At 44.1% G+C, this 72,089-nt stretch overlaps 1 protein-coding gene across 1 annotated transcript; it reads left to right on the forward strand.

Moving 5' to 3' along the window:
* The first annotated feature begins 3,576 nt into the window (after nt 1–3,576).
* Nucleotides 3,577–58,543, forward strand: LOC309562516 (T-box transcription factor TBX1-like). The gene is made up of 8 exons (XM_082266756.1): nt 3,577–3,697; nt 19,369–19,576; nt 27,440–27,541; nt 28,882–29,053; nt 43,560–43,715; nt 48,383–48,450; nt 53,869–53,925; nt 58,275–58,543. Exons 1-8 carry the CDS (start codon nt 3,676–3,678, stop codon nt 58,342–58,344), a joined length of 855 nt encoding a protein of 284 aa, XP_082122882.1. The 5' UTR covers nt 3,577–3,675; the 3' UTR covers nt 58,345–58,543.
* The last annotated feature ends 13,546 nt before the right edge of the window (nt 58,544–72,089 follow it).

Genomic DNA, 72,089 nt, shown 5'->3' on the forward strand with positions numbered 1-72,089 from the left:
GCCCAGGAAAGGGCAGGCAGCATCTAGGTCTAAAATTCCTCAGTGGATCCGCCAGGTCATTATCAAGGCGTATGGTTTAAAGGGGAAGGTTCCACTTTTTCCGGTAAAGTCACACTCTACCAGAAGAGTAGGTGCTTCTTAGGCAGCTCGCCATCAAGCTTCTATGACTCAGATTTGCAGGGCTGCTACTTGGCCTTGTACTCCAAAAAAAATTTTTTTACAGGTAAGTTGAAGGAAAAATTGAATTATTTTTTAGTTTGTGATATTGGCGATATGGTCCTCCTATGATTCACTGATATCCTTTTTGTGGTGACCCTTTGGCTCTTTTGCAGTTGCACACTAACCTGGCGGCGGCTCTGGGGTAAAAGCAGTCTTTCAGATGATTCATTATATTTTTGATGTAAATGAATTTATGTAAGAATTGTGCCCAACAGGGTCTTATGGCCCCATTATACACTGTTCTTAGATGCATTTTTTTTGTCTACAGTGAACATCTTGTTCAGTTAAGTAGAAAAGTCTCCTGAAGAAGCCATTTCCTGGCAAAATATGTTGAGCAACTATCACTGTACAGTATACTTGAATCACATAAGGTTTCCACTCTGAAAAAAAAAACAGTTTTTAAGGCTGGAATGTCATTGTAATGTGTTTAACCACTTGCCGACCGCCGCAAGTCAGCCCCGTGCAGGCAAAGTGATGTACCGGTACGTCACTAGCCTGTGAGCCAATAGGGGGCAAACGCGCGCCGCCGGAGGCGCGCTCCCACCACCGCTTGTTCACGGACACCTCCGTGAGAGTGACCGGCGAATCCAATGTCCGCCGGTCACTCGCACTCGTCAGTTACAGAGGGAGAAAGACAGGCGGCTAATGTAAACACAGCCGCCTGTCATTCTCCCTTGTGTAACAGCAGAGATCAAACAGTCCTGCTATGTAGGACCGTAGATCTCTGCTGTTACATGAACAGCCACATCCCTGTACAGTTAGAAACACGCCCCTAGGGACACACTTAACCCCTCCTTGTCCAATAAAGTTAACCCCTTCCCTGCCAGTGTTATTTTTACAGTAACAGTGCATATGTATAGCACTGATTACTGTAGTAATGTCACTGGTAACCCCAAAAGTGTCAAAAATGTCAGTCAAGGGTCCGATCTGTCCACCGCAATGTCGCATTCCCGCAAAAAAATTGCAGATCGCCACCATTACACGTTAAAAAAAAACAACAAAAATGACAAAAATCTTTCCCTTAGTTAGTAAACGCAATAACTTTTGCGCAAACCAATCAAAATACGCTTATTGCGATTTTTTTTTACCAAACATATGTAGCAAAACAAATCGGCCAAAACTGTTAACCACTTAAGCCCCGGAGGATTTTCCTGCTAAACGACCAGGGGGTATTTTGCGATTCGGCACTGCGTGACTTTAACAGACAATTGCGCGGTCGTGCGACGCTGTATCTAAACGAATTTGGCGTCCTTTTTTTCCCACAAACAGAGCTTTCTTTTGGTGGTATTTGATCACCCGTGCGATTTTTACTTTTTGCGCTATAAACAAAAAAAGAGCGTAAATTTTGAAAAAATAACAATATTTTTCACATTTTTTTATATGAAATTCCCCCAAAAAAAAATGTAAAAATCAAAATTTTTTAAAATTTTCGGCCAATTTGTTTTCTGCTACCTATGTTTGGTAAAAAAAATTGCAAAAAGCGTATTTTGATTGGTTTGCGCAAAAGTTATCGCGTTTACTAACAAAGGGAAAGATTTCTGTCATTTTTGGTGTTTTTTTTTTTAACGTGTAATGGCGGCGATCTGCGATTTTTTTTGCGGTACTGCGACATTGGGGCGGACAGATCGGACCCTTGACTACCATTTTTGACACTTTTGGGGTTACCAGTGACATTTCTACAGTAATCAGTGCTATACATATGCACTGTTACTGTAAAAATACACTGGTAGTGAAGGGGTTAACTTTATTTGGGAGGGAGGGGCTGTGTGTGTCCCTAGGGGCGTGCTTTCTACTGTGATTGGCTGTGGCTTGAGCTGTAAGGACACTGATCAACGGATCTACAAAGTAGATCCATGTGATCAGTGTTTTTACAGCGAGGAGAATGACAGGTGGCTTGTTTACACAAGCTGCCTGACATTCTCCCTCTCCCCCGACGATCGCCGAGTGACCGGCGGACATCGGGTCCGCTGGTCACACGCGCGGGGGGGTCCGTGACCGCGCGGGAGCGCGCCTCCGCGGGCGTGCGCTCGCTCCCCAGAGCCTCACAGGCGAGCGACGTAGACCTACGTCACTCTGCCTGTGAGGGGCTGACTGCCGCAGTAAATATACTGTGAGCAGTCGGCAACCGGTTAAAAAATTTAGATTTTTACATTTTTTTGGGGGAATTTCCTATACAAAATGTGAAAAATATTGTTATTTTTTCAAAATTTACGCTCTTTTTTTGTTTATAGCGCATGATCAAAAAATCACACAGGTGATCAAATACCACCAAAAGAAAGCTCTGTTTGTGGGAAAAAAAGGACGCCAAATTCGTTTAGGTACAGCGTTGCAGGACCGCGCAATTGTCCGTTAAAATCACGCAGTGCCGAATCGTAAAATAGGGCCTGGTCAGGAAGGGGGTAAAATCTTCCGGGGCTTAAGTGATTAATAAAATCTGTTTTATTATCCCCATTTCCTATCCCTACATGCATTCCTTTTAAAATTAAACATTTTTTTATTTAAATGTGATCTGCCGTCCTTCTTTGACACCAGTAAAGTCCGCTAGGTTTTGATCTACTTCTTTGTCCATTCCCAGTATCTGGCCTGAAACAAGTATGTGTATTAGGAGAGTCCTGAATTCACTTTGCTTTACCATATCTATATGCTTATTCCAAGCCAGCATCTCTTTAAGCCATAAACAGGCAGCTAGAATTTTCAGAAAGAAGCCTGCAACTCCAGCACTTTGTCTAAGCAGAGGTCTCCCTTAATGCAAAATCTCATATCTTCATTTTCTGTTTAGATATGAAACCTTCGTTGTGAATACCATTACTGTCACCCTTGTTTAAAGTAACCTATATTTTAAACGGAAGGTCTCTAATTGCAGTTAGTTATGATCTTGTTGAAGAAAACAAAGTTATGATCAATGTTTCCGATGAGGCCAGCTTTGTCTCTTTGGCTGGAAGCTATTAATTAATCAGGCCTGTCAATGGAAGATTAATGGAACTTATTACAATGGGTGACTGCAAGTGGCAGCCCAAAGATAGATGAGACATCGCCAAGTGCAGGATAGTAAAGCACCTGCCCTGAGTGTACGTTCCATGCCGCTCCTGGGACTCCTGGGGACGGTCCCATCGGCAGTACCTCTATCTTCTACTCTCACATATGTGCAGGTGTTGAGTGTGGCTTTGTCACCAGGACAATAATCTCATTATGAGCTATTGATTGAGTCCGGGACATCTTCCTGCTGGACCTTTCTGGCATTCCTAAAAGGCCTGCTCAGCCCTTGTCATGTAGACATCAGTTGTCACAGCAGGGGAGCCCATGTAGTTAGAAAAAAAGGGGGGGGGGAGACTTAGTGCAATTTGGGAAGGGATAGTGAAGAGATCTGGATCAGAGAGACCATAAGGAACTGCAATAGAAAGAAGGTGAAGTCCAGGGCATTGGTGGCATACTTGAAGATACAGAGCAAGAGCAAGGATGCAACGGTCCCATTCAACGGGTAAGAACTAAATATTTTTTTTTTTTATGTTCAAAAAATCTATTATTCTTTAAAAACTTTTCAAAGATTCAAGAACACTAAGCTAACCATATCTTTATTTTACCTTAGAGTTTACATTTTACAGCATTGCAAACACCACAACGTTTCTATAATACTTTTTTTTACCTGTGTACCACTAATGTCCCACTAGAGCACTGCACAAAAAAAACACATTTTTTTGGTATTTTTGATTAGTATTATTTTTTGCATAATGGGCATTGGGAGGCATTATATGGCAAAATTAAAATAAATATATATAGTATTATTATATAGTATTATTAAAAAAAAAATATATATATATATATATATATATATATATATATAGTATTATTTTTTACATACTGGGCATTGGGAGGCATTATATGGCAAAATAAAAATAAATAAATATATATATATATATATATATATATATATATATATTTATTTTGCCATATAATGCCTCCCAATGCCCAGTATGTAAAAAATAATACTATATATATATATATATATTTTTTTTTTTTTTTTTTTCATACAATGTCTGCCAATGTTTTGTATACAGCTAATCAAAAATAAGTTGCTCTCTATGACCCTATTGGGACTTTAGTGGTACTAAATGAATTATGGGATGCATTACTAGAGGGATCACCAGCAGGAGGAAGGAGGTCCTGACTCCTTTTTTATAGCTCTTTAATTAGCTCTTATTTAGAATACTGTGTCCAGTTCTGGAGGTCTCTTTACCAAAAAGCTATTGATCAGGGAGAACGAGTCCAAAGATGGGCAACAAAAATGGTGAGGTTTGGGGGATAAAACATATTTGGAGAAACTTCAGGATAACATATTTGGATAAAGTCCCAAAAATAAATATAAAATAAAAAAAATTATATATATATATATATATATGTGTTTTTTTCATACAATATTTTGCAATGTTCTGTATACAGTTAACCAAAAATAAGTTGCTCTCTATGATCCTATCGGGACTTTAGTGGTACTAAATTAATTATGGGATGCATTACTAGAGGGATCACCAGCAGGAGGAAGGAGGTCCTGACTCCTTTTTTTATAGCTCTTTAATTAGATCTCATTTAGAATACTATGTCCAGTTCTGGAGGTCTCTTTACCAAAAAGATATTGATAAGAGAGAACGAGTCCAGAGATGGGCAACAAAAATGGTGAAAGGGTTGGGGGATAAAACATATTTGGAGAAAGTCCCAAAAAAAAAAATTATATATATATATATATATATATATATATATATATATATGTGTGTGTGTTTTTTTTTTCATACAATGTCTGCCAATGTTTTGTATACAGCTAATCAAAAATAAGTTGCTCTCTATGACCCAATTGGGACTTTAGTGGTACTAAATTAACTATGGGATGCATTACTAGAGGGATCACCAGCAGGAGGAAGGAGGTCCTGATTCCTTTTTATAGCTCTTTAATTAGATCTCATTTAGAATACTGTGTCCAGTTCTGGAGGCCTCTTTACCAAAAAGATATTGATAAGAGAGAACGAGTCCAGAGATGGGCAACAAAAATGGTGAAAGGTTTGGGGGATAAAATATATTTGGAGAAAGTCCCAAAAAAAAAATAAAATTATATATATATATACACATATATATATATGTATATATATATATATATATATGTTTTTTTTTTTCATACAATGTCTGCCAATGTTTTGTATACAGCTAATCAAAAATAAGTTGCTCTCTATGACCCTATTGGGACTTTAGTGGTACTGAATTATTATTTGGAGAAACTTCAGGAAAACATATTTGGAGATTGTCCTTAAAAAAAATAAAACTAAAAAAATTACCTTTTATAGCTCTTTTATTAGATCTCATTTAAAATACTGTGTCCAGTTCTGGAGGTCTGTTTAACAAAAAGATATTGATAAGAGAGAACGAGTTCAGAGATGGGCAACAAAAATGGTGAAAGCTTTGGGGGATAAAACATATTTGGAGAAAGTCCCTAAAAAAAAAAAAAAAAAAATACATATATGTTTCTTTTTCATACAATGTTTGCCAATGTTCTGCATACAGCTAATTAAAAATAAGTTGCTCTCTATGACCCTTTTGGGACTTTAGTGGCACTGAATTAATTATGGGATGCATAACTAGAGGGATCACCAGCAGGAGGAATGAGGTCCTGATTCCTTTTTATAGCTCTTTAATTAGATCTCATTTAGAATACTATGTCTAGTTCTTCTGGAGGTCTCTTTAACAAAAAGATATTGATAAGAGAGAACGAGTCCAGAGACGGGCAACAAAAATGGTGAAAGTTTTGGGGGATAAAACATATTTGGAGAAACTTCAGGAAAACATATTTGGAGAAACTTCAGGAAAACATATTTGGAGATTGTCCCCAAACAAAATAAAAATAAAAAAAATGATATATATATATGTGTGTGTTTTTTTCATACGTTTTTCAATGTTCTGTATACAGCTAACCAAAAATAAGTTGCTCTCTATGACCCTTTTGGGACTTTAGTGGTACTGAATTAATTATGGGATGCATAACTAGAGGGATCACCAGCAGGAGGAAGGAGGTCCTGATTCCTTTTTATAGCTCTTTAATTAGATCTCATTTGTGTCCAGTTCTGGAGGTCTGTTTAACATAAAGATATTGATTAAGAGAGAACGAGTCCAGAGACGGGCAACAAAAAAGGTGAAAGGTTTGGGGGATAAAACATATTTGGAGAAACTTCAGGAAAACATATCTGGAGAAACTTCAGGAACTTCATATGTATAGTTTGGGGGAAAGAAGAGAAAGGGGAGACACAATTGAACCCTTTAAATACATCATGATGGTGAATAAGGTTCAGGAGGGCAGCATTTTCAATATGTAGCCAAGTTAAAGAACACGGGGACATGACCTCAAAACAGCAGGAGGAAAGTTCAAAACTAATCTCGGAAATCATTATTTTACCAAAAAAGTCGTTGATGCTTGGAATAGACTTCCAGCAGAAGTAGTGAGTCAATCACCACTAAATGGATTTAAACATGCTTGGGACAAACATTGATCTATACTCAACAAAAAGGTAAAAAAAAAAAAAAATGTGGCATTGATATTGGATCACTCTTCTATGTTTCTCGATATATGTAATTAAAATGAATTTATTCTCTTATAAAGTAGTAGTTAAAAATATATAACTTTTTTTTTCTATTAAATATTAAAGACAGTAAATAGAATATATAAAACACATTATACATGCGGACTTCAGAAGATCCACCATAAGAAAGGAGCCAAAAAAGAGCAGCCTCTTACCAGATGAAAGTAATAAACCAGCCGTCCAAATAGTGAGCTTGTTGATATGGGTCACCAATTCCGGCAAAGGGGATACAGATTGTTTTTCTTGCCACCTAAACCTGCAAGACCCCCCACCCCCCAACAGACATATTGTAAAGGTTTCTGTTAATGCACCAGTATTCTGTTCTTTACAGTCTCATTTTATATAATATATTCAGCTTTTGCCATAGATATACAGGACAATACCCTGGGTATCTCTGCATTATTTGCAGATCAACAGTGTACTTCTTCAATAGAGTTAAAGGAAACTGAATATATTTCATAATAGTCTATAGACTGATAGCAGTATGGGGTTTATCAGAACAAAAGTATTTTAAAACTAGAGTAATATTTTTCAACAGGGAACTGACTATCCACTCGGAAATCGCATAGAGGCATTGTGATGCTTTTTTGTGTGTCTAATATGGCAGCACACGTAGGCTGGAATGTTTCGCACTTTCTGCAATGGTATGAGGACTTCATCCATACTAATGAATGCTTTTAGTATCTATGTCAAATAAATGTTGAGATAGCTTGTTTGTCATATTTGTAGTAACCCTTTAACGTAGGTAAAGCCAAAGTCTTTTTATCTAGTGTTGGATAGAGCGTTGAAGGGTTAGAACTCTGGTTTACGTTTTTACGGCTGTTTGTGTCCTTATTAGGGAGATCCATTCACTCTATTTGTCCTGATGACTGTTGTTAGTGGGACTAAAATGGAAAATAAATTCTTTTTAAAATTATCAAATGAACAGGAATAGAGGGGAAATCTCCCAATGTGGACACTTGTTCTGGTGAGAAATCTCCCACTGTAGGAACATTTGGTGTGAAATATCCCAATGTGGGCACTTGTTCCAGTGATTAATTTTCCACCGTGGGCACTTATGGTGGGAAATCTCCCATCCCAATGCAGGCACTTGTTCCAGTGAGAAATCTCCCACTGTGGGCACTTTTAGTGAGGAATCTCCCACTGTGGGCACTTGTTCAGATTGGATATCTCCCAATTTGGGCACTTGTTTTAGTGAGGAATCTCCCACTGTGGGCACATTTGGTGGGAAATATCCCAATGTGGACACTTGTTCTGGTGAGAAATCTCCCACTGTAGGCACATTTGGTGGGAAATATCCCAATGTGGGCACTTATTCCAGTGAGGGATCTCCCACTGTGGGCAATTATGTTCGTAAATCTCCCAATGTGGACACTTGTTCCAGTGATGAATTTTCCACTGTGGGCACTTATGGTGGGAAATCTACCATCCCAATGCGGGCACTTGTTCCAGTGAGAATCTCCCACTGTGGGCACTTTTAGTGAGGAATCTCCCACTGTGGGCACTTGTTCAGATGGGATATCTCCCAATTTGGGCACTTGTTTCAGTGAGGAATCTCCCACTGTGGGCCGTTTTGGTGGAAAATCTCCCAATGTGGACACTTGTTCCAGTTATGAATTTTCCACTGTCGGCACTTATGGTGGGAAATCTCCCATCCCAATGCGGGCACTTGTTCCAGTGAGAATCTCCCACTGTGGGCACTTTTAGTGAGGAATCTCCCACTATGGGCACTTGTTCAGATGGGATATCTCCCAATTTGGGCACTTGGTTCAGTGAGGAATCTCCCACTGTGTTCACTTTTGGTGGGAAATCTCCCAATGTGGGCACTTGTTCCAGTGAGGAATCTCCCACTGTGGGCAAATTTGTTGGTAAATCTCCCAATGTGGACACTTTGGGAGATTTACATGCTGCAGTCATGTTCCTGGTAAGAATCTTTGCAGCTAGCGATTCTCTACAATGTAAGAATAATCCTACCACATTTACCAGGCTCTCCTGTCCCATCAAGGAGCCCGGCAAGGATGCGACTGGTGGGCATTCACTTCCTTGGACAAAGTGATATGAACTAATGTTGTTCCCCCCCACTATGTGACATCAGAAACCAGAAGCGACAAGGATTTTGCCACATACCAGTTATGGTCTGATGTAAAGAAGCCGTTACCAGCTTGTGAAAACATCTGATCAAACCGATCTCAGAGGCCAGAGGAGAGATATGGGGTCTCATAGACCCAAAATCTTTCCATAAAGAGGACCTGTCATTGCCCATGCTATAACAAGGGATGTTGTTTATCGTGATAGCAGTAAAGTTGTTAAAAAATGTGAAGTTACAGTGTTAACATTTTTAAAAAATAAAATAAATTATAAAGTAAAAAAAAGATTAAAATGCCACCTTCACCCGTGCTCATGCGCAAAGGTGAACACACACATTGAAAGGAATGTCAACAATGGTCTGGAGCCCTGGACTGAAGCTAGTTAAAGTAGAAGTCGACCCTAAGACTAAAATTCCCACTAAAGGCATCCAGGTTCTAACACTAACCTAGCTAGCCCTGTAAAGAAGAAATCAGTATACTTACCTTTTTTGAAGCCAATCCGACCCGATCCCACGCTGAGCTGTCAGCCGCGGCTTCGCTGTGGAGGGGTGTGCAGAGGATACAGCCGACAACGGAAGCCCCATAGTAACTCTATGGGTGACTTCCCTTCCCTTTCATTTCACAACTGTTGTCAGCTGTGTCCTATGTTGAGCTTCTGCCGCTGGAGATCGGATCGGCTTCAGAAAAGGTAAGTATACTTATTTCTTCTTTACAGGGCTAGATAGGTTAGTGTTAGATCGTGGAGATCTATAAATGTAGGGATTTTAGTTTTAGGGTGGACTAAAGCCCTGTACACACGCAACGAATTTCCGCTGACCGGTCGTCCGTCTTTTGTCCAGAGTGGTGTCTGTTGGTTGGAATGTGCCTAGACTGCACACAAATTTTGTCGTCGGACAGAATTCTACTTCAGAAGTGATGTCATGTGTTGGATTGCTTTCTTTGTGTTCTTTCATCTCTGAGCATGCCCATTCTTGCTCATAAGATTTTTCCCTGTCGAAATCTGTACTGACTGCAGGAAAATCGGACATGTTTTGACGGTGGACAAAAATTTTATAGTCTCCACACCAGAATTTTGTCGGCCGAAAAGTCGGAGTCGGTTGTCGACAAGCCGAAAATCGTCAGATCGGTCGTCGGACGAAAATTCCCGGCCGAATTTCGACTCGTGTGTACGGGGCTTTAGACTTCAGGTTGTAGATGTCACCCGCTTGACGTAAATGTGTGCCAATTATGCATGTTTGACCCCTACCTTCATTCTTTTTTTTCTTATTCAATACTAAATCACATGATTCTTACTTTATCTTATTAAATATTTCAACAAATCCCTTTTATGATATCCTCTTTTTATAATCCTTTAAAAAAAAACAAAAAACATCTGCTTTCTAATTCAAAGGCTTGTTGAGTTGAACAGTTGCGCTTTGCTCACATACATTGACCTGTGGGGATCCCCGGTTTAATGACTTGGGGTGATGATGACTGTCCCAGTGCAAAAGACAATTCATTACAATTTACTTTTTAATTTGGTTTTCATCAGTACAGCATTTTCAATTTACATTTATACAGCATATGGAAATAATGATTTAACTACAGTAAAACCCTCACAATAAAAGACAGTCATAACAACCAACACTCAAACTAATAATAAAAAAAAAAAAAAAAAAAAAGATTTTATAATTTTTTTTTATCATATTACATATAAACTCTATACACCCAATGTGCCATACTCAACTAATGCCTTGTACACACGCAGCGATTATCGGCCGACCGATTGTCCGTCTTTTGTCCAGAGTGGTGTTGTGTTGGTTGGAATGTGCCTAGACTGCACACTAATTTTCTCGGCCAACAAAAATCTACTTCAGAAGTGATGTCATGTGATGGTTTACTTTCCGTGTGTTTTTTCTTCTCTGAGCATGCCCAGTCTTGCTCATCAGATTTTTGTCTGTCGAAATCTGTACTGACTGACGGAAAATCGGCCGTTGTGTTGACGGCCAACAAAAATTTTATAGCCTGCACACCAGATTTTTTTCGGCCGAAAAGTCGCAGTCGCTTGTCGAAAGCATCATACTAACAAGCCGAAAATCGGCCAATCGGACGTTTGGGGTCTTTTAGAACCCCAGATCCCTCCACAACAGTACCTGTCAAGTAAAAAAAAAAAAAAAATAATTTTTATTTTAAATGTACGAAAATATCAGCCCATATATACCGATACGTGATGACCAGAATACCAGTATTGGTATCGGCAATGAAGAAACGATATCAGTTGATCGCTAATATATATATATATATATATATATTTTTTAAGCAAAGATTCTGGAGAATAAAATGTCGTTGCAATATTTTTTTGCGCAATTTCAAACGCAATTTTTTTTAAGAAAATACATTTCACTGCATTTAAAAAAAAGCTAAACAGTAAAGTTAACCCAATTTTTTTTGTATATTGTGAAAGATGATGTCATGCCGAGTAAATAGATGCCTAACATGTTATGTTTAAAATTTAGCCACACTCGTGGAATGGCGTCAAACTACGGTACCTAAAAATCTCCATAGGCCATGATTTAAATTTTTTTAACGTTTACCAGTTTAGAGTTACAGAGGAGGTATTTTTCTAAAATTATTGCTCTTGCTCTGGCGAGTGTGGCGATATCTCACATTTGTGATTTGAACACCGTTTTCATGTGCGGGCACGACTTACGTATGCGTTTTCTTTCGTGCGCGAGCTCCCGGAGAGGGGGGGCGCTTTAAATGATTTTTTTTTCCTATTTATTTTATTTTATTTTTTTGTTTTAAGTTTTTAAAAAAAATAAAAAATCTGATCACTTCTGTTACTGTCACAAGCAATGTAAACATCCCTTGTGACAGTAATAGGCATTGACAGGTACTCTTTATGGAGGGATCGGGGGAAGGGGGGAATGTGACAGTAATAGGCAGTGACAGGTACTCTTTATGGAGGGATCGGGGGTCAAAAGACTCCAAACCCCTCCTCTGCGCTTTAAAGTATTCAAAATGCTTAAATCTGCATTTTTGAATACTGACATTTTTTTTAATCGGTGCCGTTGGCAGCCAAGTAACCCGGAAGTGACATTGTGATGTCGCTTCCAGGTTACTTGATCGGAGACCAGATTAAAACTGAATCCGGCTTTGTTCGGGACTCCAACCAGCCGGCGGATGTGCCGGCTGGTTGCCCGGGTCTCCCAGTGGCGGATGTGCCGGCTGGTTGCCCGGGTCTCCCAGTGGCGGATGTGCCGGCTGGTTGCCCGGGTCTCCCAGTGGCGGATGTGCCGGCTGGTTGCCCGGGTCTCCCAGTGGGACGGGAGAACTTGTAAGAGCCGCGGAAGGCGGTGGGAGGCGTCCCCTCCCGCTCGCTGTGATAACGACCGAGCGGCTGCTGAGCCCCATCGGCTGTTATCTGAAATATGACAACCGGCTCTAAAAAAAGAAACGGTACCGTGTTGATGCCTGCAGCTGCATCATCCCGGTACAACCACTGCTGCCAGCAGACGTACCATTTGCGGGAAGTAAAAGATACGATATTCCAGTCCAGAGTATAAAAAAAGTTTACAGATGATGGCCAGCAAAATATTGCTTCCCGAAGTAAATTTAATAAAAGAAAGTCGTTTTTAATGATTATGTATTTTATATTATTTTATTATTTATTTTTGTATAGAGGTACCAATTATGATGCTAGGACTAGGATGTAGGTGATAAAGTATTTTTGTACGTGATTTTCTGAGTGCATAGCCACAAAAAAATATATAATTGTTTTATTGAAGTGGATGGTGGGTTAGGTTCACACCGATACGGCCATGGGTTCGTGCCTGGAGTCCGGTGGGTCCCTGTTCACCGTTTCAGTTGCAAATTAGGTCCAAATTTTTGCCTGTATTCGCACCTGAAACAGAGCCAAAGATGCACAGGACCCTTTTCCAGTGTGCTCTGCAGCTGCCCCGGAGCTCTGTGAACCGACTCCATTGAGAGTCACACTCTCCTATCATGCGAATTGGATGAGGGGAAATCCTCATCCAATTTTCATTAGTGTGAACTAGGGATCGACCGATTATCGGCAATGCGGATATATCGAGGGCCAATATGCACTTTCCCTGATATATCGGAATCTGCCCTGGAGGTTACCGATATTGCCGATATTGTCATGACGTCATTGCGCATGTTGCGCCACGCACTTCCGCGCACTGAGACAGCTTCTGCCTTCTTAGGCCGCCTCCCTCAGCCTCGTCTGGAGTCGGGGAGTCTCGGGACAGTAAGTGTACAGTGCACACAGTGTGTTTAACACAGCAGCCACATACATACACCCACCCACAGCTGCCCAGTGCCAGCCAGCCACCCACACACCCACAGGCCTGTACCAGCCAGCCCCAGGCCCTGCCTGTACCAGCCAGCCACCCACCACACAGAGTGCCAGCCAGCCACCCACCACAGGGTGCCAGCCAGCCACCCATCACAGGGTGCCAGCCAGCCACCCACCAAAGGGTGCCAGCCAGCCACCCAGCCACCACAGGGTGCCATCCAGCCAGTCACCCACCATAGGGTTCCAGCCAGCCAGCCAACCACAGGGTGCCATCCAGCCAGCCACCCATCACAGGGTGCCAGCCAGCCACACATCACAAGGTGCCAGCCAGCCATCCACCCACCACAGGGTGCCAGCCAGCCACACACCAAAGGGTGCCAGCCAGCCATCCACCCACCACAAGGTGCCATCCAGCCAGCCAACCACCACAGGGTGCCAGCCAGCCACCCGCCCACCAAAGGGTTCAGTAACAGATTTGTGTTGATAATTGTGTTTATTTTGCAAAACTTTACATGTTCAAAATATCGGCCCATATCAGCCAATACCGATATGCAATGGCCAAAATATCGGTATCGGTATTGGCAACGAAAAACCGATATCGGTCAATCCCTAGTGTGAACTAGGGTTGTCAACTCATCCCTTTAAAACCGAACACATATTAATTATACAGTGTCTTTGGCTGATTTAGGTGGTAATTAAACTCAGAGCCTTATCTGCATTAAATTAGCCACAGAATCTTTGTAAATAATATACGTTCAGTTTTAAAGCGATGAGGTGGCAACCCTAGTGTGAAGCCAGCCATAGACTGGCAAGATGCTTTAATTGTGATATATCCCCAGTTTGACTCTTTTTAACAATTTAACAATTTTGATTTGCATCCATACACCAATAAATGGAAATTGGGTAGACCAGACTGCATGCAAATGGTCAGGCCACAGGTAGAGGGTGCTGTGGCAGTAGAGCCCGAAGTGGGATATAAATAGGGGGAGTGTATGATTTAGAGCAGTGTTTCTCAACCTATTTTTCAGTCAAGGCACCCTTTAAAAATTATGGACAATCTCGAGAAACCCTTTACAAATGATGGACAGTTTCGAGGCACCCCATTCTAAAATGTAAAAACTATTCTAATAGTTTTACATAATGAAGCAACATCCACAAGTCCAAGTAGGAAACCCAACGTTAGAGGTGATTTATTCTTCCAAAGCCAATACGCTTTTGCAAAATGGTACTGACTAGTATTCCTATGTTTCTCTATCACTCAGCTAATGTGAGCCCACAGCTAATGGAGAGAGGTAGGGGAGGGTAAAACAAGGATGCTATGCAGGCTGACTTGCCAGCAGAGGGTGCTGTGTTAATGATGTCATCATGCTTGTTCATAGGAAACTCTATAAATATGGGGAAGACACACAGCAAGCACTATTTTGCCATGTGGCACCTCTGTTGCACAAATTTTATTCCCTGACAAAGCTGGCAAAATGTGGTGTAGCTGCAGAGAAACTAGTCAGGTTCTTTTTGTCCAAGCTTAGCTGAACAAGCTGAATTCAGCAGCTGATTGACTACCATGTACAGCTGCACCAGATTTTGCACTCCTTCATTTTTAGTAAATCAACCCCTTAATGCCTAAATTTATTTTATTTGGAGACATATAACAGTGCTCACCTCCTTTATTCACTTCTGGACCGGTAGGATTTTCCCCCTTCCAGGCCATATTTTGCCAATTGGCACTGCGTTACATTAACGGACAATTGCGTGGTCGTGCGATGCTGTACCCAAATAAAATTGATGTCCTTTTTCACACAAACAGAGCTTTCTTTTGGGGGTATTTGATCACCTGTGCGATTTTTATGTTTTGCACTATAAACAAAAAGAACTGACAATTTTGAAAAAAAAAAAAAAAATCTATATTTTTTACTTTATGCTATAAAACCTATCCAATAAAAAAAAAAATATTTATCAATTTAGGCCAATATGTATTCTGCTACATGTTTTTGGTAAAAAAACAAAACAAAATCCCAATAAGCGTATATTGATTGGTTTGTGCAAAAGTTATAGCGTCTAAAAACTATGCAATATTTTTATGGAATTTTTATTTTTTTTTAAATTGTGTTTTACTAGTAATGGCGGCGATCAGCGATTTTTAGAAGGACTGTGGCATTGCGACACTATGTGACACTTTTTTGGGGACCAGTGACACCAATACAGTGATCAGTGCTAAAAAAAATGCACTGTCACTGTACTAATGGCACTGGCAGGGGGGGGGGGTCTATGGGAACCCTGCTCTAAAGGGGAATCTATGGGAACCCTGCTCTAAAGTGGGATCTATGGGGAACCCTGGCCTGGCCTACTCTAAAGGGAGATCCATGGGAACCCTGCTCTAAAGGGAGATCTATGGGAACCCTGCTCTAAAGGGGGATCTATGGGAACCCTGCTCTAAAGGGGGATCTATGGGAACCCTGCTCTAAAGGGAGATCTATGGGAACCCTGCTCTAAAGGGGGATCTATGGGAACCCTGCTCTAAAGGGAGATCTATGGGAACCCTGCTCTAAAGGGGGATCTATGGGAACCCTGCTCTAAAGGGGAATCTATGGGAACCCTGCTCTAAAGGGGAATCTATGGGAACCCTGCTCTAAAGGGGAATCTATGGGAACCCTGCTCTAAAGGGGAATCTATGGGAACCCTGCTCTAAAGGGGAATCTATGGGAACCCTGCTCTATAGGGGAATCTATGGGAACCCTGCTCTAAAGGGGAATCTATGGGAACCCTGCTCTAAAGGGGGATCTATGGGAACCCTGCTCTAAAGGGAGATCTATGGGAACCCTGCTCTAAAGGGGGATCTATGGGAACCCTGCTCTAAAGGGGAATCTATGGGAACCCTGCTCTAAAGGGGAATCTATGGGAACCCTGCTCTAAAGGGGAATCTATGGGAACCCTGCTCTAAAGGGGAATCTATGGGAACCCTGCTCTATAGGGGAATCTATGGGAACCCTGCTCTAAAGGGGAATCTATGGGAACCCTGCTCTAAAGGGGGATCTATGGGAACCCTGCTCTAAAGGGGAATCTATGGGAACCCTGCTCTAAAGGGGAATCTATGGGAACCCTGCTCTATAGGGGAATCTATGGGAACCCTGCTCTAAAGGGGAATCTATGGGAACCCTGCTCTAAAGGGGGATCTATGGGAACCCTGCTCTAAAGGGGAATCTATGGGAACCCTGCTCTAAAGGGGGATCTATGGGGACCCTGGTCTGCTCTAAGGGGATTTATAATAATACAAATTTATTAAATATATATAAATTTATTAATAATAAAAAATACATAATCATTAGGGGCCCCTTTCACACTTGTGCGACTTGTCCTGCGACTGCACAGCCACATGGTAAGTCGTACCCCATGATTTCCATTGAGTACCATTTATATCTGTGTGACTTCAAGTCTCAACAACTTCAAAGTAGTCCCTGCACTACTTTGGTCTGACTTTGATGCGTTTTGAGCTCCATAGACCTCAAGATTACACAGGCATTGCTTCAAGTCCAGTCAAAATCACAGAAAAATTGTGTAAAAATCGTGGCAAAAAAATTGCAGCAAAAATTGCGCAACTTTTAGGTTACACAAGTGTAAAAGGGGCCAAAAACTGTGGTACAGGTAGAAAAATTGGCAATTTTTAATGATGGGAAGACATAGCCATATTTTAACCAGTTCCGGACCACCCACCGCATATTTACTGCGGCAGGCTGGCCCTCCTGTGCGAAATGAAGTAGACCTACGTCGGTCGTGCGCTTGCAGCTAGGGGGTGAGCGCATGCCTCCCGTCCCCACTCGGCAGCGGGGACTCCACGCCCCCCCCACAGTTAGAACCACTCCCCTAGGCTCACATTTAACCCCTTGATCACCCACTGTGTTAACCCCTTCCCTGCCAGTGTCCTTATTTCAGTAACAGCGCATATTTTTAGCACCGATTACTGTATTAGTGTCACTGGTCCCCCCAAAAGTGTCAAAAATATCAGTTAGGGGTCCGATCTGTCCGCCGCAATGTCGCAGTCCCGCTAAAAATCGCAGATCGCCGCCATTACTCGTAAAAAAAAACCAATAAAAACGACATAAATCATTCCCGTAGTTAGTATACCAAAAATATGTAGCAGAAAACAAATTGGCCTAAAATGTTAAAAAAAATGTGATTTTTTAATTTTTTTTGAGAATGTTTTATAGCAGAAAGTGAAAAATATATCTTTTCTTTTAAAATCCCAAATGGAATCATAGTATTAGTAGCGCAGACAGCTCGCATATCATTCCACATATCATCATTTATATATTTTTTTGACAGACTTTCCTTTTAAGTAGCCGCGACAGGTCTTTAATAAGACTCATTTGATTGATTTTATTTGTGTGCAGGGGATATCATATTGCTGTTTGGTGATATTTATATATATTTTTTTATATCTTTTCTTTTCACAATTGTCGCTTTCTTTTTGTTTATAGCGCAAAAAATAAAAATCAGAACAGGTGATCAAATACCCCCAAAGAAAGCTCTATTTGTGGGAAGAAAAAAAAAGGATATCGATATCAATTTTATTTTGGGTAAATCGTCGCACGACCGCATAATTGTCCGTTAAAGTAACGCAGTGCCGAATCGCAAAATATAGCCTGGTCATTAACCACTTGCCGACCGCCGCAAGTACATTTACTGCGGCAGTCAGCCCCTCACAGGCAAAATGACGTATATATATACGTCACTAGCTTGTGAGGCTCTGGGGAGCGAGCGCCGCCGGAGGCGCGCTCCCGGACCCCCCCCCGCGCGCGTGTGACCGGCGGACCCGATGTCCGCCGGTCACTCAGCGATCGTCGGTGGAGAGGGAGAAAGGCAGGCGGCTAATGTAAACAAGCCGCCTGTCATTCTCCCCTGTGTAGAAACACTGATCATACGGTTCTACTATGTAGGACCGTTGATCACTGTTCCTACACCTCAAACCACAGCCAATCACAGTTAGAAGCACACCCCTAGGGACACACACCACCCCTCCCCCTCAGATAAAGTTAACCCCTTCACTGCCGGTGTAATTTTACAGTAACAGTGCATATGTATAGCACTGATTACTGTAGAAATGTCACTGGTAACCCCAAAAGTGTCAAAAATGTCAGTCAAGGGTCCGATCTGCCCGCTGCAATGTCGCAGTACTGCAAAAAAAATCGCAGATCGCCGCCATTACGCGTTAAAAAAAAAAACAACAAAAATGACAAAAATCTTTCCCTTTAGTAAAGTAAACGCGATAACTTTTGCGCAAACCAATCAAAATACGCTTTTTGCAATTTTTTTTTACCAAACATTTGTAGCATAAAACAAATTGGCCGAAAATGTTAAAAAATTTTGATTTTTACATTTTTTTGGGGGGGAATTTCATATAAAAAAATTTGAAAAATATTGTTATTTTTGCAAAATTGACGCTCTTTTTTTGTTTATAGCGCATGATCAGAAAAATCGCACAGGTGATCAAATACCACCAAAAGAAAGCTCTGTTTGTGGGAAAAAAAGGACGTCAAATTCGTTTAGGTACAGCATCGCACGACCGCGCAATTGTCCGTTAAAATCACGCAGTGCCGAATCGCAAAATAGGCCCTGGTCAGGAAGGGGGTAAAATCTTCCGGGGCTTAAGTGGTTAAGGGGAAAAATCTTCCGGTCCAGAAGTGGTTAATATAATTGTTTTCAAAAACCATGAAGTGTTGAATGTTTTTTTTTGGCTATAAACTCCCTTAGGGTCCTTTCACACGGGCGATTTGATCCGCCTGTCAGTTTTTCAGGCGGATCGGATCGAATGCTCCATGCATCCCTATGGGGCAGCAGATGTCAGCGGAGACATGTCCGCTGACACCCGCTGCTATCCGCTTCTGATCCTGTCCATGGAAACCCTATTTTCCATCCGTCTGGCGGATCGGATCGGATAAGAATGAAAACGGTCCGTTCTCATCCGATCTCCCCATAGAGGACAGCTGGGAATTTGACAGCTGTCATCCGCCTGCTCAGCGGGGATTGGTGGATCGATCCCCCGATGAGCAGAACGGACCTCGTCGGACAGCGCACCGTGTGAAAGGATCCTTAGTCTACCAAGGACTGGGGTTATTATTTCAGTGTTTTCTGCATTAAATACCTCTTTGTCTTTCAGACGCGCACAATGTCCATTCTGGGTGTTTTGTGTCCCCTGACGTCAGCTCCTGGAGCTCATCTCTCTCAGACGTCCCTCGGCCTCCACAAGACGATGTCTCATGTAAGAATGCCGCTCTGCGGAGTATTATGGTCAGCCTGGAGACCTCAGCGCTTTGGGAGACATTTAATAATCTCGGCACTGAAATGATTGTGACAAAAGCTGGGAGGTGAGAAGCTTTTGAAATCGCATGGACTGATATTTACAGCCACAAAAACTTTCATTGAAATATATTCTTCAATAGCCACAAAGAGTACAAATCCACTTTGTGTGCACCAAATACATTTGCAAACTCAGATAATATCTTTTTAAAAGAGCAGACCAGGCCCCACCCACTACAGACAGTCTGCATAAAGCTACAGGAGAGGGGGGCGGAGACAAGACCAGTCACTCTGCACAAGGAGAGAGAACAGCAGTGACCGGTCTTTATTACGAGGCCACATTTCACACTAAATTACTGCACAAATTACAAAGAACACATTTTACCGGGGGAGGGGGGCCTCTTATGGGCAAACACAAGGCCCGCGGGCCGAATGCGGGCCCTCCAGGCCATTTCATGTAACCCTTGCACTCAGGACTTTTTTTCAGCTGAAACGTGGTGGAAGCTCTCACAGATCCATGCCTGCCCTGCACTTATGACAGGTACAAGGAAGGTTCATATTGCAGGTGCAGTGTGGGAGGGAGCATCACATGGTAAGCTGCACTGTGATCCCCATTTGTGCCCGGCTGCAGAAATTCCAACCAATGATCTTCCTGCAAGTGAGAGAGAAGGGCGGAGGCGTCTACACTGCTAGGAGGTACTAGATGCGAGGTAACTTTTTTTTTGGGTTGGGGTGTGCATAGGTGGGAGATGGGGGAGAATGGTGCAGAGGTCAGAGGTGAGGAGGGGTGGAAGTGAGATGCGGACAGCCAAGAGAGCTGAACCCTGCTAACCCCTAAACCCTGCACTTTATATGTAAAGCACTCCTGAACCCTGCACTCTGTACACAGCACACCCCTGAACTCTGCACACTATACACAGCACACCCCTGAACCCTGCACTCTGTTGATAGTGTGCCCCTGAACACTGCAATCTGTACACAGCGCATTCCTGGACCCCACACTCTGTACACAGCTCACCCCTGAACCCTGCACTCTGTACACAGCGCACCCCTGAACCTTGCACTCTGTACATAGTGTGCCCCTGAACCCTGCGCTCTGAACCCTGCGCTCGGTGCACAGTGCACCCTGAACCCTGCACTCTGTACACAGCGCACCCCTGAACCCTGCATTTTGTACACAGAGCACCCCATGTGCCTTGCACTCTGTACACAGCGCGCCCCTGAACCCTGCACACTGTACACAGCACACCCCTGAACCCTGCACTCTGTACACAGCACACCCTTGAACCCTGCACTCTGTAGATAGTGCGCCCCTGAACACTGCAATCTGTGCACAGCGCATTCCTGGACCCTGCACTCTGTACACAGCGCACCCCTGAACCCTGCACTCTGTATATAGTGCACCACTGAACACTGCAATCTGTACACAGCGCATTCCTGGACCCTGCACTCTGTACACAGTGCATTTCTGGACCCTGCACTCTGTACACAGCGTATCCCGGAACCCTGCACTCTGTACACAGCGCGCCCCTGAACCCTGCACTCTGTACACAGCGCACCTCTAAACCCTGCACTCTGTATATAGGGCACCACTGAACTCTGCACATAAAGCACTGCTGCCATTTATTGCCCCTTTTAAGATCCTCCCCTTGAACCCTGCACTCTGTACACAGCGCACCCCTGAACCCTGCACTCTGTACAAAGCACGCTCTGAACACTGCACTCTGTACATAGCACATCCCTGGACCCTGCACTCTGTACATAGTGCACCCCATGAACCCTGCACTCTGTACACAGTACACCTCTGAACTCTGTGCTCTATACATAGCGCGCCCCTGAGCCCTGCGCTCTGTAAACAGCGCACCCCTGAACCCTGCACTCTGTATATAGGGCACCCCTGAACTCCATACATAATGCACTCCTGGCATTTATTGCCCTTTAAGATCCTCCCACTGTTAGTGCAATTTGGCCACATCCACAGCTTGATGCAGTTCAACTGGGGAGGGCGCGGTTAGGTTCCTGCACCTATTCTGTCAGACAAAAAGCCCTGGGTAAATTTATATAGTCTTACAGATACAACTGGCCCTTTGAGGGAAACCATAATGCTGATGCAGGCAACGATAAAATGGAGTTTGACACCCCTGCCTTAGGGGGTCCATGCGATCTGTCTTCAGAACATGGGATTTGACTAGTATCTCCACTCTGTGACACAATCTCCGACTGTCTCATTTGTTCTCTTATCCGGACCCAATCACTTAGACTGGATATGGGATAAAAACAGTGGTTGAAAATGGAGTACTGTTTACATTTGAAGACCTTTAATGCAAATACCAGCTTCCTAACTCGCACCTATTTTATTTTCCCCAGTTTAGGCATGTGTTTTCTGCCCACTTCAGGTCTTCAAATCTGGATGTGCGGGTTGGTGACCTGGAATCCCTGCTTAGAGATAAAGACCTATCTAAAGCCCTGTCTTTTGTTTATAAGAAATTGCTCATAGACACTACCAAGGTTTTGACCTTCTGTTATGCTGCATGGTTGCATGGTTGATGATAGATTAGGCAATAGCATGCAATGTCAAGCGGCAGCTGCCAAAGCCAGCAGATTATTAGCATGCATAAAGAAAGGGATGTATTCCAGAGATAAAACTATAATCCTTCCACTTTATAAAACTCTGGTCCAACCGCATCTGGAGTATTCTGTCCAGTTCTGGTCGCCAGTCCTCAGGAGGGATGTGTTAGAGCTGGAGAGAGTCCAGAGACGGGCAACTAAACTGATTAGGGGATTGGAGGACCTTAACTATGAAGAGCGGCTGCAATCGCTTGATTTATTCTCCCTGGAGAAGAGACGCCTGAGAGGGGACATGATAGCAATTTATAAATATCTCAATGGGGATCTCAGCTTAGAAAAAAAGCTGTTCAGTCAAAGGGATTGCACGAGGACTCGAGGGCATACAATGCGATTAGAGGAGAAGCGTTTTAACCTCAGGCAACGTGGGGGGGTTCTTTACTGTTAGAGCTACAAGATTGTGGAATTCTCTACCACAAGAGGTGGTTTCTGCGGGAAGTATGGTGGCTTTCAAAAGACTCTTAGACGTACATCTCAAGGATCAAAACATTCAGGGGTATGTGAGATGATTACGGCCATACACACCTACACAGGTTGAACTGGATGGACTATTGTCTTTATTCAACCTCACCTACTATGTAACTATGTAACTATGGTTGTCGAATTTCCCGTATCTTGATGATGAGGATTGGGAGTGCCACATTTACTAGATTGGTGTCAGCGTGTGATCACTTGATACAGTTCAAATTTCTCCATAGAATATACTACACTCCTGCTAAACTGGCAAGGATTTTCCTGCGCATTCTTCGAACTGTTGGAGGTGCGATGCTCCTGGGGCAGATTTTCTGCACATCTTCTGGTCTTGCCCATAAATGCGGCAGTTTTGGGTGGAGGTGATGGACTGTGTTAGGTCGGGTCACAACGATAACCTTAAGACTGTCTATAGCATTCTGGTAGACATGTTAGCACCCAAAAAGGTTATCCGTACTTTGCTTACCTTGTTCCTGTATTTTGCACATAAAAAGATTATCTGGTCATGGAAGAAAGCGATGGCCCTCACCATCATGTCCTGGAAGGCATTGATAAATAAGGCTTAGCCAATGTATGAAGCCTCATATCTTAATAGAAGGGTACCTGATAAGTTTAAAAAGGTATGGGTTGGTTGGATAGAGGATAGAGGGAGCTTTGGATTAATTGCTCCCTGGCTAAGGGTTCCTTTTGTGGCGAGATGCTGGGTATGTGTAAGCCTTGATGGGCACCTAAATCACTTTCTCTTGATCTTGCAGGGGGGATATGGTACTGTTTATTGTGAATTTTTACTATATGTACCCCTTTTTTTATGGGAAGATTGTCGCTTTCATTGGTCTGGAAGCTGCATTTACACTGGTGCTGTTGAATTGTAGCTCAGAATGTTGAACATTCAGAGCTACAATTCAGAGGGATCGCCAATCTCTTGGATCTCCCATATGACCAGAACAAGCAAATTCTGCAGGATGAGTGACTCTGATTCCAGCAGAGCTCCCAACTTGTTCTGGACCAGAGCCCCTTGATTATCTGCACCCAGAGGTGGAATTTGCAAAAGAAGCTACCATTGTGTAAACTCTGTTACATTCCTGTCTAGACGTGGCAGCAAATTATACAGTTTTTTAAAAGTCAGAACTGCAACAATGGAGCCTGTGAATGGTGTGTAGTGGTGGAGGTGGGGTGGGGAGAAAAGTGAGGGATCTGGTGGGGAGGTGATCTGCCATGCAGGTGTGGAACCTGCTGGAGAACTGATCTAAAATGGTGGTGAGTGATTTGCTGCTCATCTGTCAAAAAGGAGAGACCTACTGGGTAGGTAAATTCCCGAGAAGGTGAGGGGTCTGTTTGGTAGGTGACTTGTCATGGAACTAAGAGATCTGCTGGGGAGGTAATCTTTCTGGGAGATAAGGGATCTGCTTGGGACATGATGTGCCATAGAAATTAGGAATTTGCTGGAGAGGGGGGATCTATGATAGATCAGCAAGGGGAGATGATTGGCAGGGAAAGAGGGCTCTGATTAGCTGGAGAGACATGAAAGTGATAATCACAAACACAGTGCACTTTTTTCTGGCCGAATTACTCTGGATTATTTTAATAGTACTAATACTAGTATAGAGCTGGATAACTTGAGGACGCTTTCTTGCTGAAGGAAAAGGAAATGTCTCATGGAATCTCTATGTTGAATGGAATGTCCCATGGAATCTCTATGACTTCATTGAATGAAATTAATCAATTGAATGAAATGAATCATTGAATGAAATGTCCCATGGAATCTCTATGACTTCTCCCAGGGATCAAAAGCTATACACAGTCACTGACTCTCCAGCACAGGGGCATTACTCACACAGCCACAAGTTTATGGTCTCCTTCTTTCTGACATCCGCCAGGCTCTTCTCATGGCTGGAATACACAATAAGAAAATCGGCCGAAAATTTCCGTTCAGCGAGTGATCGGCCGATATTCTACTCGTTAATGCTCAGCCATCAATGAGCTATATCGATATTGAGAATGAAAAATACCGTTTGAAAAACACGAAAAATTCTGTCGTCTCGTTTGCGAAATAACGATATTCTATACGTTGGTGTTGAGGTCGTTCAGTTTAAATCTGTATAATATGTTAATGTTGGCAACGTTTTCGACCGACGAACACTGTTTCGATGGTCGGCGGGCAATGGTCGGGCGATATTCGGACCGTGTATGTTGGAAACGTTTTCGACCGAAAAATACTTTTTCAAAAGTCGGTGGTCGAATGATCGGGAGATATTCTAATCGTGTATTTACCCCATTAGTGAGGAAATTGCAGACTCACACCACCATAGGACTCTTTCCCACTAACTTCCTCCTGGCTCTCGCCAGTGAGCTTCTGCAGACCCAACTTGATTCCAGGATTTAAGCTTGCAAATAGCCCCCCAGCTAAGCCTAACTGGGACCTTGAGGTCTCCCAAAGGCTTCTTTAGCACTCCTGCCCCAGGGGCAGACCCCCTGTACAGGGGTCTCCTCCAGCAGTACACCTCTCTAGGGATTGGCTGAGTTCCATATATATGATGGCTGGGTGCTCTGTTGTTCCTCCCACTATAATTCTAGGATCCTCTAGGAAACAGTGGGAAATAATCAGAGTAGCAGCCCTAACCAATCAACCCCTGCTCCACTGATTACAGAGGAGCTAGCTAAAATTACCTAGCAGCCTTAACCACAATAGGAGGGTGCTACATTTCCTTGAATGCCTAAGCCACTAGAGCAGGGCCAGTGCTAGACTATTTTACGCCCCAGGCAAGACCAGCTACTTGCGCCCACCCAAAAAAAAAAGGAAAGGGGGTAAAACTCCTCTATGTCATACCCAGTGACCCTGATCTGATGGTTCCTCCATGTTATGCTTTCATACCCAGTGACCCCCCATATTCCTCCATGTCACACCTGGGGACCCTAATGTCCCTCCGTGTCACACCCAGGGACTTTGATGTTCTTCCATGCCACACCCTTGGACCCCAATATTCCTCCATGTCATGCTGTCATACCCACTGACCCTGATGTTCCTCCATGTCACACCCAGGGACCCCCGTGTTCCTCCATGTCATGCTGTCATACTCAGTGACCCCAATGTTCCTCTATGTCAGACCCTGATGTTTTTCCATGTCACAGTTGGGGACCCTGATGTTCCTCCATGTCACACCTGGGGACCCTGACGTTCCTCCGTGTCACACTTGGGGACCCCAATCCCCCATGGCACACTCAGGGACCCCAATTCCTCATGGCACACCTGGTGACCCCGAACTCCTGTTACACCCGGTGACCCCTATCCTCCATGTCACACCTGGTGACTCCGATTCCCTTTCATACCAGGGATGCTCCATGTAACACCCAGGGACCCCGATCCCCTGTTCTGGGGACAATAACTGGGCGGTATGAAGAGAGTGGCCCCCACTCTGCCCTCCCTCACTGTGATCCTGCTGATACCTTCTCCCAGGACGCTCCTCTCCTGGACTACAGTGCTCACCACAGCTCCAACCAACTCCTGGTGGAGGGAAAAGCAGCAGTCAGAGAGCTCCGCATGTCCTTCATCACCAACCTCCTCAGACTATTCCGGTGCCTCGTCGCTTCTGCCCCAGTAAAGGTTCCGCCCTCCAGTGGTGAGCTCCGGTTCAGGTTCAGCTCTCCTCCGCTCCCTGCTTAAAACCTACCCAGGGAAATGAATGGCTCCCAACAGCTCAGTGCAGAGAGTCACTTCCAGCCTGGGGTTAAGGCCGTTCAGCTCCAGCTGAAGAGGATCATCATTCAGGCAGCACTCTGGTGGGCTCCATTCCTGCCTCTTGGGGCCCCTCCAACAGTGGTGGAAAGCCAGGGCCTGATAGTTCCGCCACTGCCCAAGACACCTGGCATCTTTCTCTATCCCCTACCGCCACCTCTCCCCTCAGCTCACAATAATCATTCATGATGGAGAGAAAGTGCCGACTCCTGGCTGCGCCCCTAGGTGGCAATGCGCCCTAGGCGGCTGCCTAGTTTGCCTAGTGGAAGCACCGGCCCTGCACTAGAGGATTCAGCAATAACCTAGGGGTCAGAGGAATTAAATGCAATATGCAAATGGGAATCCCAAGACTTCTGGAAGTCTTGAATGCCAAATGCACCTACAGTCACTGCAGCACTGAAACCAAGGGTCTGTAGGAGAAACGGGCTGCTGGAGAAGCAAGTCTTATGCCTCGTTTCCACTGAGTAGTACGGTACGCTTCGGTTCAGTACGGTACACCTTGCGTCTCCACTGCCAATAGTACCCTTTCATGATAGGCGTGGTGTAGCAGGAAAACTGTGATAGACGATTCTCTGTCAACCAATCAAAGTTCTGCAGAGTGTAGCTCCACCCTGTTGGTACGGTACTAATGTGCTTGGTACCCCAACGAAAGGGTCCCAAAAAAGTGGTACGATTCAGAATTAGGGTACCATTCACAATGGAAACGGCAAAAATAGCGTACCGTACCGAACCAAACCGTACCAGAAAGCTCAGTGGAAACGAGCCATAATACTTCTTCTCTTGCAGGGAACTGGTGGGGGACACAAGCATTCAGAACAGAAGTGTTAAATGCCTAACTTATCTACAGAGGTATGACAGGGTCTCTTCGATTGATATACAATAACCCAGTTCTGGAAGGGGACCCCGTTTTCTAACCAGATTACCATTTACTGCAGACAAAAGACAGAATAAAGAAAACATTGTGATTTTTTTTTGTAATACAAACTACTATTTAATTCTTATAATTTTGTTGACGTTCACTGTAATTTTAAGATGCACTCATGAATTTCTAAACTAATCTGCCTTTTCTGTTTCTTTTTTTATATTTCTCCGATATGTCAAGGCGGATGTTCCCGCTTTTCCAGGTCCGCATTTGGGGGATGGATCCTACCTCTGAATATTCCCTTGTTTTGGATTTCTTGCCAGTAGGTGACAAAAGATACAGGTAAATAGATGAATGAGGAGACCACAGAAATTCATTTAATTATTATATATGAATAATACTTAGATGCAGACTTCTCCCATCTGCGCTACCCTGGAAAAGTCAAGGGGTGCACAATGTTACTATGGCCAACAGCTATAATAGAAAGCCTGTCCCTTGCCCTCGTGCAGCAGAGTTGGACTGTTGTTGTTCTGTGCGTAAGTAATGTCCCACTCTGTAGAGGTCCAAAACACCCTTTGTAAACTAGAGCTAGAGCCCTCCCATTATTAAAGCTCATGCCACCTGCTTGTAGGCAGGTGCACTCTACTTTCTCCACTGCAGGTGGGGCTTACCTACAGGGGCCTTGCAGCCACTATCAAGTCAAGTGGAACATAGTTCCTATATGGTTTCCTGGGTCACTGGGGAAGCTACCCGGTTGGATGCTGCCGCCCATGGGACTCTTCTGGCAACCATCTTGGGTCAGACAGAGCCTATTTAAGGCCCTGGCTTCCAGGTTTGGCATGCTTTATGCCATTGGGTAGCATAGGGAAAGGCATCCCATCTCTTAGGGACAGTACTAGTGGTAGGGAAAGGTTCCTGATGAGGAGGAAAAGTGTAGGGTTGCAACTCCTCTGGACATCCTCCTGCTTGGGTACGAGACAGCCAGGCCACATTCTACCCTACAGTCACTTTTAGTCCGTCTGAGACCTGCTCTCTCACTGTTGTTGGAAACTGTGAGAGTACCCAGTTGGATAGTCTTCCCACTGGGTTTGTTGTGAACTTTTGCTGTATAACTTTCTTTGCATCTGACTTTGTGAATTATTGCTGCCGCAACACGTTGCACCCCACCTATATGCTGAACAGAGGACTCTGGCTCGAATACACAGGGGGTGTGCCGAACTGCAGCAGAGAGACACTATTACCACGCTGTGGTGTAGGCTTTTTAGTATACTTGTGGGCTGCTTTATCACATAAATAAATGGTGTAAGGAAACTATTGTCAAAGTTTTATGCAAGGGTTTAAATGGGCTTTAAATTGAACTTAAGAAATCCAAAATTTGAGACCGCACTCAAGGTGTATGATGAAATCAAAAAAGGTTTCTTTTATTCCTCATGAATAAAATAGACAGACAGTGTGCAAACAGATGTGCCAGGTTGACGCGTTTCACGGCGCTGTAGGTCGCTTACTCATAACCACACACCAATTAATTTGAACTTGTAGTATGCCCATGCAGTGTAAGGAAAGGAGACCATGCTGTAAACTGCCATTTGCCAGCTAGTCTTTTTAAAACAACATCCTGCATTTCCATTTCTTTTGTAATCCATTGTGTGCCTTTCACATTGTTATCATTTTTAATTTCACAGGTATGCTTTTCACTCCTCCTCTTGGCTTGTTTCGGGAACTGCAGATCCTGCACCGCCTGGCCGCCTCCACTTCCACCCAGATTCACCAGCAAGAGGCTCTCACTGGATGAGGCAGACTGTCTCCTTTGATCGACTCAAACTTACCAACAATGTACAGGACATGAGAGGACATGTGAGACCCCTAATTTTAACTGTGACTAATAGTCCATCGTGGTCTCTCTTTCATGAGAATAAGTTTCGTAGGAACCTGTCAGGATGGAAAAAAGGGAGCTACTGAACTGTATGTTGAGTGTCAATGCTCTGTAATTGTCAGGCTGATCCTTGCTTCAATACTAAGAAAGCTACTGACCAAGAACAAGTATGTAGGCTGGGACTTCGTTGGCTTCATACTTGTTGATCGATCAGTGATTGCTTTTAAAAAAACAACTCAGCTTTCAGTCTCTAAAAATAATCTTAAAGTAGAACTATGGGCAAAACTTTTTTTTTCATTCTGGATAGAGTACAGGAGGGTTATAACCACTGTCAGATTTTTTTCTTTGCCATCTGTGTCCCATTGCGAGATTTACCTTCACTTCCTGTCCCATAGCCAAATAGGAAGTGAGAGAAAATGCCTGCAAATTAGGGGAATTCCTTGGGGACCCCCAGGTGACCCCATCTGAAGATTTTCCCTATATTACTTTTCTGGGGACAACCCAAAATTTGGTATTTTCTTTTACTTTCAATGATAATGGTAAACAGGACAAATAAAATCTGACAAGCGTTCTAATCCCTTTCCACTCTATTCAAAACTAAAAAAAAGTGTTGCCTTTAATTATGTTTTAATTTACTGTAAGTTTCCTGCAATACAAGAGAACTTATATTTTCCTCCCTGGTGGCCCATGTTCCCCACCATCTATCTGTTCCAGCACTGCAGCATAAGAGTCTGTAGCATTCGGTTTCTAGCAGTGCCAGATGCCCACGCCTTCCACAGACCACCACCTTACTAAAGAACTTAGCAGTGATGGGGTCAGGAGATGGAACCACATTCCGGGAAGAGTTGAATGCTGACTGAGCCAAAGATTAAAACCCCTTGAGAGGCGCATGCGTGGACTTCTGAGATGGACGCCTAAGCTCGGAGCTCCGGCTTGCTTTGGCCTTTACAGTCCCACATCAACTAACAGCTCGATCACTGACCTCTCCTTTCGGGCTCGTTTGACAGCAGAGCTGCCAGGGAACAGTCTCATGTGCCCGGGATCGGTCAGGAGAGACCTGTCCCGGCAGCCTGGATTCGGCAACCCAGCCCCAGAAGCCGCCAAGATGGCGCCCGGAGCTCAACATGAGGAGGGAAACAGGGAGGAAGACATGGAGGCAGGTGCAGGGAACCCACAAGCCAATCCACCTCCTGGGCATAGGGAAGTCTTCCTACTTCTTACTGGACATCCACAGTTTTCCTACTGGAAAGAATGCTGGATGAGCTGATAACTTCACCAGTGAGAGACACAGTTGATAATCCAGCCATGTCAGACATACTAGGCCCCAATTCTCCTGTTAACCCGATGGACTTTCACATTATGATGAATACCTTCTCTAAAATGCTCTCCAGAGGGCTGGCCTAAACGGCGGCCCAAATTACCTCCACCATACAAGCTGAAATACAAAACCTAGGTGCCAGGATTGAGGCTAATCTCCAAAATTGATGACCTTGAAAATCGACAGGCACAATCATTTGCGGATTAGGGGCTACCTGAAACAAATACAGTAGTTCAAGGGCAGTTCATGCCTTTATTAAAGAAATTTGCTCGGAGTTTGACAGAGCTCATCGAGCGCTTCACCCCCCCCCCCCCCCGTTCTGGAGTCTTACCCTGTCTTACATAGTCTTACCATCCTCTAATAGGTTGGTGGATATATGGAGGGAATTTAACCCTTCAGTGAAGGTCACTCAACCTTAGCAAGAATAGATCATATTTTTAAGACGGCCTCTACAATCCCCTCTGTCTCCAAATCGCTTATCAGGGACTCCCTGTTATCTGATCACTCAGTGGTCATCATGAACCATATCACCACATCACATGTGACTGAAGGCCAGTTCCGTTGGCGCTTGAACGAATCCCTGTTAAACAACCACTGTACCATGATAGAAAAAGACATCAGATAATATTTTAGAGTCAATGAGAATGGGGAAACCTCTTCCTCAACTCTTCCTCAACTCTATGGGCTGCTCACAAGGCCGTGGTCAGGGGGAAGATTATCCAACTGTCCACTAAGCTTAAGCGGGAGAGGCAGGCAGATATAGAACAAATGGAACAAGAGTTTCACAAACTCTCTAAAAAACATAAGACTAATCCTACCCCTAAGTTGCAAGCCTTATTATAATCCAGTCGAGTTCCCCTGAGCCTTGCCCTGACCACCCAAGCAGAAAAACACCTCCAGTGGACGAGCGCCCGGTTCTATCTTCATAAGGATAGAATAGGCCCCAAACTGGCTGCTAACTTATCTCCTAAGCCTCGCTCCTACTCATTCCCCAAAGTTTGCGATTCAGCAGGGACGCTCATGCAGAATCCTCAATGGATCATGGATACTTTCCATGATTTCTATGCTAAATTATTTAGGGCAGATGGGGGACCTCACCCCCACTCACTATCTGAGTTTTTGGATGAGATCTCGCTACCCAAACTGAAAAAAGAGCATAGACTAAATCTTGAAAAACCTATAACAGATTACCTTAAAAAGGGATCTGCTCCAGGACCTGATGGGTTTTCTTCCTGTTATTATAAACTTTTGCCCACACTCTCACCCCATATTTAATGCAGTTTTTTAACACTCTTCGGGAGGGATCCAATTTGGATAGTGCAGGCAATTTGGCATATATATCGGTCACCCCCAAACCGGGTAAAGACCACTTGGATGTGTGCAATTATAGGCCTTTATCCTTGATCAACAATAACCTAAAAATTTTGACCAAAATCTTGGCCAATAGACTATCTACATTTAAGTAGGCTACATCCATAAAAGACCAGGTGGGCTTCATGCTGGGGAGACAGGGCCCGGACCAAATACGTAGCGCTGTGGATATAATTTTGCTCTTGCAGATGCAATGGAATAGGGGCGCTCACCAAAAAAGGGTATTTATTATAAGTGGACCTACAGAAAGCTGTTGATATGGTCGATTGGTCATACTTGTTTGAAGTCTTTCGCAGGTGGGGATTTGGACCGCAGTTCTTGCAAATTTTAACCCGAGAGCTCAAGTCAAACTTTAGGGCTACTACTCCAATCCTTTCTATATTTTTAAAGGAACTAGACAGGGTTGTCCTCTCTCTTCTATTATTTTCGCCATCGCAATCAAAACCCTCGCTATTGCAATTAGGAATCACCCTGCTATACACGAGGATATGTATGGCTCTCACATGAATGTGTGGCTCTCACATTCGTAAATGCACTTTGTTTGCAGATGATCTGCTCCTATTTATCACTTCCCTGCTTATATCCTCTCTGAATAGGGTCTCAGGACTTATATAAAATATGACCCAATCGGTCACGTTGAACGTTACAACACCCAGCACTCTGGTCGGGAGGCTTCAACGACATTTCGCAGTCGCTTGGAGCTACACACACATCCCTTACTTGGGCATCAACTTAGCATCCAGTATAGACCAGCTCTACAGTGAGAGGTGGAGACCTCTCCAGTGGGGGCAGGGAGACCTGTCCTGGCTGGGCAGGGTGCACTCTGTAAAAACGATCCTTCTCCCAAGGATCCTATACTTATTTAAGTTGCTCCTCCTTCTGGTCCCAAAATCCCACCATCAGCATTTTCAATCTAAGATAGCGAGATTTATTTGGGGAAATAAAGGCTTTTGGTCCTGGAAGAGTATCTTGTATAGAAGACGTACTCAAGGTGGTCTAGGGGTTCTCAATCTTTGGAAATATTTTCAAGCAGCCCAGTTAGCTCAGTTTTCCATTATTTACTCCCAGGGGGGAAAACCAGATTGGGTAGATATAGAGAGACAGGCAGTTCCAGGACATACTATGGATTATTTGGTATGGGTCCCTGCTAAAGACAGGCCCCCAATCCTCTCCCCCACCCTCTCTGATTCAATGGCCTTTTGTGATTCCTTGTATAAATCTTCTTACCTGGTTTCTGGATTCAAACTGTTACGCTCAGCGCTCCGGGCCCCCTGCTGGCCTCGAAGCGCTCACAGCGCACCGGGACTCTTAGATCTACAGGACCAGTGCACAGGTGATTGGTACCTGGCCCAGACTGGTTATTTAGGGTTAAGGTTTGTGAAAGGCAGTGCTGACTTAATTAGGCTTCACCTGTGCACTGCTCATTAATACCTTCTCCTCACACAGCTTCCTGCCGGATCTTTGTGCCTTGTGCCTCTGTGAAAGCGTTCCCTTCTGTGTTTGTTTGCTTTGCCTGTTGCCGAATCCTTGCTACCGACATCTCGCCTTTGAACCTCTGCCGCCTGCCCTGACCTCTGCTACGTCCGACTACGCTCTTGCCTACTCCCTGTGTACCACGCCATATCAGCTGCCAGAGAGATCGAGTTGTTACTAGGGGACACGACCTGGTAGTTACCGCCGCAGCAAATCCATCCCGCCTTGCGGCGGGCTCTGGTGAAGACCAGTAACTGCTTAGAACCGGTCCTCTAGTACAACCCACGCCATCGTCTCTCTGGTCCAGAGGATCCACTACCAGTCCTGCCGGTTCGTGACAGTAAGATCCGGCCATGGATCCCGCTGATGTTCCATTGCCAAGCCTAGCGGACCTCACCACCGTTGTGGCCCAGCAAGGTCAACAGTTGGCTCAGCTGACCGCTATGTTTCAGCAGTTCCTGCCAACTCAGCAACAGCCAGCTCCTCCGTCAGCATCTGCTGCACCTCCCACACAAGCAGTTGCCACCAGGTCCAGAATCCGCTTGTCTCTGCCGGACAAGTACGACGGAGATCCTAAATTATGCCGAGGGTTCCTGTCTCAGTGCTCTCTTCACCTCGAGCTACTGTCTGACCAGTTTCCGTCTGAGCGAGCCAAGGTAGCCTTCATCCTCAGTCTGCTTTCCGGGAGGGCCCTGGCCTGGGCTACACCATTTTGGGACCGCGCTGATCCAGTCACCGCATCTGTCCAGAATTTTTGTGAGGAGTTTCGTAACGTATTCGAGGAACCTGCCCGAGTTACCTCCGCAGAGACTGCCTTGCTAAACTTGTCCCTAGGAACTTCTACCGTGGGTGATTATGCCATCCAGTTCCGTACCCTTGCCTCCGAGCTGAACTGGAACAATGAAGCTCTTTGTGCCACTTTTAAGAAGGGACTCAATAGTGACATTAAGGACGTCCTTGCTGCACGTGACCTGCCTACTACACTGAGTAACCTCATCTTGCTGGCCACCAGGATCGATAAACGTTTCTCCGAGAGACAAGAGGAACTCCATCTTGAAAAGGAAAGAGCTCGTCCTAAACGCTACCCTCGTCTGGCCCCTGTGTTCCAGCGTCCACCTCAACCTGTCTCTGGGTCCTCCATTGTGGAGGCCATGCAGGTGGACCGGTCTCGCCTGACCCCGCAAGAACGAAGCTGTCGTAGAGACGAGAACCTGTGTTTATACTGCGCTAGTACCGAGCACTTCCTTAAGGACTGTCCTCTTCGTCCCCAACGTTCGGGAAACGCTCGCACCTAGTGAATGTGGGAGAGGCATTACTAGGTGTGGATTCTTCCTCTCCACGTCTCATCATACCCGTGCAGTTGTTCCTGTCGTCCAAGTCCTTTTTTTCTGCTGCAGCCTTCTTGGACTCCGGCTCAGCCGGCAACTTCATTCACGCCTCCTTGGTCGACAAGTACCGAATTCCTATAATTCGTCTTCCCAAGCCGATCCTCATTTCTACGGTCAACGGGGAGAGACTCTCTGCTACGGTACAATACTGCACCCAGCCTCTGCGGATGGACATTGGGGTGTTTCACACAGAGACTCTGGAATTTTTTGTTCTTCCCTTTTGCTCTTCCGAACTCCTGCTGGGTCTACCGTGGTTGCAACGCCATTGTCCTGTCCTGAATTGGTCCACCGGTGAGATTTTGCGTTGGGGTTCCTCCTGCTCTGACCGGTGTCTCAAGCCTGCTCCTATCAAACGGGACCCACTAATTCCTCCGCCACCAGGTCTCCCCAAGACTTACCACCGTTTTGCGGATGTCTTCTGTAAAAAGCAAGCTGAGACTCTTCCTCCTCACAGGCCTTATGATTGTCCTATTGACCTATTACCTGGCTCTACTCCACCTCGAGGCAGAATTTATCCTCGCTCACCTCCAGAGACTCAGGCCATGTCAGACTATGTACGTGAGAACTTACAGAGAGGGTTTATTAGGAAGTCTTCTTCCCCTGCTGGAGCCGGTTTTTTCTTTGTGTCTAAAAAGGATGGTTCGCTCCGCCCCTGCATTGACTATAGAGGACTCAATAAAATTACCATTAAAAACCGTTACCCACTGCCTCTAATCTCTGAGTTGTTTGACCGTCTCCGAGGAGCCAAGATTTTCACCAAGCTGGATCTCCGCGGGGCCTACAACCTGATCCGCATTCGAAAGGGAGACGAGTGGAAGACTGCTTTTAACACCAGGGACGGTCATTTTGAATACTTAGTGATGCCCTTTGGGCTCTGTAACGCCCCTGCAGTCTTCCAGGAGTTCGTGAACGACATCTTCTGGGACCTTCTTTACACTTGTGTAGTAGTATACCTGGATGACATCCTTATTTTTTCCTCTAATTTGGAGCAACACCGAGTCCATGTCCAACAAGTTCTCACCCGTCTCAGGAGTAATCGCCTCTATGCCAAGATTGAGAAGTGTCTGTTTGAGCGTTCCTCCTTGCCCTTCCTGGGATATATCATCTCTGCCCAAGGACTTCAAATGGATCCTGCCAAGCTCTCAGCGGTTCTGGACTGGCCACGCCCATCTGGCCTCCGAGCCATACAGAGGTTCCTGGGTTTCGCCAACTACTACAGACAATTTATTCCTCATTATTCCACCCTGGTGGCCCCCATCGTGGCCTTGACTAGAAAAGGTGCAAATCCCAAAACCTGGCCTCCTCACGCTGAAGAGGCCTTCCAGTCCCTGAAAGCCGCCTTTGCTTCTGCACCTGTTCTGTCCCGGCCAGATTCTTCCAAGCCATTCTATCTGGAAGTGGATGCATCCTCAGTGGGAGCCGGAGCTGTGCTAACTCAGAAGTCATCCAGAGGCAAGACCATAACTTGTGGCTTCTTCTCTAAAACCTTTTCCTCCGCCGAGAAGAATTACTCTATTGGGGACAGAGAACTGCTGGCAATTAAATTAGCCTTGGAGGAATGGAGACATCTTCTCGAGGGTGCTCCTCACCCTGTGATCATCTTTACGGACCACAAGAACCTAGCCTACCTCCAGTCAGCTCAAAGACTAAATCCCCGCCAAGCCTGTTGGTCCATCTTCTTCGCCCGCTTCAATTTCCAGATTCATTTCTGCCCAGCTGCTAAGAACATCAGGGCGGATGCCCTTTCTCGCTCTTCAGTTGTGGTGGGTGACATACCCACTCCTCAACACATTATCCCTCCAGAATGTCTCATCTCGGTTGCTCCTGTGGACCTGCGTCTTCTTCCTCCCGGCAAGACCTACGTTCCTCCTCGTCAGCGGTTACAGATTCTCAAGTGGGGCCACGCTTCCCTTTTTGCCGGTCATCCTGGAATTAAAAAATCTCTTCAATTAATTTCCCAAAGATATTGGTGGCCCACTCTGGAGAGAGACGTCACAGAATTCGTCCAATCCTGTGTGATCTGCGCTCGTGACAAAACTCCTCGTCAGAAACCTGCGGGTCTTCTTCTGCGTCTTCCTGTTCCTGAGACCCCTTGGTCGCACTTTGCCATGGACTTTATCACTGATCTTCCCTCCTCCCATGGTAAGACGGTCATCTGGGTCGTGGTGGACCGATTTTCAAAGATGGCTCACTTTGTGTCCCTGCCTGGTCTCCCGTCCGCGCCTCAGTTGGCCAAACAGTTTTTTCTACACATCTTCCGCCTCCACGGCCTTCCCAGACACATCGTCTCGGACCGTGGGGTGCAGTTTGTTTCCAGATTTTGGAGGGCTCTCTGTGGTCAGCTCGGAGTCAAGTTGGACTTTTCTTCCTCGTATCACCCTCAGTCCAATGGCCAAGTGGAACGGGTGAACCAGATTCTGGGAGATTATCTACGCCATTTTGTGTCCTCCCGTCAAGATGATTGGTCGGATTTACTCCCTTGGGCAGAGTTTTCTTACAATTTCAAGCAATCTTCTGCCTCCAATAAATCCCCATTTTTTGTGGTCTATGGTCGTCATCCTCTGCCACCTCTGCCTCAGACCTCTGCTCCCTCTTCTGTACCAGCTGTAGAGGACCTCCTTCAGGACTTCTCTTCTATTTGGCGAGAGACCCACTCAGCCCTCCTCAAGGCCTCGGCCCGTATGAAGTTCCAGGCCGATAAAAGTCGCAGAGCTCCTCCGGAATTCAGTCCCGGTGACAAAGTGTGTCTTTTCTCGAAATTCATCAGATTTAAGGTCCCAAGTTACAAGTTGGGCCCTCGTTACTTGGGTCCCTTTAAAATCAAGAGCCGCATTAACCAGGTGTCCTACCAGCTCCATCTTCCACCCTCTCTCCGAATCCATAACTCTTTCCATGTCTCCCTTCTCAAACCTGCTATCTTTAACCGCTTCTCTCCTAAACTTCTTTCTCCCACCCCTGTCGCTGGTACCTCTGATATTTTTTCGGTCAAAGAAGTCCTAGCGACCAAAGTCATCCGGGGGAAAATATTTTTTTTGGTCGATTGGGAGGGCTGCGGCCCTGAGGAAAGATCTTGGGAGCCAGAGGAGAACATCCTGGACCACAGCCTCATCCGCAAGTTCTTGGGTTCCAAAAAGAGGGGGAGACCTAAGGGGGGGGTACTGTTACGCTCAGCGCTCCGGGCCCCCTGCTGGCCTCGAAGCGCTCACAGCGCACCGGGACTCTTAGATCTAAAGGACCAGTGCACAGGTGATTGGTACCTGGCCCAGACTGGTTATTAAGGGTTAAGGTTTGTGAAAGGCAGTGCTGACTTAATTAGGCTTCACCTGTGCACTGCTCATTAATACCTTCTCCTCACACAGCTTCCTGCTGGATCTTTGTGCCTTGTGCCTCTGTGAAAGCGTTCCCTTCTGTGTTTGTTTGCTTTGCCTGTTGCCGAATCCTTGCTACCGACATCTCGCCTTTGAACCTCTGCCGCCTGCCCTGACCTCTGCTACGCCCGACTACGCTCTTGCCTACTCCCTGTGTACCACGCCATATCAGCTGCCAGAGAGATCGAGTTGTTACTAGGGGACACGACCTGGTAGTTACCGCCGCAGCAAATCCATCCCGCCTTGCGGCGGGCTCTGGTGAAGACCAGTAACTGCTTAGAACCGGTCCTCTAGTACAACCCACGCCATCGTCTCTCTGGTCCAGAGGATCCACTACCAATCCTGCCGGTTCGTGACACAAACCTTTCGCACATCTCTTTCATAAACCTCTTTTTACCCCGGGTCTTGATATTTGGGTGTTTCAGTGGTGGACAAATAAGGACCTATATAGGATTGGTCATTTCCTGTCCTTCTCAGGACCTCTGTCGGCTAGCCACTGTATCAGTAAATTGGATATACCTGCATCTGAATGATTTCGCTTAGATCAAATTCACCATTTTCTTCTATCTATGTGGGATTCCAAATCTGTTCCCCCAGAGTTACTGCTTATGAAAAATGTTCTGAAGCTATGGATCAGCAGGGCAGTATTTCTTTGAGCTATGCCCCACTGATGGAGACCATGGACAAACCCCTATATGCATTGAGCTGGGAGCCAGACTTTGGAGATCAGTTGGCAGGCAGAGACCTGGTTCTCTTTGTTTCAAAAATCCTTTAAGGGAATGGTAAATGTCTCCCTTATGGAGGATAACAAAAAACTATGCTTCAGAGGTTGTGGCCTCCTGGGATCTTTCATACACATTTGGTGGGACTGCCCTCGAATCTGGGGCTTCTGGATAGGATCTTTTGTTTGCTGCGTAAAGTTACTGGGTTAACCCTACCAAAATCTCCTGAGCTGGCTTTTCTTAATAGTAAGCCAGCCAGCTGTTCCAAACCACTCCAGAGACTCATACACCGTATTTTACTGGGGGCTAAGATTACGGTAGCCTGGGCTTGGAAACAACCTTCAGTATCCTTTACAGCAGCTAAGCAAAAAGTATCATAATTATGGTGCAGGAGAAGACAGCTAATCTTCTAGTGGATAGATCTGAAAAATTCGAAGCACTCTGGCATCCTTGGAAGAACTATATACAGCATCCCTTGTGATTCCTCTCAAGTGATTCCTCTCAAGTTACTTTGTAAAGCCCCGTACACACGCACAGATTGTTGGCCAACTGATCGGCCAACTTTTGTCCAGCGTTGTTTGTTGGTTGAAATGTACTCTAGACTTGCACTGGACTTTTGTTGGCCAACAAAAACCAACTTCAGAAGTGATGTCATGTTCTGGTTGACTTTCAGTGTGTTTTTTCTTTTCTGAGCATGCCCAGTCTTGCTCATCTGATTTTTGTCTGCCGAAATCTGTACTGACTGAGGAACAATCGGCCGTTCTTTGTTGGCCAACAAAAATTTTATAGCATGCACACCAGATTTTTTTCGGCCGAAAATTAGCAGTTGGTTGTCGGAAGCATCATACTAACAAGCCGACAATTGGCCGATCGGACGTTGGCCAACAATTTACGGCCAACAATCTGTGCGTGTGTACGGGGCTTAAGACTCCTAGGTACTTCTTATTCTTTTCCTTATATGGACGCCCTGTCCTTCACCCATCCCTCTTGCTGAGATCTTCTCCCTTTTTCCTGTTCTATTCTTTCTTAACTGTCTCAATAAGTATTAACATATTTACTTTATTAGTCATACCAGTTACTTCATTAGGGGTTTGGTCTACCTATAGGGGAAAACAGCTGACCTCTGCTTATTTAAGTGGCTGGTTAGTTCCTTCTTCACACACCGGTACGCCTATAATGTGTTATATCTAAGACCTTTTATTGTTTACTTCATCAACATGCCTTCTGTATATTTGGTTTCTGGATGTATCGGTAACCTACCGCATATATCTTCATTTCCATTAGGTTGGGTTTTTGTCTGTCCCTTATGACATAATTTGTTCCCACTGGGGGTGTCAGGTGGATGACGGACTTTATTTGTTCCACATGTAATTAGATCTCAGTTCAGATCACAAGACTCAGGATTGTTTGTTATCTATGCTTCGTCAACTTTAGCCTTCAGGTTGAGCCATTGTACATGCCATATCGTTTGTTGGATTATGTATATATTTTTTGCTATTCTTCTAAAAAATCAATAAAAATTATTGAAAGAAGAAAAAAAAAAAAAAGATTAAAACCACCCTCCAGGAAGGTTCAAATGTTGGCTTGGTCAGAGGTTGGAATCACACTCCAGGAAGAGATGAATGCTAACTGTGTTAAAGAATAGCACCACACTCCAGGAAAAATCAAATGCTGATGAGATCAGAGGATGGAACCACACTCCAGGAACAGTGGATTGCTGACTGGTTTAGAGAATTAAACCACATTCCAGGAACAGTTAAATGCTGATGAGATCAGAGGATGGAAGTGCACTCCAGGAAGAGTTGAATTTTGATGGGGCAGATGATGGAACCACACTCCATGAGCAGTTGAATGCTAACTGTGTCAGTGGAAAAAAAACACACTCCATAAAGAATTGAATTTTGATGGGGCAGATGATGGAATTACACTCAATAAAGAGTTGAATGCTTACTGTGTCAGAGGATGGAACCACACTCCAGGAAGAGTTGAATGCTGATGGTGTCAGAGGATGGAACCACACTCTAGGACGATTCAAGTGCTGATGGAGCCAAGGAATCTAACCACACTCTAGGAAAAGTCAAATGCTTGCTGGATCAGAGGATGGAACTACAGAAAGAGTTGCATGTTGATGGGGTCAGAGAATGGAACTACACTTCAGGAAGAAGTGAATGCTAATAGGGCCAAAGGATGGTACCACACTCCAGGAAGAGTAGAATGCTGGCTGGGTCAGAGAATGGAAGCACAATCCAGGAAGAGTTGAGCTTGGATGGGGCCAGAGGATGGAATTGCACTCCAGGAAGAGTGGAATGCTGACTGGGTCAGAGGATGGACCCACACTCCAGGAAGAGTTGAATTCTGATAAAGCTAGAGGATGGAACTACACTCCAAGAAGAATCAAATGCTGACTGGGTCAGATGATGGAACCGCATTCCAAGATCCAGGAGGAGTCGAATGCTGATAGGGTCAGAGAATGAAGCTACACTTAAGGAAGAGTCATATGCTGAATGGGTTAGAGGATGGAACTACACTCCAGGAAGAGTTGAATATTGATAGGCTCAGAGGATGGAACCACATTCCAAAAAGAGTGGAATGCCGACTGGGTCAGAGGAAGGAACCACACTACAGGATCAAGGAAGAGTCACATGCCGATGGGTCAGAGAATGGAACTACACTCCAGGAAGAGTTGAATGCTGAAGAGTCTTAAGCTGGATACACACTATACAACTTTTGTTGGTAGATTTCCATTAGATTTACCTTCAACTATGTAGTGCAAGGGCCTGCCTGATTGCATACAAATTGAAAGTGTTTAGGTCTGACCTCATATTATATGGTTTTGGTAAGTCTAAAGGAAAAAAATCCAAAGAAAATTGTACAGTGTGTGTGACAGGAGTCACTTTGGGCATGGGGGTTGTGGACCCCAAATTCCTTTAGAGAGGTTGGGGGCACCATGCCCAGCCTTATAGGGCTCTCTTATGTTTAAGTCACCCTGCGTCTATTATGGATGCAGGGTGACCAAGAGGGTGGTGAACACTGAGAATATGTTTGGACCACTTCAAATGGGACAATAATATGCATTAACCATATATCTCAGGAAATATGGAGATCTATCTTATTTCTTTACACTGTCAGGCACAGGAAGTGCAGCTCCTAATTTGGGCATCCAGGAACTAGGAGAGACTGCATGTCTGCTAATCATTGAAGTGCTTTTGTCTAAAATAGGGTCTGAGACAGCTTTTCCATTCACCTATTGTTAAGTGTGCTAATGAGCCCACCTGTCTATCTGCTAGGGGATTTAATTGTATTAATGTGTATTGGAGATCGTATAGAAACCATTGTGTGATGTGGTGGGTGGATCTGTGTAATTAAATCATGTTGTATTCTCAAAGTGTATATAAAAGTCTGAAAGTTGCTCCAATAAACTGTTCATTCTGGTTTCACTCCAAAACTTGTACTGTCGAGTTATTGGGGTAACTATAGCCAGAATCACGGATCCCGTGTTCCAGAGCTTAGGAAGCAGGTTACTGGCGGAGATACCCAGTCGCGGTGTCCGGATTCCGTCACAGTGTGTATCCACCCTTACAAAGACTGCAGTTCTGAAATGGAGAAAAAGTAGGAGACAGGAGTCGCCAGAGAGCAGTGTTGGGGTAGTTACTCAAAAAATTTAACTAGTTACTAGTTACTTCTGTAAATTGTAATGAGATTACTTTACTAGTTACTGCATTTGAAAAGTAACTTCACTACTTATTACTTTACTTTCCTCTTTCTTAATTGACCGTGTAGAAGAAGATACATGACACTCTTTCTGCATAGAGTTTATTGTATAAACACAGGCTTTGGGAAACATGAGAACAAAACCTGAAAAAAACAGAATAAAACATAAAGTGCAACAAAAAGTCATAAACTTCATCCCTCTCTATTCTTCGAAATAACGATTGTATCGCACGGCTTGGGTAACGCAGGAAAGCGCGTTCCTATAGCCTAGTAAAGTAGTGTAGTTACCAATATTAGTATTGTAACTAGTTACTTTACTTAGTTACCAAAAAAAGTAATGTAGTTACTGTAATTAGTTACTTTGTAACTAGTTACCCCCAACACTGCCAGAGAGGTAAGTATAATACCTCTTCAACTGCAGGAAACTTGCATTACAATTCTTTAAGAGACTGAAGCAGTCTATTTAATAGTCCTAATCGGAAACAGAAAGTGCTTATATTGCAAATCTTTTTTTAAAGATGTGGAGGCATGCATATTTATTTCACTTTTTTCACTTTTGATCAGTGCTGCAGCCTTTTATAATTGCCTATTCTACACATTCATAGTCAGGTTTAAAAGAGACACAAGTCCATCAGGTTCAACCAAAAGAAAAATGAAATAATAAATAAATCACAACCTGCAAACACAGGACTCTAATCCCACAGTTTATCCAGAAGGCAAAAAAATGTGTATTTTGTCTTTTGAAATGAGCTTAATGTGAACAACTTTTATCATAAGAATTTTTTTTTTTTTTGTATTTCTACATGGTGGTCAAATCTCCCCCTTAAACGCCTTTTATATAATAAATTATTTTCAGTTAAACTTTTCTCATAGCTGATGTCCTCTATATTCTTTTTCACAACCAGATCAAAGTATTAACAAGTCCTTTGCCAGGTTCCTTTTTTATGGCAGACCTAAGACAAATAGCAAATGTTGGCAGGAGAAGGAGCTGGTACTGTTAATTCTATCTTACCTTGAAGCTTGGCCCCTTCTGCAGTCTCCTTTCCTCTGCTACAGTATGCTTAAAGTCAACAGGAAGAATTTACAGTAGATCTTTGTAGAGCTGATCTGAAAAATGATTTATTTTCTTTGTACAGATCATACTAAACTCCATGCACCGCTACCAGCCAAGACTTCACATCCTGCTCTCCGATCGCCTACAAGGGGGAGAAGCACGTGCTGAACAGAATTTTATTTCTTTTGTCTTTCCCGAAACCCAGTTCACAGCTGTGACTGCCTATCAGAACCACAGGGTAAGTTGAATAGTAAGAACTCAGATAACATTAATAACATTAAAAAGACCCAAGACCATTGTAATTTTGCCATATTTTAGGCATGGTAGACATCAAATAAGCCCTGAGATTGCTTCTGGACAACACCATCTTGAATAGCACCAACAGAGCTGTCACTAAAATTACATTCTATAGTTTTTTCACCTTTTGCTCCTCTTCTGCCCTCAGTTGGGGCCCTTGAAGATGTTGATGTGCTTATTAAACAAACTGCACACAGTTTAATAATTTAAGTAGTAGGTTCAAGACTGGCGAGCCATGCAACAAGTTATGGCTTGATGATGACAGAACCAGCCAGGCAGGACAGATTGCACTTATTAGGATTTCTGTTGAACTGGGCTGGGATGTGTATATACTGTATATAATATAAAACTTCTCAAAGAGCTCTTAAGTGTTAATATCAGGGGACCAGTGAGTTTAGGACTTGCTCACCAGTTCCCCTGATCTGTATCAGCAAACTATATTAATGGAGGGGCCCCTCTTTGGTGTGATAGCGATGTCCACCCACCTCTTGCAGCAATCTGGTAGATGGCAGACCGGACTGGCACATACCCCAGGATGCTGGCTTCTCTGTAGCAAACACAGGTGATGGTTGAGCTGGTTCGTCGCTCAGTGCTGGATGCTTGAGAAACAGACGAGTCTCAGAGAGGGAACTGCTAGCAGCAAGCAGATGCAAGTGCCCTGGCAAAGCTGTAGTCTTTGCAGGCATCTTTGCGTGATGTAAACTCCCCCAACATCTCTATGATGAAGTCACGCAGGCCTTCTCTATAGCTCTCTCTCTCACAGCTTCCTCCCTGGTGACAAATAACACACTCCCGGCCCTTGAATGCCAAAAATGGTCATCAGCGACCAAAAACAGCACTCCCGGCTATAGAGGCCAAAAATTGTCCTCGTGACCAAAAGCAGCACTACCGGCCCCTGGAAGCCAAAAATTGACCTCAGTGACCATAAACAGCACTCCCGGCCCTTGGAGGCCAAAAATGGTCCTCCGTGACAAAACAGCACTCCTGGCCCTTGGAGACCAAAAATGGTTCTTGCGACCAAAAAGGCACTCCCAGACCTTAAATGCCAAAAATAGTCCTTCGTGACAAAAAATAGCACTCTTTTACCTTCAAGGCCACAAATGGTCCTCAGTGTCAAAAAAAGGCACTCCTGGCCCTTGGAGGCCAAAAATGGTCCTCGGTGACCAAAAAGGCACTCCCGGCCCTTGAATACCAAAAATGGTCCTCGGTGACCAAAAACAGCACTTTCTTCCCTTGGGAGGCTAGAACTTGTCCTTGGTGACCAAAAACAACACTCCAGTCCCTTGGAGGCCAAAAAATGATCCTTTGTAATTAAAAACCGCACTCCCAGTCCTTTGGGGGCCAAAAATGATCCTCAGTGACCGAAAACGCACTCCTGGCCTTTGAATGCCAAAAATGGTTCTCAGTGACCAAAAACCGCACTCCTGGTCCTTGAAAGCCAAAAATGGTCCTCAGTGACCAAAAACAGCACTCCCAGCCCATGGAGGCCAAAAATGGTCCTCAGTGACCAAAAACAGCACTCCCAGCCCATGGAGGCCAAAAATGATCTTCAGTGACCAAAAATGCACTGCCAGCCCTTGAATACCAAAAAGGGTCCTCAGTGACCAAAAACAGCACTCCCGGCCCTTGGAGATCAAAAATAGTACTCAGTGATCAAAAACAGAACCCCTGGCCATTGGAAGCCAAAAATTATCCTCGGTGACCAAAAAAAGCACTCCCGACCATTGGAGGTCAAAAATGGCCTTCAATTTATGTCTTTCAATTTATACCCCCCCCCCCTTCTCTGGCTCCTCCGGCCTCCAGGTACATTGGGTCTAGTAGTTCTTTTCTCAGGAACTATAATGACAACACGTATGGCTCATACTACATCTCCCAGCATTCACTGTTCTCTATTTGAAGAGTAGCCGGAAAGTTTCATCATCATAAACTTAAGGCTCTGCATCATTCAGTAACAGTAGTACTGGTGGTACAGTTAATTAATTTGTCTCTGCAAAACTCAAATGAGGGTATCACTTTCTCATGGCTTTTTTTTACATTACAGAGAATACACAGGTGTACACAAAGTGTGACATAACCACATGGCACCTGCAACCACTGCTGTAGGTTGGGAAGAACAAGACATTTTTTAAAGTAGAAGTCTGATCTAATCCTATCTAGTATTAAACCTGTTCCCACCCCCATTCTAAGCTCTATATTAACTAGACTGTAGAGGAAAGATGCCTATTCCTTGGGCACTCTGGTCTGGTTGCATGATCGGCTCCCAGCGCCGGCTTCAGGGTAGAGAAGGTACAGCCAACAATGGATGCCCCATAGTAAGCCTATGGATGACATCACCGCATAGACATTAGTCCCACCTGCTCCTTGGAGAATTAAATACACCCAGGTGTCTGGGACATCTCTGGGTTGACCGTACCATTGTGTAGGTCGACTGTGGAGGCAGTGAAGACTGGTGGTGGATACACAGAGGTGGAGGCACTTCTGCATGTATTTTTCGTTATTGCATACAGGGAATTTGGACATGTTTGTCATTTGGAGCTTTTATGCATCATTTTCTTCTTTTTTTTTCCCCTTATTTCGTTCTTTTTCAGCTTATTTGCAATTTGAGTATATTGCACATTTTTACAGCTCATGTATTTCTGTATCTTATGACTTACAAACAAGGGATTATGCATTTATATGAGGATTGTGGTTTTGTGAATATGAAGCACTTTAAAGGATATTTTTTATATTATATGTTTCTCTATTCACACATTTTCATATAACCTAAACAATTTTTTTTAGTGGTGTTGCGCCTTACTCCTTTGTTTTATGTCATCTATAGGAAATTTAGGGGACCGAAGTTTGTTGGCATTTCACAGACGCATGCCAATTTTAAGGCTTTAACATGTGCATTATCTTTTTTACTCTCCCACAACATCATCTTTTATATTTTACCAACAAATTAGGTATTATTATCCACCATTAGGTATTGTTGAGTTATTGAGTTTATGTGCCCTAAAATGTTAACGAAATGTTGTTTTTCTAAGCCGTTGCACTAATAGTGTTTGACTTAACAACTTCCGGACTGCCTGCCGCAGTTATACGTTGGTACTTTGACGTTAAATACCAGTGTTTTGGCAGCAGATAGCTGCCATTACCCCAGTATTTTCTTACATAGTGGACGGTTCTCTTTCACATAAAAGTGGTCCCAGCAGCGGATGCGCCATGGGATCACTTTTGTGGGCAGCGGGAGAGGTGCCCCCGCCGCTTCCTGGTCATTTTTCCCGCTTACAGGAGCCGTTGGTAGCGGGGAAAATGATCCAGTGTGTCCATGTCCCAGGCAGGAAGTCGAGTGAGAGCAAGATGGCCCCCACTCGACTCTATGGCCTTGGAGGACCGGAGCAACGTCATACGTCGCTTCCCCCCAACGGCCTTAAAGGGCCCATTTTTTTCATGTTGAAAAAAAATTACATTTTTTTTTCTTTTTGACCCCAGATCTCACATTAGAGGACCTGTCCTGCTTATTTCTATTACAAGGGATGTTTATATTCCTTGTAATAGGAATAAAAGTGATTAAAAAAATATATTTTTAAAGGGACAAAAAATAAAATAAAAGGCAAAATAAATAAGAAAAAAAAAATTTAAAGCGCCCCGTGCAGAAGCAAACACATATGCAAGTCGCGCCCACATATGTAAACGGTATTCAAACCACACATGTGAGGTATTGCTGCAATCGTTAGAGTGAGAGAAATAATTCTAACCCTAGACCTCCTCTGTACCTCAGAACTGGTAACCTGTATACATTTTTAAAGCGTCGCCTATAGAGATTTTTACGTACCAATGTTTGTCGCCATTTCACGAGCGTGTGCAATTTTTAAGCATGACATGTTGGGTATCTATTTACTCAGCATAACATTATCTTTCACATTATAGAAAAAATTGGGCTAACTTTACTGTTTCCCTATTTTTTAATTCAAAAATATTGCGTAAGACTGCTGCGCAAATACGGTGTGACAAAGTATTGCAATGATCTCGATTTTATTCTCTAGGGTCTCTGCTAAAAAAATATATAATGTTTGGGGGTTCTAAGTAATTTTCTAGCAAAAAATACGGATTTTAACTTTTAAACAAGTCTCAGAAATAGGCCTAAAAGTGGTTAAAAAGTTGAACAACCACTATTTTATTCTCTAGGGCAGTGGTCCTCATCCCTGGCCCTCAGGGCCCACTAACAAGCCAGGTTTGCAAGATAACTGAAATACATCCCAGGTGATATCATTTGCTGCTCAGTGATTGCAGTACTCTAGTCTGCATCTCACCAAGGTAATACTTAAAATCTGGCCTGTTAGTGGGCCCTGAGGACCGGAGTTGAGGACCACTGCTCTAGGGTGTCTGCGTTCAAAAAAATATATACTGTTTTACGCAATCTTCAAGCCTAAAATTATTTAAATGCAAAATATGCAAAAACCTCTTTGGCAACAAAAGGGTTAAGGGATTTTTGGCAACTGGGGCTCCCAATGCTAAAATTAAAGACACCTGTCCCATAAACTATATTTTTTGTAGGTACCATTTTTTCTGGTATACAGGAAAGTGATAAATATATCTTTTCTTGTTTTCTTATTATTGTCACAGATCACGCAGCTAAAAATTGCAAGCAACCCATTCGCTAAGGGTTTCCGGGATGTGGAAGGAGATGAATGGTAAGAACAACCATTTCACAAAATATCGTTGTTGGTAATAATTCAGACTCGCATGACCCTAGGCATCAAAGTACCTTCAGATATCTGGGTGCACTGAATGATACACAGAGACGGCAGGTACGATGTCACAGAATGCTCGGCTTTATTCAAACAGTGAAGAACGTTTTATAGAGAGAGAAAAAGGGGAAGTCCCTTTTCAGTAGATTATACATAGAATTAATACACAAATAATAGTTTGAGCAGTTTACCATTACGTGCTTCAAGTCACGTACTTGCATGTAGGCTAATTCAAATAAGGCATAGTTATAATTGACATTACATCAGACTTGTTCTAAGGGTTAAGATAAGGCATGATTAATACTTCAAACAAGCTTGCTCTAAGGGTCAGTTTGACCACAAAGCGTAACGTCCTGGAAACTTTCAAGGACATTTACTTAGATAGGCTTTTTAATTAAAGTGAGTCTAGGGTTTTAGTAACAAGATGGAGTTGAAGGAACAAAATGGAGGAAAGATATTCCTTCAATCGTGGGAGAAAAGATGTCTGGCTAAATATGCAACTCATATGTCTGGTGCTCCAGGGTATATCAGGGGTGCGTTGGGCTATCAAAAATGTATTTAAATTAAACAGTCCTTCTAGAAGACCTGTTCAAGCACAAGTATTAAAAGAACATATGATTGTTTTCAGCCATTCAATATTATAAATGAATAGCTTAATAAACTTGTTTTATATGTATGTTTTTTATGTAGATATTGACTGTATTAATATACCTTGTACTGGCAGCACACTGGACATACGGACTGCTACTCTTCAAAGAACCCAGAGGTCTAAGTTCTAAGCAGTCTTTGCCCCCTGCACAGTGCGCCATTCAACATCACTGCTCAGGCAATGTAAATGCTGTTCATTGGAGCATTGTGCAGTGGGTGTATCATGCGTTGACCACGGGTCTGGGTTTCTATTGTGCCACCAGCACAGAATGATTTTATCCTAGCTGCACCAATATACTGCTTTAAAAACCTAAAAAGACACAAATCTATTACTGTTTATGTAGCTTAACTGCAAAAAAAACCCCAAAAACATAAAACTATCCAATAATAATAATAGCAAAAATGAATAGTTCACGGACAACTTTATATCTATCAAATTTTTCCTTCTATAAAACTGATAACAGGGCCCAATAGCAGCTGCTCACTTTTGTGATATAAATTCTGTCCTGGGACCAATCCTGTTTAATTTATTCATAAATGATCTAGAGGAGGGGATATCTAGTACAATCTCAGTATTTGCAGATGATACTAAATTAGGCATGCCAATATCTTCTATGCAGGATGTGGAAATCTTGCAAGCAGACCTGAACAAAATAACGGGGTGGGCAACTACATGGCAGATGAGATTTAATGTAGAAAAATGTAAAGTAATGCACTTGGGGGCCAGTAACCAGAAAGCAAGCTACTCACTAGGGGGGGAACCTCTGGGTGAGTCTAGGATGGAAAGGGACCTGGGGGTACTGGTAGACAACAGGCTTGGAAGTGGCATGCAATGCCAAGCCGCTGCAAGCAAAGCCAATAGAATACTGGGTTGTATAAAAAAGGGGATTCACTCCAGAAATAAAGAGATTATTCTTCCACTCTACAAAACTCTGGTCCGGCCACATCTGGAGTATGCTGTCCAGTTCTGGGCACCGGTCCTCAGGAAGGATGTGCTGGAACTGGAGAAAGTCCAGAGAAGGGCAACAAAAATAATTAGGGGAATGGAGGACATCAGCTATGAGGAAAGACTACAAGCACTGAACTTATTCTCTCTGGAGAAGAGACGATTGAGGGGGGATATGATATCAATGTACAAATACTGTACTGGCGACCCTAGCATAAGGAACAAACTATTCAGAGTAAGGGAATACAATAAGACACGTGGCCACTCACTAAAACTTGAGGAAAGGCGGTTTAACCTTAAAGTGCGTAAGGGGTTCTTCACTGTAAGAGCGGTAAGGATGTGGAATTCTCTTCCGCAAGCAGTCGTATCAGCGGGGAGCCTTGATAGTTTCAAAAAACTATTGGATGGACACCTTAAAGACCACAACATACAGGGGTATACAATGTACGGTTAAAAGCAAACACACACACACATCATAGGTTGAACTGGATGGACTTGTGTCTTTTTTCAGCCTCACTAACTATGTAACTATGTAAAAATTTTATATGGATCCCTATCAGCTGGAAAGGTTGGGGATGTACTTTATTAAGTTCCCTCCTAATTTAGGATGCTAGGCAAATTTTGTTTTTTGGCTCCTTCTGTAGTCAAGGGAACAGTGATTGTTTGTTCTGGTCTGTTTAGGGGTTTCACAGGATGGGAGTTTGTTTCCCCCTGCTTTGGTAGGAAGCTTCTAGAACATTGGGAGGGAGATTCGAATGACAAGCCTAAATATTTATCATGGCTTGGCCAATCCCTGGAGAGAAGTGTCCAGAAGGTGGCTGGAGAGTGGGTAAATAGTCTGAAGCCCTGGAGAGATGGTTCTAAACTAAACTAAATTAGGAAATTTCATTTTTTGGCTCCTTCTGTAGTCAAGGGAACGGTGATTGATTGTTCTGGTCTGTTTAGGGGTTTCACAGGATGGGAGTTTGTTTCCCCCTGCTTTGGTAGGAAGCTTCTAGAACATAGGGAGGGAGATTCGAATGACCAGCCTAAATATTTATCATGGCTTTGCCAATCGCTGGAGAGGAGTGTCCAGAAAGTGGCTGGAGAGCAGATAAATAGTCTAAAGCCCTGGAGAGATGGTTCTCTCTCCCCAGTAGTATCCAAGCTTTAGGGAGGGTTGCTGCTGTTCTGAGGTAGCCTAAAAACTGTGTAGCTGTTCTTGAGGCCTCAGCTGTGTCAGGTCTGAGGGCCTGGGGTAATCCTCTAAGAAGCTGGCAATGGGACCTCACCATAAAGGATCGGAACTAGAGAAGGATTGTCTCCCTCAATGGACCATTACTGGAAGGTGACAGCTGTCCTGGGGACCCTGAATTGTGATCCCTGGTGACTGTGTGTTTTTGGGATGTAAGTGCCAGAGGTAGCTGTGGACTGAGACTGCTCTCAGAGTACTGGCCATTCCCCTGTCTTTAGCAGAATCCTGGAGTGGAAGCCTAGAGAAGAGTGTCCTCTGATTACTATGCAAGCATTTTGGAGTATCCCATACCCCTAACCTCTCTCCTGTTTAAAGTTCTTCAAGCAATACATTTCGAAAACAGACATCCCCTAGACCCGGGGTAGGCAACCTTGGCTCTCCAGCTGTTGCAGAACTGCAAGTACCATAAGGCACTGCAAGACTCTAACAGCCACAGGCATGCCTCCCTAAGGCATGGGCATGATGGGATTTGTAGTTTCAGCACAGCTGGAGAGCAAGGTTGCCTACCCCTGCCCTAGACCAAGGTATTGGAGCCGGTGTGTAATTACTGGTGCTTGTGGTGGTGGGCAGCCTCTGTACTATTAGGAAAGAACCATATATTACCAGTGGATTCAGCAGGGTAGTGCTACATGTACAGTATATAACTCATTCAGCTGTGTGTATTCCTAATAACAGATTACATTACAGACTATTCACAGCATAATAGTACAATGGTTAGGTAAAAGTGGATGACTAACTTCAGCCTTAGGCTATAAGCAGCAAATGTGAAATACTCAACTTAAACTTTAAGTCTAGGATCACTCCTATGAGGTTGCAGTTGATGCGGTTTTCGGGTGTGTTCCGCGCTTTTAACACGTTTTTTCCATGCAGTTATCATGCATTTTGCGTTTTTGCTTTTTTTCTCTTTAAACACACAGCTAATAGCTGGTTGCTAAGGTGTCGGGCCGGGAAGTCGGCCGTTGCATCCTTAACAACTGATGAGTAGAGATGGTCTGAACACCCCACTGGTTCAGTTTGCGCCAGAACTTTCGAACATCGCAAAAGTTCCAAGCTAAACAATGAACCCTATTAAAGTCTATGGAACCCGAACCTGAAAAATCAAAAGTGCCCATTTTAAGGGTTTATTCGCACGTTTTTGGGCATACAAAGTGTATGGGGGGTCCGGGCATCCTTAACAACTGATGAGTAGAGATGGTCTGAACACCCCACTGGTTCAGTTTGCGCCAGAACTTTCGAACATCGCAAAAGTTCCAAGCTAAACAATGAACCCTATTAAAGTCTATGGAACCCGAACCTGAAAAATCAAAAGTGCCCATTTTAAGGGTTTATTCGCACGTTTTTGGGCATACAAAGTGTATGGGGGTCCGGGCACTGCCCTGGAGGACATGTAACAATGCAAAAAAATGTTTTAAAAAAATTATCATTTTTCAATTAGCAGTAATTTAATTACGCTTAAAGTGAAATAATAGAAATTAAAATTCCTAAATATAGTGCCTGGGGGGTCCACTTAGTCTGCCTGTAAAGTGGCGCATTTGTAGAACCTGCTGCAACAAAAATGACATTTATAAAGAAAAAACAAAACTGATATTTTCCCTGCAAGCTTTCTTTAGTGTGTAAACAATGGCTTGGGGAGCCCGTCTGTATGATGAGACCACAATTTAGTGCACTGGGAACAAGATTTAGAATTTTTTTTTCAGATAAATTCTGGTGCCGGTTTCACAGACTTTGGATTTAAGTAACAGGTGCAGAAAAATTGGGCTTTGGGTGTTGGTGGTGCCTTCACACCGTAACCCTATAGAGGTTTTGTCGATGAAAGCAAAAGAATTGGCCTTGCTTTAAAGAATTTACATTTTATGCCCCAGTCAAACAGTGGCAGAAAAATTGGGCTTTGGGTGTCGGTGGTGCTTTCACACCATAACCCTATAGAGGTACTGTTGATGAAAGCAAGAATTGGCCTTGCTGTAAAAAATTTACATTAATTGCCCCGGGCCAAACAGGTGCGGAAATATATATCCTTGAGTGTTAATTGTGCCCATAAAAACTATACCAAACATTTCTTCAAGGTAAAACCAACACCCACAAAATAGGCAGCCTAGGCCGTATCATGTACCTGGTCAGTGAGCCTAATGTGTAGAGGAAGGCCTCTCGTACATCTCAGGCTTGAAGGACACTGGTAGTGAGACAGCAGCAACAGGAGCATGGCGAGGTATGAGTGCAGAGGACTAGAGACTCCTCCTGCTTATGTTTCCCTGCAGACAGGCTTCGAAAGAGCTGGGTCATGTGACAGCTGTATATTGATTAGGAAATAAGGTACTTCGATGTTTTTTTTAAATAAAATAATTACAGTGCCATCATCCACATACAGAAATAGAAAGGCCTATGTAAATTATACCGTGTGTGTTTAGTATTATTTTAACTCAATTAAAAAAAAAAAAAAAAAGAAAACCTTTTTAAAAAATTGTATTTTAATTTCTTAACTTAGTAAATGAAAAATGTATACAAACACATTATTGTTATATTTTGCCTTTCCCAGGTTACTATCCCATATTCCTACACCAGTCAAAATGCAGGCAAGGGATTCTCCCAAGAGGTAAATATATTACAATACCAGCATGGAACTACAAAAAAAAAAAGAAATTACATTAAAGTGTTACTAAACCCAGGAGCCTGCATTCACTATATCTGGTCTCCCACAGTACACAGAACATGGAAATGCAATTATTTTAGTAAATATAAACTGATAATTACCGTTTCTCAGCAGCAGTTAGCCCAATCGTGTGACTTCTATCAGTGTCTGGATAAAGCTTGTAGGAGGAGTTTTCATTCTGCTCTGACTGTCATTTCAGGCTGCAGGACCCCTAAAATTATATCTGGACAGTGCTGATTGGTCTTGTGCCAATCACATGCAATCTCCCAAGAAGAAAAAAAAAAAAAAACTCTCTAGCAAATTTACACACCAAACTGAGCATGCACAACTTGTCCCCTAGCCTCTGTTCTATCGGGAAATATATCGGGGACAGTGGAAGAAGGGGAGAAAGGATCAAACAGCCTTTTTACACAATGCAGAGGATTAACCCCATTAGGTTCCACAGTGAGTATAACAAGCATCCAGAAAAAAAGAGTGATGCTGAGCACCCTGCTCCTGCGCTCAGAACCAGGTCCTCAGACTGCCTTAATCTTGGAACTCACACTTGGCATCCCATATGGCTAAGCCTTGCTGCCCTCTACGACCGGGGTGGTCGAAAACACTGTAAATACAAACACAAAGAAAGGGCGCACCAGCCTAGCGCATTATCCTCAGCAGGCTTTTTAATAACATAAGTTCAAATCAACTACTCACAAACATGCGTGATAAACCAGCATATCAATTCCAAAGAGCAGCATCAAATGGAAAAGTCCAATGTCTCATGTAGACGGAGGGCTGACGCGTTTCGAGGCCGTGCCTCTTCCTCAGAGCCTCAGGAAAAAGCCAGCTGAGGATAATGCGCTAGGCTGGTGCGCCCTTTCTTTGTGTTTGTATTTACAGTATAACAAGCATGCTTTACTGCATTTACAGACTGATTTTACTTTTGTGGGTTTAGTAACACTTTAACTACTTACAAAAGCAGGAGCCCTATTTTCTCCTGTCTCAGCGTTATTTCCCATTGGTAGTCTGGGAAAAATTGTGGTGAATAGGGTTTCACTCTGGTATAAATGTGCCACCAGCATATGAGTGAACAGAACCAAGCATTGCTCAATTCCCTGTGAACAATAAAGTTAGCCGTGAAATCACAGCACACAAAAAAGTGCACAGGGGTACAGCAAATGGTTCATCTACCAAAGAGGAAGAGCCTCAATCCCCGAAACTCCGGGCCACATAGCGCCTGACAGGGGCAAGGTATACTTTGGGCTACCTAGTCCAAAGCCAGGTGGACCCTGCTCTTTAGAGCCCAGCTCTGAAGCCTGCTCTTTAAGTACTTGGTGGAGGGCTGAAGCGAGACCTAACAGTTGACGAAGAGAAAAAAGAGCCAAAGACCACAGAACCTCTTCTCAACATCAGGGCAGGTCCTGATATCCTGCACCATCCATCTCTGTGTGAAAAAAAAACAACACTGCTAGTGCCTGTTGTAAATAAAGCGGAGTTTCACCCAAAAGTGGAACTTCCGCTTTAGGTAGTTCTAACCCCCTGACATGCCACATTTGGCATGTCATTCTTTGGGGGGGGGGGGGGGTAGCGGGTACCTCGTTTTGACAGGTACCTGCTCCCACTTCCGCTCGGAGCTCCGCTGCGCCCTGAGCGAAAGTTCTCCTCTCCCCCTCCCTCCCTGCAATCTTCTGGGACATGTCAGAGGTCCCAGAAGATTGCCGGCCAATCACGACGTGTAGCGCAACTCGCGCATTCGCAGTGCGTACAAGGCTGTGAAGCCGACAACTGTCACAGCCGGGTGCCCACACCAGTGATGCCGGCGCAGCAGAGAGGGAGAAGAGCGAGGCTTCGGGCGGCCGCATCGCTGGACCGTTGGACAGGTGAGTGTGTGTTTACGCTGGAACTCCGCTTAAGTGCACAATAAATAAAAGGTGCCAAGTGCAGATACACAAGGCAGACCTCATGGCCTAGTATAAAAAATATCATTGGTCTAGCCACAAGGCCTGCCTAAAAGATGTGAAAGAAAAGAAGTTAGTGATGTGTCCTAGTGCCAGTTGACACACAGTGGGTCCCATACCCATAGTGATTTTCTGGTGCCCCTGGACACCACTCCCGGGGGGGCACATCACTTTCCAGCCCCTGACCAGACAAATGCAGCCTTATTCCAACCTTAGGAAGAGTCCTGGCTGCAACTGGGGACAAGCCTAATGCACCAGGCCAGATTCAACCCAGTAGGAAGACGATTTGTACCACCTTGCCCATCTTATTACATTGGAAAATAGTAACCAGTGCCCCCTTTAAACAAGAGGCGCCAGCTTTTTTCCTCCTCTTCCAAAAACTAATAGGAGCTGATACAACACTTGATCACTTAACCTTAGCCAAAAGGCAGAGAATGGATTCATGTGGAGCTCCAGTCCAGGTGCACCCAGGATCAGACGAGAAACGTGAAGATGCCAGATGGATGATTTGACAGGTTTTTATAGCTGTCTGTGTCCCAATTAGGAGATTCACCCTCTCTATTTGTTCAGGTGATTATTATTATGGAAAGTGAAAGAAATTTCCAGTGGGTACATTCTGTTGACTAGGGATTTTGCTTTCACTTCCTGCAGTGGCTGTGGAAAATCTCCCTGATGGTACACAGATGGCTGAAATATCCTGACAGTAGTTCTAAGCATCCCTTACTTTATGCAAAAGAAAAAAGTATTGCCTTCAGTTCTACTTTAATAGTGATCCATTAGCGGGCAAAATTTTGATCCATTTTTATATGTAGCAACCATTTTAAATATGCTAGGCAAATTTCGTTTTTGGCTCCTTCTGTAGTCAAGGGAGTAGTGATTGTTTGACCTGGTCTGTTTAGGTTTCACAGGCTAAGAGTTTGACTGCTTATCCCTGCTTCTGGAAGAAGTTTCAAAGGGAGGGTCAAATGACCAGCCTGAATATTATGTCCAAGCTAATGCCTGGAAGGTAGTACCCAGAAGATGGCTAGAGAGACGATAAATAGTCTGGAAAGATTATTTTCTCATCAGGGAGGGTTCTGAAGCCTCTGGGGCTGCTGCCCCCTGAGGCAGCCTGTGGATTGTGTAGCTAATTTTGAGGCCTCAGCAGTGGCAGAGATGAGGGTCTGAAGTGATCTCTTGTAAGGAGCTGGCTGTGAGATTTTGCCACAAGGGATCTGGTCTGGAGAAGAAGGATTGTCTCACTCACTGGGCTGTTTGTAGAGGGAGCTGGAAAGTGGTAGCTGTCCTGGGGACTTGTAAGTAATGACATTGAATTGTGATCTCTGGCTGACTGTGTGCTCTTGAAATGTAAGTGCCAGAGGTAGCTGTAGACAGCTTGTCACGTACCTGATCCGAGGCCAAAATGCAGAGAGGGCTCCCCTTGCGTCTGAGTGCGGCACACCCCTGGGGTTGAGACAGAGGGTGTAGCGCCCACAGAAGCACTGGTTTTGCCGGCAGGGTCCTGATGGTAGCCAGTTGCAGCATGGCCGTTTCTCTGACACAGCTCTTGTAAGGTCTCAGGACACTATCCATGTCCCAGTGTCCTTAGCAGAAACTGTAAATAGAAGCATTGAGAAACGTGTTGTCCTGTTACTTTGCAGTGTTTTGGAGTATCCTATGCCATAACCCCTCTCCTGTTAAAGATCTTCAAGCAATAAATATCAAGAAGACATCCTCTAGACTAGGGTTTCTCAACCAGGGTTCCATGGAACTCTAGGGTTTCTCCAGAGGTAGCTAGAGGTTCCTTGAGCAATGAGCGATTTCTGCCTTTCACTTAAGTTACCACTGACACGATCTGTAAGGAGATAATTCTTCCCAATGATCATAAGTGCAAGGAGAATTCTTCCCACTGATCATCACACTATTGTATCATGAGTTGTAGACATAGTTATTTTTAGCAGGGGCTTCCTGAGACCGAAAAGTTATTTTTTAGGGTTTCTCTGTGTTGAAAAGGTTGAGAAAGGCTGCATTAGATCTTTGTTCAAACAGTGCCTACAGTTTAAAGTGATATACTTGATAAGAACACAAAAAATTAGCCTTTTAATTTTTTCAACTAAAATTTTGAACAATGAATAAACAAGGTTAACCATGTTGAGAAAGACTGCCCTAGACTGAGTCAATGGATCTAGTGTGCATGAACTGGTGCTTGCGGGTGACGAGCAGCCTCCGTACTATTTGGGATTACCTGGTTGTTATCAGTGGCCCCTACAGGAGTAGTGCTACATACATATACATTTTCCATGCTTTTCTTGCCTTTATTTCCTCACAGTTGGGTTTGGTATGCTCATGTCTAATTTCCATGTTTCCCTATTACAGATGGCACAATGCAGAATCCCACCACTCCTTCTGTTCAGAAGCACATCACATGCAGCCAACTGCCCAATGAGCCCCTTTTATGTGCTTGTCATGGCTTTGCCTCTTCAGTCGGACTCAGCGATTACCAAGAAATGGAAAAGCTACCAATCCGCAATTATGTTAAAAAAATGCCACTTAAACACGTGTGTCTGTACATGTGTGATCTGATCACCAACTGATTATTTCATTTCTTACACAGAGTGGAGCAGGTTTGATCACCCCTAGGCCCTTAAAGTCTGTCCTAAAATGTTTTTCATAGTTTTTTGGACACATTGAGAAATGAGAGAACACCGGTTAGTTTTTTTTTTTTTTTTTACCGCTATCAGTTATAGGGATTTACCCTCACTTCCTGTCCTTCTGACAATGTTTTGCTAGACAGGAAGTGAGGGGATCTCTCCAACAGCAACATAGACAGAAGTAAAAATGCATACTACAGAAGAGGAAGGTTGGATCCCAGTGATTTTCTCTTACTTCTGGTACAACAAACATGTTGTCACTTGGACAGGAAGTGATGGGTAATCCCTGAAACAGAGCCCTGGATAGCAGCAAAAAATAGACAGAGGTTCTAATACTTTCCCCTTTCTTTTCAAAACCAGAAAAAAAAAAAAAAAAACATTTTGGCTTCACATACACTTTAAAACTGTATTTCCATTTTTGCAGCCAAATTGGAATAACACCTACTTTTTTTTTTAACCAGACGAAATGTATTAAATTTTACAAAAAAAAAATAGAAATATATATACACGAATCATCTGAGTTTCCATTATTTCTTATGGGGAAATTCGCTTTGATATAAGAGTGCTTTGGATTACAAGCATGCTTCCGGAACGAATTATGCTCGCAATCCAAGGTTTTACTGTATATATATATATTATACATACATACACAGAGTGCTCCCCAACAGATCTGTCAGAAAACCTTCACTTTCCTTTTAGAGTCAACATTTTCTATGGGACACTATACTACAAAATAGTCCCACAAATGCCAGCCATTGATTGCAATTAAGATTTGCTAATTTGCACACACAAAAAAGTATTTTTCCTAACAAATTCTTTCAAGACCATGAATCAAAAATGAATACACCCTAATAAAAGTCATAGGAGCAAAGCTAAATTTTAGACAACAAAATCCTAATTAACAAGAATTCAACTACAGGTGAGTCTAATTATCCATTAAACAAGTGTCCAGCAGACAGTTGATTATAAAATGGCATTACTTGTAACAGAGCCGCAACCCACACTGTACTTGTGGACTTTCGTCATTATGCGGCTTCCTCCCAGTCATGAACATATATACCAGATTTTCCCAACCGCTCTACATACAAAGCTAGCCGACAGCTTAGCTTGTACTGGAATCTCAGTTTATTGAACAGTCACACAGAATTTATATACAGCACTGACCCCCCCCTCCTGATCAGATTACCACACAAGTCAGGGGTTGCCAGATTACATTATCATATGCAGGTGAAACAGTATACAGAAATAAAATTAACCTGAACTAATTATCTAGCCATCGTGACAGAATGTGAGGTCATTAACATTTAACAATGGAACAGACAGACTTAACACAATCCACATCACACCTCAATAGATAGACAATAGGGAGAGCCTGCCAGTGACAGTCTGTCTGTCTCCTACATTGAAGTACATGGAATACACATCTAAAGCATTGCTTTGAGTATTTAGGAGTCACAGACTTCATGGCAACAGGCTATAGGTCTCACAATGTAAAGTGGGATCAAATCTTCATATTTCTTGAGAGATATTGTTGATAAATAATACTCTGAAGTTATCCAAACCATATTCTCAATGTCCATTAAGTATCTGTCTTTCACCCCCAGTGACGGTGAGTACCGTCACATTACTTAACAAAGAAAACCCCTTCCCATTTCATGTTGTCAGTAATGGCACCAAATGGAAGAGAAATGTCACATAGACTGAGAGCGAAAATGTTTTCTTTACACAAGAAAGGTGAAGGCTTCAAGAAAATCGGCAAAGCTTTACCTATCAGTCAGAATACTGTAGCAAAAGTAATACAAAAATTTTACAAAGCTGAAACTGCAACCATCTCACAGAAATGTCCAGGCCGCCCACGAAAGTTAACACCCGGGCAGAAGCATCTTCTGATGAGAAGGGTTGAAGAAAATCGCCATGCAAGTCCACTGCAGTTAACTAAAGAAGTAAAAAGCCAAACTGGGGTGCTTGTTTCCCATGACACAATACGGAGTACACTGCAGTGGAATGGCATGGATGGGTGTCATCCACAAAAGAAGCCTCTCCAAAAGCCCATGCACAAAAAAGCCTGCCTAGAATTTGCCTGGGGCCATGCTGATAAAGAAGACTACTGGGACTCTGTACTGAGACCAAGATAAATGTTTTTGGAACTGATGGCTTCAAAACTGTATGGCGTCGCAAAGATGATGAGTACAAAGAAAAATGCATGGTGTCTACAGTAAAACATGGTGGTGGCAGTGTCCTTCTGTGGGGCTGCATGAGTGTTGCTGATGTCAGGGAGCTGCATTTCATTGATGGTATTATAAATCACAGATGTACTGCTTTATATTGAAAGAGAAGATGCTACCATCACTCCATGTTCTTGGTCGCCGTGCACTTTTCCAACATGACCATGATCCAAAACACATCTAAGGCCACTGTTGCATTTTTGAAGAAGAACAGAGTGAAAGTGATTCAGTGGCCAAGTATTTCTCCTGATCTGAACTCTATTAAACACAGATGGGAAATTCTGAAGAGACAAGTTGAGCATCACTCTCCATACAGCATCCAGGCTCTGAAAGAGGTCGTTCTTGAAGAATGGAAAAAGATTGATGTTGCAATATGTCCCCAACTTGTTCATTCCATGCCTAGAAGACTTGATGCTGTCCTTACAAATCATGGAGGTCATACAAAATACCAGATGTAGTTTTTGTTGTGGGGTGTTTATTTATTTTTGCATTACCTCATTTGAGTAAAGCTGAAGATTTTGTATCTAAGTTATATTATTAACCTTACTTTCGTGTAATGAGCTAAACAAATGTTCTATAAAACTCGACAAAACTTGTTTTGTCACAGTTTTGAAGTTCTTCTTGTGTTCATTGAGATATTGATTAAAATCCCAATTTTCAAAAGGGGTGTACTCATTTATGCTGAGCACTGTATATATATTTAGAAACATCTTCCTTTCCAGAGTTAACATTCTAAAGTGTATATTTATCCAAAGAGCATAATAATGTAAAATACCCATAAATACCTTATATGCTCACAGCATCAGTACATATATATATTACACTAACAAGGACAATTCTACCAGTCAAAAGAAAAAATAAAACAAAACTGCAAAGCATTATCATTTTAGACCTTTAGGTCTATGTAGCGTTATATCAAGTGGTACCAATCGCAGGGTATTCAACCAGCCCACCCCCCCCCATATTCTTTCCAATTTATTAGGGCAGTCACAGTGCTGAAAAATTAGGCATTCGTATCTCAGAGTAATGCCCATTGTAACGGAACAGGACACCCCTGACCGGGTACCTCCGTTGACAGATGCTCCTAGTGCTTCCCGAGGGGCTCCAGGCACTCCACCAGACACCGTAACCACTTCAGACCCCACGAACCGCCGCAGCTTGGTTAGGGTCTCGCAATCTCCTACCCACCCTGGACCAACGACAAGGCTCCAGGTTCCTGTGGGTAAATCTCCTTTCCCCAGAGAGTGCAGCACGAACAAGCTCTTACACAAGCTCTTACAAGAGCTTAGTGATTCTCTAAGGGAGTATGGAGGACCATAGCAATCCCTTGCAGCAGATTCCCCCAATAAGAGACAAGACTCTAGATTGAGGGTGAAGAACTAACTGTAGAACAACTTTATTGAACAGGCTTGTATACAGTTTTCACCCACAAGGTTACCACCCAGGTGAACCTTGTTGAAAACTGGACGTAACAGTCACCATCCAATAGGAACAGAGCTTTACACTCTCATACAGTGTACACAAAAATATATAATGTGGGACAATCCCCCCCCCCCCTTAGCATCCAATCCACATACCTATATATATCCCATAATAAGTTTCTCTTAAGGCAGACAGACAGAACAATGGGGGGTCATTAACACTTAACAATGCGACAGGACAATCCACATTCCCTCCCAATACACAACAAAAGTAAAACCTGTCTGACATTGAAAGATATGTAATATACACAGCCCTTTAGGAAGAACAGATTTCATGGAAAATGGGAATAAATCTTCATATTCCTATATGGAGATATTGCTGGCAAATATGACCATCCTATCTGAAACAATTTAAACCATTAATTATCTGTTTTTACTCATAGTGACGGTTAGTACCGTCACACCCATATTACAAAACCACTCCTCTGGGGCGGTACAGTCTTCGTTTTCCAATATTTCAAAATAACTTTACAGGTCTAAAATAATAATGCCCTGGAAACTGCCTGTCTGGTAGATATCTATGGAAGCACAGCACTCAATATGCCTAAAAGGCATTGTTTTTATAGTCTAATTTAACATTAGTTTTAATTGCACCATTAATAATATTTATAACTGTTTCCCAGTATTTATGCAACTTAGGGCATCACCAGACCATATGTATCAAGTCTTCGTGGTCTCGACGACATCTAGTACATGTCGATTCCATCCGTAGACCTATGGTATCTTATTTGGATGGAGTATAGTGTACACGTAATATTATATATAGTTGGGAGAGCGTCTGGGATGTACTCAAAGAGCTCATCTGTACAGACTAAAGCCTCCTCCTACTGTTCTGGACCTATAGTACCCACATCTCCCTCCCATTTAATCATAGCATTACGTGGAGAGTCATCAGGGCCGTAGATACATTTTTGTTCTGGGGGGGGGGGGTTGGGGGGGTTTCAGCAGTAGGTACTAAGTAAAAGTCTTTTTTAAAAAAAAACGAATTGCACCAAATTAAAAAAAGCTGGAAAAAGGAAAAAAACTATGTGTTGCTCATAGTAAGCAATCCCATTCTTAATTCTATTTTCTCAGATCCTCTTAAAAATTGAGCCTGATTTCAGTTTTGCCTTCGTCCAGTTCTTTTGAACATTGCCCATTTTGGTTGGCTATTGTCCAGCCTAAAGCTGGGTACTGGCTGAAGGAAAAAACTGACAAATCACTGTACTAAAACTCGCTGTGTTAGTACTGCGATCTCCCCAGCTGTGCTATTGTGTTCCCCCCCCCCTCAGCCATTGGACTGCACACAGGGGGGTGCACTGTAATAGCCAATCTTACTGGGTAGGTGCAAAGGGCACCATCTTGTGGAAGGAAGCACTCACTGATTTTTTGTTAACCTGGCATACCAGACAAGAGAAGCAGCACTGTGCATTGTTCATACATACAGAACATACCTCACAGCTTCAGAGCTTCAGAGAATGAGGGGCATGACAGGGAGGAGTGACTTGCGGCAAAAAAGTGGGTGTGGCAAAACTTTAGAGTGGGAAGGTCTAAGAGAAATGGTTAAATAAAATCTGGGCTTTCTTGTACCTATAAAATACATTGGGGCCGGGGCCTCCATAGTTGCTGTTGGGTTAGCCTGTTAGGCCCTGACTTTTCACATGTAGCAATTTGGGATCTTTACTGGGCAGATGCAAAGGGCACCATCTTGTGGAAGGAAGCAGCAAAGCACACACTGATTTTTTGGTAAACAGGCATACAGGACAAGAGAAGTGGTACTTTTCAGACATCGCAGAGTCCATACATACAGAAAAAGTGAAGATACTTAGAATGCGGTGCACCCGGGAAACACAACAGTATCACAACAGCAATGGAAGACTCAGCCCAGCCTTAGTCGATGTCATTAAGGCCCTGTTCGCATGTAGTGATTTGGGATCACGGGCTGGCAGTATCCCCATGATTCTGCCTGCAATTCCAAATCCCACTGCAATGCTGGCAAAATGCAGCACATGTGTTTGTGTTCCTTTCATTGTTAGTGGCACCAAAACATGGTATTATTTTGGATCCTTGTGTGATAAATCGCTCAACAATCACAGCAAAACCACACCACATTTTGGTGTCACTAAAAAGGAATAGAACACAAACACACGTGCTGCGTTTTGCCAGTATTGCCATGCGATTTAGATTGAAATCTGGGTGTGGCGGCAGGTGGATTCACAGGGATATTCTGCCCACAATCCCAAATTGCTACATGTGAACAGTCAGGGCCTAACAGGCTAACACAACAGCAATTATAGAAGACTCAGTCAACAAACTTTGCCAGCAGTTCCCACAATCTCAGATACTTAGTTATAGTATGAATCAATGACAGGAAGAAATTCTGCACTGCAGTTTTAGCCTGAGGAGCACACAAGGGAAAGAGGTGCACACACAATCCAAAATTTGAAACCGCGCTTGGAAAACATCATTATTAAAACCACAACTAATTGGTGATATAAGCAGTGACTCTTGATGTAACAAAACAGCCACACAAAAATAAAGTGATAATAAAAATAATGTGATAATAATAATAATAATAATAATAATGTATATGATGCATACTAGCATATTATGCCTTTAACTTTCAGGGAGAATATTTTTTTGTGGTTTACTACCACCATTTTAAGCTTAGACCAGTAGGCCTAGCATCGCATGGAAAGGGTCAACAACTTCCTCAGCAGGACTACATTGTCGCAGGCTAGCAGCATACATTTAAATAATAACCTTCAGGGCAGAATTCAAATGTAGTAGCACAGTACTCCATACAGCTAAGGGTAAATCTCAGAATGTTCCCACTGTTATGGGAATGTGCAGATAGCACACACATGGGGAGAGAGAGCCTGTTCATTTGTAGGTTGCCTTCCTTTTTTTCAGAGCCAATCTTTGTCATAAAACAGAGAACACAAGAGCAAAGAAAAAAAAATCCATCCTGCCCACTCTGCTTATATTCAGAATGGCAGGATTGGCTTTTGTAAGAGATCATTCATCAGCCTTAAACCTATTTTACACTTTAATGTTGAGACTGAGGTATGCATTGCAAGCATGAAATAAGAGGAGGATAAGAAGAGGTATTATGAAAGAGTTTATAAAAACAGAAGAAAAAAACTGAACTCCAATTGTTCTAGCAGCTCTGAACTTGATCCATGGTTGAATTTCAGATCTAGAACACAGCACAGAGAGAGAGACACACCTGGTTGCTGGTGATCTGTCCTCCTAGAGTTAAGGTTAAGGTCCAGACTCCAGCACAGCACAGCAGCACTTCAGAGAAAATTGAGATGATCCTTCTACGTGGTACTGGTAAGCAGGCAGGCAGGCTCAGCTGAGCTAACAGCACTCAGACTCAGGCTCAGGCAGCTCCTTCCCCAAGCGACAGCCAAAGGCAGGATGTGGCAGCTCGCAGAGAGGAGGAGCTGATCATATGTGTCAGTGGGCGGGATAGGTGCTGCCCGCTCCCTCCCGCTCTCTCCCGCTCTGCTCTCAGTGCTGCTGTTCTCCTGGAAGCTTCTTTAACTCGCTGAACAAGTCAAGACATGTCTCTGGAGACTCAGTCTGGACTAGAGAGGAGATGTGGAAGCGGAGCAGACAGACGAGAGCTATCACGTACCTGGTGGAGACCAAGCTGTAGAGAGGGCTTCTCTTTCACCTCCTGTCCAACACCCCTGATAGAGATGACAGGCGGTGTAGGACACAGAGTGCCACGAGGGCCGGTATAGCAGGTGATGTCTTGGCAGAAGACTAATGGCTGTGGATCACTGGATGAACACCTGGAACTGGAACTCGGTGATGCTGGATGAGAAGGCAGGAGCGAAGTCGGAACACAAGCCAAGGAGTTGTCAACAGCCGGACAGCACGGGCACAGGAACGGGAGACAGGAGCGGAGTCAGGATACAAGCCGAAGTTGGTACACAGTCTGGCAGCAAGGTACAATGGCATAAGGCAAAGGCAGGGTCAAACACAAGCTGAGGTCACAGGTAGGCACACGTTCACGCGTTCGCGCATTGGCGCATGCACATTCGCACATTCCTTCCTATGTGCCTGGGCATGCGCACAAACGTCCGTTTGGATCCAACTGAGCGTCTCTTACTTTGCCCCCCCCCATGGGCGGCCTCCGGATGCCCATCTGCAACATCTTCTCAGGATGGAACTGAAAAAAAGTTTGTATTAGATCTGTAGCATGAAGGTTGGCTTCTGGTTCCCATGAATTTTCTTCCGGGCCATAGCCCTTCCATTTAATCAGGTACTGGACAGTACCTCCTCTCTTCCTACAGTCCAGTATTGCTTCAACCTCATATTCTTCGTTGCCATCAATAATTTCAGGTGGAGGAGGATCCGACTCACGGTCAGGAAATGGATTGGGTCTGGTAGGCTTCAATAAGGATACATGGAAGACAGGGTGAATTTTGTATGTTTCCGGGAGAGAAAGTTCATAGGCAGCAGGATTGATTTTTCTCTTAATAGAGAATGGACCGATATATCTAGGCCCCAGTTTTTTAGACGGACATGACAGTTTCAGATTAATGGTGGATAACCAAACCTTGTCTCCCGGTCTGAGGTTTAGATCTCCCCTTCTCTTCCTATCAAAAAATTTTTTGTTGTCTTGCTGTGCTTTGACAATGGCGTCTTGCAATAGTTTGTTGTTGGTTTGCAAAAATGTGACTCTTTCCTGGACTGCAGGAACCAAGGAATCAGGCATCACATCAGGTATAAAGGCTGGGAAGTACCCATAGTTTGCAAAAAACGGGGCTTGACCCGTGGCTGAATGCACTGCGTCATTATATGCAAACTCTGCTAGGGGTAAAAGTGATGCTCAGTTGTCCTGTGAGAACGATGAAAAACACCGGAGATACTGCTCCAGGGTCTGGTTTGTACGCTCCGTTTGACCGTTCGTTTGCGGATGATAGGCTGAGGAAAAGTCGATTTTCAATGTTCTGCAGAGGTCTCTCCAGAATCTGGAAGTAAATTGCACCCCCCGGTCTGAGGTGATGTTGCTAGGTACCCCGTGGAGCCGAACCACTTCCTTGATGAAAGTTTGGGCAGTTTCCATTGCTGAGGGAGTTCCCGACATAGGGATAAAGTGCGCCATCCTTGTTAATCTGTCGACCACCACAAAGATGGTCGTGAATCCTTCAGAAGGAGGGAGCTCAACGATAAAATCCATGTTTATCATTTCCCAAGGCCTTTTGGAAATGGGCAAGAGCCTTAGTAGACCCCAGGCTTTGGCCTTGTCATTCTTGTTCAGGATGCAGATTCCACAGGTGCTAACATAATTATGGCAGTCGGACCTCAGGCCAGGCCACCAAAAGGACCGTTGTACCACTCAACCGTTTTAGATATTCCAAACTGCCCTGCCAAGGGATGATCATGGCACAGGCCGAGGACCTTGGCACGTAGACTTGGAGGTACAAACACTTTTTGGTTATAAAAAAACAGTCCCTCTTGTTCCTGAAGGCACGTACCTGATGGTAGAACATCCCTTATGGACGCCTGCTTCAGCTGTGTTAACAGATCCGTTTGCAAAAGTAGAAAACTTTGGGCCGGCAGGATTGTGTCTACTTGGCGACACTCTTCGTCCTCTGGGTACATGCGGGATAGCGCATCAGATTTGCCATTCTTGGAGCCTGGCCTGTAGGTGATATGGAAGGTAAAACGAGAAAAGAACAGTGCCCACCTGGCTTGACGTGGTTTCAGTCTCTTAGCTGTTCGGAGGTACTCCAGATTTTTGTGATCGGTAAAGATCAGGATAGGGTGAGATTCTCCTTCTAATAGGTAGCGCCATTCTTCCAAGGCTGCCTTGATGGCCAGTAGTTCCCGGTCTCCAACATCATAGTTCCTTTCTGCTGCGCTGAGTTTCCTGGAAAAGAAGGCAACAGGGTGAAGAAGAGATCTCGTACCTGAACACTGTGAAAGGATGGCACCTACGGCATTTTCTGAAGCATCTACCTCAAGAACATAGGGCAATGTGAGATTTGGGTGTCGTAATATAGGTGCAGTAGTAAATAGGATCTTTAACTGGTCAAACGCAGCTTGTGCTGCCGGTGTCCTTTGGAAACGGGTGCCTTGCCTTGTTAGCTGGGTGACTGGAAGGATAATGGCGGAGAAGTTCTTGATAAACTTGCGGTAAAAATTAGCGAATCCAATGAACCTCTGCATGCTCTTCCTGTCTGTGGGAGTGGGCCATTCGAGGATCGATTTGACCTTTTGGGGGTCCATGGAAATCCCAGAAGTGGAAATGACGAGTCCCAAGAATTGGATTGATTCCTTTTCGAACTCGCATTTCTCGGCCTTCGCGTATAATCCATGGTCTCTTAGGCAGCCGAGAACCTTCTTGACATGTTCACGGTGCAATTCAATGGAACCTGAAAAGATAAGAATGTCGTCAAGGTAGACAATCATAAACAAATCAAGAAAGTCTCTGAAAATATTGTTTACAAAATGCTGAAAAGTGGCTGGAGCATTGCACAATCCAAAGGGCATGACAAGGTACTCGAAGTGGCCGAATCTTGTGCGAAAGGCGGTCTTCCACTCGTCGCCCTCGCGGATCCGTACTAGATTGTATGCTCCTCGTAGGTCAAGTTTTGTGAATACCGTGGCTGCCCTGAAACGTTGGAAAAGTTCAGGAACTAAGGGCAGAGGGTATCTGTTTTTGACAGTAACCTTGTTCAACTCCCGATAATCAACACAGGGGCGTAGAGAATGATCCTTCTTTTCAACTAAGAAAATACCAGCCCCTGCAGGAGACGTAGAGGGCCGGATGAAGCCTTTTTTCAGGTTTTCATCAATGTAAAGGCGTAATGCCTCGAGTTCCAGTTCAGAGAGGGGGAAGATACGCCCAAACGGTATCTCAGCACCTGGTAAAAGTTCAATTGGGCAGTCATACGGCCGGTGAGGTGGTAGGATGTCTGCTTTCTGTTTATCAAAGACTTCCAAGAACTCATGGTAGGCTGAGGGCACAAGCTGGGATGCAGAGGGATCAGGTTGTAGGCCCAGAAGTGATTCAGAATTCCCAGGACTGGGCTGGAAGCAGTTTTGTTGACAATAGGTGGATGGAAATGCCACTTCTCCTGACTTCCAGTTTATTTGAGGATTGTGTGCTTGTAGCCATGGAATACCCAGAATGATAGGGAACAGAGGAGATGGGATAATGTCCAAACACAAGTATTCTCGGTGGCCATTATTAGAGATAGCCAGTAATGGGCAGGTTTCTTGGGTTATAGGTCCGGACTTGAGATGGGATCCGTCAGCTAGATGGATAGATAGCTGGTGGGTCTTTGCTTGCAGAGGGATTTGATGACGCTGAGCAAAGTCACTGTCCATGAAGCAGCTGCAAGCGCCGGAGTCAATAATGACTGGGACTTGGATGGTCTTTCCGAAAATCTGTAGTAAGAGAGGTAGAGTAATGTGAGTGGACAGATCCCTCCTAGAACTGTTTGTAAGGTAAGAAGGAAAAGCAAACTGAAACTTACTAGGCCGCACCGGGCAGGTCTGAAGGTAATGTCCGGCTTCCCCACAATAGAGGCATAGGTTGTTCCGGCGTCTTCGTAATCTCTCCTCAGTGGTTAGTGGAGAGCGTAAAAGTCTGAGTTGCATGGGCTCCACCCTGGAGGTTGTGGGGGAAGAGACAGGTGGACGAAAGGCCGGAGGTGATGGCACTTGAAGCAACATCCAGGTAGGTCTGGAACTTCCAGCTCTTTCCACTCTCCGCTCCCTGAGCCTGCGATCAAGCTGTATAGTAGGACTAATAAGGTCATCAAGAGAATCAGGCGTACCCACTCTGGCAAGTTCATTTTTAAGGCCCTCTGATAGGCCAAGACGGAATTGATGCCATAAGGCTGCATCATTCCAGCCTGTATCGGAAGCCCACCTACGGAATTCTGCGACGTAGTCCTCAGCAGGGCGGCAATCTTGTTGTAATGTATGTAGGGTTGCTTCGGCTGTAACAGATCGCTTGGGGTTGGCATAAAGCTGCGCCATCGCTTCGAAGAATGATGAGATGGTGTTCAGGGTTGTACTATTTTGTTCCAGGAGACGGTGGGCCCAGGATTGCGGCTCTCCAAGAAGTAGAGAGATTACGAACCCCACCTTGGTGGATTCAAGTGAGAAAGTTCGTGGCTGCAGGGCAAAGTATAGCTCACAAGAATTCCTGAAAGCCCGGAATTTGTGTCGGTCACCCGAAAATCGTTCTGGAGCAGGTACCCGAGGTTCTGGTGGTGGAAAAACCACTGCAGGTGTAGATAGAGCCAGTTCGGGCACGGAGGACCCAGGTGCCGGGGTTGCCGGGATAGAGGCCATGGATTGGATGCGACCCTCCAATAGGAAGTAGCCCTCTTGCAAGGATTTGACTGCTTGGGTAAGCGAAGCAAGTTGCTGGCATAATGCCTCTAGAGGTGCAGCCCTTCTCTCGGTCTCCGACATCTGGCTGAGTGGTACTATCACGTACCTGGTGGAGACCAAGCTGTAGAGAGGGCTTCTCTTGCACATCCTGTCCAACACCCCTGATAGAGATGACAGGCGGTGTAGGACACAGAGTGGCACGAGGGCCGGTATAGCAGGTGATGTCTTGGCAGAAGACTGATGGCTGTGGATCACCGGATGAACACCTGGGACTGGAACTCGGTGATGCTGGATGAGAAGGCAGGAGCAAAGTCGGAACACTAACCAAGGAGTTGTCAACAGCCAGATAGCACGGGTACAGGAACGGGAGACAGGAGCGGAGTCAGGATACAAGCCGAAGTCGGTACACAGTCTGGCAGCAAGGTACAAAGGCATAAGGCAAAGGCAGGGTCAAACACAAGCTGAGGTCACAGGTAGTGATGTCGCGAACCTAAAATTCGCCGTTCGCGAACGGCGAACGCGAACATCGGCAAATGTTCGCGAACCGGCGAACCGGGCGAACCGCCATAGACTTCAATAGGCAGGCGAATTTTAAAACACACAGGGACTCTTTCTGGCCACAATAGTGATGGAAAAGTTGTTTCAAGGGGACTAACACCTGGACTGTGGCATGCCGGAGAGGGATCACGCAAAAAAAAGTTCTTAAAAATTATAATTTTTTGATAGAGAGCCAATTATTGGAAAAATTAAAAAAAAATAAAAATAAAACATTTCTTTGGATTTAGCATCTGGGGGGTCTAAAAAGTGTACCTGTCAAGTTTCAGCTCTGTAGCATGTCCAGAACCCCTAAAAAACAGCATTTTTCTTATATTTTCAGGAATACGGCTTCTCTGCGGCTGGCTTTTTCTCTTGCAGGCATTTAGCGGGCATTTTTTTAGGCAGGCATGTCATTTTTTGTATTTAGTGTCTGGAGGGTCTAAAAAGTGTACCTGTCAAGTTTCAGCTCTGTAGCATGTCCAGAACCCCTAAAAAACAGCATTTTTCTTATATTTTCAGGAATATGGCTTCTCTGCGGCTGGCTTTTTCTCTTGCAGGCATTTAGCGGGCATTTTTTTAGGCAGGCATGTCATTTTTTGTATTTAGTGTCTGGGGGGTCTAAAAAGTGTACCTGTCAAGTTTCAGCTCTGTAGCATGTCCAGAACCCCTAAAAAACAGCATTTTTCTTATATTTTCAGGAATATGGCTTCTCTGCGGCTGGCTTTTTTTCTTGCAGGCATTTAGCGGGCATTTTTTTAGGCAGGCATGTCATTTTTTGTATTCAGTGTCTGGGGGGGTCTAAAAAGTGTACCTGTCAAGTTTCAGCTCTGTAGCATGTCCAGAACCCCTAAAAAACAGCATTTTTATTATATTTTCAGTAATACGGCTTCTCTGCGGCTGGCTTTTTCTCTTGCAGGCATTTATCGGGCATTTTTTTAGGCAGGCATC

The sequence above is a fragment of the Pelophylax lessonae genome (genome assembly GCF_965119305.1).
Source record: "Pelophylax lessonae genome assembly, chromosome: 9".
Lineage (NCBI taxonomy): Eukaryota > Metazoa > Chordata > Amphibia > Anura > Ranidae > Pelophylax > Pelophylax lessonae.

Bases quoted from the DNA above. Each gene is read 5' to 3' on its own strand.
- LOC309562516 (XM_082266756.1), top strand. From the start codon at position 3,676: ATGCAACGGTCCCATTCAACGG. The intron at 43,716-48,382 runs GTAAGTTGAATA...TTATTGTCACAG, and splicing joins CTGCCTATCAGAACCACAGG to ATCACGCAGCTAAAAATTGC. The intron at 53,926-58,274 runs GTAAATATATTA...TCCCTATTACAG, and splicing joins GCAAGGGATTCTCCCAAGAG to ATGGCACAATGCAGAATCCC.